Genomic DNA, 72089 nt, shown 5'->3' with positions numbered 1-72089 from the left:
AAAACAAAAGTGGTAAATAATTTAACATTTGGAGAAACTAAAGCGGATTTTCAGCAAAAGCTCTCCTTTGCCTAACCCTTTGATGTGGAGAAGAACAGGAATAAGATGAAAATTTAGTCAGTGTAACTTCCTCAGTAAATCTACCTATATTCAGCAGCATAAAACATTTTTTGAAATCCTCTAAACATAGCAGTCACAAAAGAAAATGAAAGGAGAAAAGCAAAAAGCAGCAAGAAATTAGATTAACTATCCCGATGAAGATACCCTAGAGGGAAAATAATTTGATTTTTCACAAACATACTCAACACAGAAGATGAATAAAAACTACCTGCTTTTATTGTATTCCTGCCTGCTAGGGTGGCTTAATGCTCTGCATACTTCATAGCTATTGGTCTTCAGAAAGAAATCTGTTCGAAATATAGTGCAGTTTGGGGTTTATATCCAGTGATACTCTGAATATATCGGAGGGTAGATACAGGAAAGTAATAAAGGAAATTTAAAGTCTAGCTGGTGCTTGATGGTTTTTAGGTAGTTAGCATCCTAATTTAGAAATTAATTGGAAGATTAAGCAGGAAATGTACATTGCCAGCTTTTTCATTTATTTGTTTGCATTTTTCCTCTGCCAGAGCACTTAATAAAGATGAATAACTCTTAAATATGAAATTATAACAAATGGATACCACATAGTATTACTAAAAAGAGTAAAATCTGAATTGTTTTCCCCTTCAGAACTTAATAGTATTGTCTTTTTAATAAGCAGAAACAAACAAACAAACAAAAATGAATAAAATCAAATCTCTGGGGTGCCTTTTATATGGGTAATGTAAAGGTTTTATATAGGCTTTGCAGCAGTTACTCCTGAACATTCCTCTTTTTTTTTTTTTTTTTTTTTTTAACCTCCTTTTTTTACCATTTGATTTATGGCGGAGATCTCAGCAGCAACAATGGAAGCCAAAGGAAAAATAAAATAAAATAATATCATCAAATGCTGGGAGAAAAATAGCTTTTAATCTAGAATTGAGTACTCTGAAAGTTATCTTTCAATAATGATAAATATACTTTCATATAGATAAGACCTAAAACAGCTTACCACCAGTAAACCTTTCACTAAAGCAGGTTTTAAAGAATGTAATTTGAGGAAGGGAAATGACAGTAAAAGTTCTTCATTAAAAAAGGATGAGTTTGTGTCCTTTGTAGGGACATGGATGCAGCTGGAAACCATCATTCTTAGCAAACTATCACAAGAACAGAAAACCAAACACCGCATGTTCTCACTCATAGGTGGGAACTGAACAATGAGATCACTTGGACTCGGGAAGGGGGACATCACACACCGGTGCCTATCATGGGGAGGGGAGAGGGGGGAGGGATTGCATTGGGAGTTATACCTGATGTAAATGACTAGTTGATGGGTGCTGACGAGTTGATGGGTGCAGCACACCAACATGGCACAAGTATACATATGTAACAAACCTGCACGTTATGCACGTGTACCCTAGAACTTTAAGTATAATAATAATAATAATAAATAAATAAATAAATAAATAAATAAAATAAAAGTGAAAAATAAAAAAAGAGGTTGCTAGTAGATTACATGTAGATTAATCAATTTTTTTAAATAAAAGAATGATAATTTTGTGATTTATTTTAAAGTTTGTTTTGAAGTGGATGATTTGTATTATAGGTGTTATAAGAATTTTGCATGATTGAGGCAGAAAGTCAAGTTTATAATTTGTTAAGAATGCATGGTAAAACTTCAAGAGTAACCATTAAAATAAGAGACATTTCAGCAATATAAAAAGGCAAGGTATCCAACAGAATATATTATTGGCATAAATATCAATTAACAAATGCTCAATGACAATAAATATGTTTTAAAATATGAATTTTGAAATTATACATACACTCCTGTTACTCATAAATCAAAGAATTTATAATGAAATATTAAAAATATTTATATCCTATCCATGAGCATGGAATGTTTTTCCATTTGTTTGTGTCTTCCTTTATTTCCTTGAGCAGTGGTTTGTAGTCCTCTTTGAATAGGTTCTTCACATCCCTTGTAAGTTGTATTCCTAGGTAACTTATTCTTTTTATAGCAATTGTGAATAGGGATTCACTCATGATTTGGCTCTCTGTCTATTATTGGTGTATAAGAATGCTTGTGATTTTTCCTCATTGATTTTGTATCCTGAGACTTTGCCAAAGTTGCTTGTCAACTTAAGGAAAGAATCAATATCGTGGAAACAACAGATGCTGGAGAGGATGTGGAGAAATAGGAACGCTTTTACACTGTTGGTGGGAGTGTAAATTAGTTCAACCACTGTGGAACACAGTGTGGTGATTCCTGAAGGATCTAGAACTAGAAATATCATTTGACCCAGCAATCCCATTACTGGGTATATACCTAAAGGATTATAAATCATTCTACTATAAAGACACATGAACACGTATGTTTATGGCAGCACTGTTCACAATAGCAAAGACTTGGAACCAACACAAATGCCCATCAATGATAAACTGGATAAAGAAAATGTGGTATATATACTCCATGGAATGTTATGCAGTCATAAAAAAGGATGAGTTCATGTCTTGCAGGGACATGGATGAAGCTTGAAACCATCGTTCTCAGCAAACTAACACAAGAATAGAAAACCAAACACCTAATGTTCTCACTCATAAGTGGGAGTTGAACAAAGAGAACACATGGACACAGGGAGGGGAACATCACACACTGGGGCCTGTCAGGGGGTGGGGGACTAGGAGAGGGATAGCATTAGGAGAAATACCTAATGTAGATGACAGGTTGATGGGTGCAGCAAACCACCATGGCACGTGTATATGTATGTAACAAACCTGAACATTCTGAACATGTATCCCAGAACTTAAAGTGTAATTTAAAAAAGGAAAATAATGTTTTTGATTTTCTTAAAATTTTTGAGACTTGTTTTGTGGCCTATCATATGATCTACCTTGGAGAATGTTCCATGTGCTGATGAGAGGAATGCATATTCTACAGATGGTGGGAGATTGTTCTGTAAAGACCTGTTAAGTTCATTTGTTTTAGGGTATAGTTTAAGTCCATTGTTTCTTGGTTGACTTTTTTTTTTTTTCCTGAAGATCTGTCTAGTATTGTAAGTGGAGTATTAAAGTCCCCCACTATTATTGTTCTGCTATCTATCTCATTTCTTAGCTCTAGTAGAAATTGTTTTATAAATTTGGGGCTCCAGTGCTATTTACATATAAATTTAGGATTATAATATCTGTCTGCTGTACAAATTATTTTATCTTTATATAATGTTCTTGATTTTTTTTTTTTACTGTTTTTGCTTGAAAGTGGTTTTTTTGTTTTTGTTTTTTGTTTGTTTGTTTGTTTGTTTGTTTTTTGAGACAGAGTCTCGCTCAGTCACCCAGACTGGAGTGCAGTGGCGCGATCTCTGCTCACTCTCAGCTCTGCCTCCTGGGTTCACGCCATTCTCCTGACACAGCCTCCTGAGCAGCTGGGACTACAGGTGCCCGCCACCACGCCCGGCTAATTTTTTGTATGTTTAGTAGAGACGGGGTTTCATTCACTGTGTTAGCCAGGATGGTCTTGATCTCCTGACCTCATGATCCGCCCACCTCGGCCTCCCAAAGTGCTGGGATTACAGGCGTGAGCCACCGCGCCCGACCGAAAGTCCGTTTTTTTTCTGATATAAGAATAGCTACTTTTGCTCACTTTGGGTTTCCTTTTGTGGGGCATATATTTTTTCACCCCTTTACTTGAAGTTTATATGAGTCCTTATGTGTTAGGTGAGTCTCTTGAAGACAGCAGATACTTGGTAGATTTTTATCCATTCTGCCATGCTGTACCTTATCTTATAAGTGGAGCATTTAGGCCATTTACATTCAGTATTAATATTGAGATATGAGGCAGCATTCTATTCATCACGTTAGTTGTTTCCTAGTTACATTTTTTTAACTGTGATATTGTTTTATAGGTCCTGTGAGATTTATGCTTTAAGGAGATTGTATTTTGTATCATATCATGCTTTTGTCTCAACATTTAGAACTCGTTTTAGAATTTCTTGTAGAGCTTATTTGGTAGCGACAAATTTCTTTACCATTTGTTTGTCTGAAAAAGACTTTACCTCTACCTCATTTATGAAGCTTAGTTTTACTGGATACCAAATTCTCAGCTGACAATTATGTTGTTTAAGGAAACTAAAGATATGACCTCAATCCCATCTGGCTTGTAAGGTTTCTACTGAGAAGTCTGCTGTTAGTCTGATATGTTTTCCTTTTTAGGTTATCTAATGCTTTTGTCTCACAGCTCTTAAAATTATTTCCTTCATGTTGACTTTAGATAGCATGATGACTATGTGCCTTGGTGATGATTCTTTTGCAATGATTTTCCCAGAAGTTCTTTGAGCTTCTTTATTTGGACATCTAGATCTCTAGCAAGGCCAGGAAATTTTCTTCAATTATTTTCTCATATAAATTTTGTAAACTTTTAGACTTTTCTACCTCAGAAACATCAATTATCCTTAGGTTGTAATTTATTTTAAATTTCTTTAAGGTGTTTTTACCTTTCTCTGGTAGCTCCTTGGTAGCTTAATTATCAACCTTCTGAATTCTTTATCTGGCATTTCAGATATTTCATCTTTGTTTGGATCTATTGATGGGGAACACTTATTATACAGCAGAGTTTGTATGAGTACATTTCTCAGACCACCTATACTGTAACCATCTTTGTCATTAGAACATATAATATAGATTCTTTGTCTAGACACCAGGCATGTCCAATCAGAATCTCAGAGAGGAGTGGACTGAAACTGCTCTTTATAACAAGCTGTCCGAATGATATGATGCATATATACCTAATTTTGAGAACCATAACAATAGAGGGTAGTTGAGTCTTGAAAATTAGCCTTTTGTTAAGCTTTACTTTTTACCTTCATGCTATTCCTTAAATTTTGTCTAACTTAGGGAATTCTTAACTTAGAAGTGCTACCAGTCTGGTTCATCATTAGTATAGTCGTCAAAGGAAGCTTTTTGACAACCCCTTACTATATCAGCCACAGGTTTGAAGAATACCACATACCCATACTGCTTCTACCAAAAAACACACCACTTCCCCACCAACCAAAGCCTCTGCTAGGGGCTGCAAGTCTATTAGATTAATTTCTTAAGGAAATCCTTCATGATATGTACCTTGATTAGGTTAAAATATGATATTGCACAGAATAATTAATGTATTTAGTTAACATTCTATTTCTAATTTTCAGAGAGAAAGGCCCTGATGGTGTGAGACACAGATAAATTCTAATACAGAAGAACACAGGAAGGATCTGTAACATTGTATTACTTCACATGGAAAGCCAGAAGAATCAAGAGATTATACAACATCCATATATGGTGATATTTTTAATAAGGGAAGAAGTGTCAAAAAGCCAAAAATATATGTGTGAGATTCACCAAAAGAGAGGAAGATAATAAAACAAATTTTGCCCGATTCAAAGTTGTAAGAGATTATTACTAAGGAATTCCCCACATTTATTCAAAATGCCAACTCAGCATCATGTATCCCTACGTTTTGTTTAAATTTTGAACCTAGACAAGTTTTCTAGCTGTGTCAAATGTTTTGCATAGTTCTGTGCACTTGTAATTTAAATTTTACAGTTTCAAACGTGAAGTTAAAAAAAAACTAAAGTAATGTATCAAAATGATCTATTATATTCAGGGCCATATGAAATTATTCAAATTAACCTTTTTGAATATTGATCATTTTTGTTTTAGATTAGATTAGGTCGTGCTTAAACGATAGCCCGGTTGTATAGCAGGTAAAATCAGGCATTAAGATACAAACCTTTGAAATTCATTATTTTCAAGAGGTTCAGAAAAGCTTCATAAATCTCTCTTTGTAGGGAAAAATATCAAATTTATTTAAGAAGACTAAGACCTCTCAGTTGTACATTTCAAACCAGAAATATGATATGTTTCTTGCTGATAAAATTGATAAGGTAACTCCTAAAATTATATTCTCTTGGAAATCTCAGCTTATGCACATATATACACTATTGTCTTTCTTCTCTAAAGTTATTATGTAGCAGCATTTAAAAGCACTGATAAAGAAAAGTGTCTGTTTAAGTACATTCTGTGTCTCTACTTGCTCTTCTCTTTTCTTCAAGATGTTAAAAGTATTCAATGATTAATAAGTTGTTGGTGCCTTAACCTGTGCTCTGTATAGTTGTAGTAACTGAAAGAAGGTTTGTAGTGGGAGTTGAAGCTCAGAACTAAAGATGCACGATTAGCTCACTGCCATAGAGGAGTTGATGCAATCAAGTTGGTGAGAAGAGACATGGGCATATAACTCAAGGTGAAGAAAACAGACAATAGGATATAATTATGAGCCATGTGCTCAGTAGTATGCTTAAGAACTATATAAGGTCAAAAAAGGCAGAAAGTTGGCTGAGATAGTCACAGCAAACTATATGGAAGAGATGAGGCTTTAGTTCAACGTTGAAGGATGTGTAAAATTTGAATAGGAGAAAATAAAGAAATGGCATACTGGACAAGATCAACATAAAAAGTAAGAGGAATGATAATTCTTCAATATTATTTTGTGAAGCAGTAGGGAGGTAACGTGGAATATTCAGTGGTAAAGGTATTGTTATTTTCTTTCGCTTCCAACATTTGTCAGAATCATTATCATAAGTAGCATAATGCCTTAGTAAAATTTATTTTTAGTGAACATGACTCACTACAGGGACACTGAAAAAATCAACAGAGAGAGAGAGAGAAAGAGAGAGAGAAAAAAAGTATTAAAATTATATAGCTGCTCACTTAAAAGGGGCATGTTCAGAACAAGAAAATTGGTTGATTAAGGAATATTGATAATGCCAAAATGTTGTGACAGTATTAGAATTAGAAGTTTGGCTTGAACCACACGAGCAAGCTATTCTTACCTAATTACGCTGCAGTGGATTAACTTGCCTTAGGAAATTTTATTTTTCAGGTTATTGTCAATTTTATGGTATCATCCTATATTTCTTATGTCTTTTACCATGAAATTTATGAAAACCTTTTATATTCTCTTGCTATTTTGTCTTCATTCAATTGATTCTCAAACCACCATAACTGGCATTTTATTCTCAATGTAATAGTAAACCTTTTATAAATTTGGATTATTAATACATCCCGTCAAACTCAATAGTAACTTCTAATCCTAATATAAATAGTTTTGACCCTGATAGAAGTATAACACTTTTTTTTCTTTCAACATTTTTTTCAGGTTCAAGGGGGTACATGTGTAGGTTTCTTACATGGGTAAATTGTGTGTCATGGGGTTTATTGCACAGATAATTTTGTCACACAGGTCATCAGCATAGTGCCTGACTAAAACACCAAAAGCAATGGCAACAAAAGCCAAAATTGACAAATGGGATCTAATTAAACTAAAGAGCTTCCAAATAGCAAAAGAAACTGTCATTACAGTGAATAGGCAACCTACAGAATGGGAGAAAATTTTTGCAACCTATCCATCTGACAAAGGGCTAATATCCAGAATCTACAAAGAACTTAAACAAATTTATAAGAAAAAGCAAACAACCTCATCAAAAAGTAGGTGAAGGATAACATTTATGTGGCCAACAAACATATGAAAAAAAGCTCATCATCACTGGTCATTGGAGAAATGCAAATCAAGACCACAATGAGATACCATCTGACACCAGTTAGAATGGCGATCATTAAAATGTCAGGAAATTACATGGAATACTATGCAGCCATAAGAATGAATGAAATCATCTCCTTTGCAGCAACATGGATGGAGGCTATTATACTAAGTGAATTAACACAGGAATAGAACCTAACACCACATGTTCTCACTTGTAGGTGAGAGCTAAGCATTAATGGGGTTGTTTGATTTTTGCTCAATTTGTTTAAGTTTCTTATAGATTCTGTATATTAGACCTTTCTCAGATGTATAGTTTGCAAATATTTTCTCCCGTACTATAGGTTGTCTGTTTGCTCTGTTGATAGTTTCTTCTGTTGTGCAGAAGCTCTTGTTTAATTAAGTCTCACTTCTCAATTTTTGTTTTTGTTGTAATTGCTTTTGGTGTCTTTGTCATGAAATCTATGCCCATTCCTATGTCCAAAATGGTATTACCTGGGTTGTCTTCCAGGGTTTTTATCATTTTGGGATAATATTTATGTCTTTAATACATCTTGATCTGATTTTTGTATATGGTAAATGGTAGGGATCCAGTTTTAATCTTCTGCATGTGGTTATTCAGTTATCCTAGCACCATTTATTGACTAGGAAGTCCCTTCTTTATTATTCATCACTGTTGGTTTTCTTTAAGATTAAATGGCTGTAGTTGTACAGCCATATTTCTGGGTTCTCTAACCTATTTCATTGGTTTATGTGCCTGTTTTTGTTTTGTACCAGTATCAAGTTATTTTAGTTATAGTAGCCTCATAGTATAGTTTGAAACCATGGAACATGATACCTCCATACCTCTAGCTTTTTTTTTTTTTTTTTTTTTTCCTTAGGATTGCTTTGGCTATTCAGGATCTTGTTGATTTCAAGTGAATTTTAGATTTTTTTTTTCTAGTTTTGTGTAAATTTTTGTTGGTAGTTTGATAGAAACAGCATTGAATCTGTAAATTGCTTTGGACAGTATGGCCCTTTTAACAGTATCACAATATTGATTCTTCCTATTTGTGAGAATGAAATATTTTCCCATTTATTTGTGCCATTTCTCTTATCTTCCAGAAGTGTTTTGTGATTGTCATTGTAGTGATCTTTTACGTCCCCAGTTAGCTATATTCCTAGTTATTTTGATAATTTTGCAGCTATTGTGAATAAGATTGCATTCCTGATTTGGTTCTTATCTTGGGATTTTATTAGTGTATAGAAATGCTTCTAAATTTTGTGCATTTATTTTATATCCTGAAACTTTGCTAAAGTTGTTTATTAGATCTACAATTCACATTTTCTGTGAAGAGAGATACTTCCTCTCTTTCTATTTGGATGCCTTTTATTTATTTTTTCTTGCCTGATTGCTCTAGCTAAGACCTCCAATACAATGTTGAATAGGAGTTGTGAGAGTGGCTTTCCTTGTTTACTTTTGGTTCTCAAGGGGAATGCTTCCAGCTTTAGACTATTCAGTATGATGCTTGCTATTTGTCATAGATGGCTCTTATTATTTTGAAGTATATACTTTGAATGTCTAGTTTGTTGTGGATTAATAACATGAAAGGATGCTGAATTTTATCAAAAGCTTTACGTGCATCTATTGAGATGATCATGTAGTTTTTGTCTTTAGTCCTGTTTACGTGATAGATCACATTTACTGATTTGTGTATAATGAACAAACCTTGCATCCCAGGGGTGAAGCCTACTTGATCATTGTGAATAAGCTTTTTGATGTGATGCTGGATTTTGATTGCCAGTATTTTCTTGAGGATTTTTGCATTGATGTTCATCAAGAATATTGGCCTGAAATTTTCATTTATTGTTGTATCTCTGCCAGATTTTGGTATCAAAATGATGCTGGTCTCATAGAATGAGATAGGGAGGTGTCCCTCCTTCTCAATTTTTTGAAATTGTTTCAGCAGGAATGGTACCAGCTCTTTTTTGTATGTCTGGTAGGTTTGGCTATGAATTCATATGGGATCAGGGCTTTTACTGGTTGGTAGGTTTTTATTACCAATTCAGTTTGGGAACTCATTATTGATCTATCAGGGATTCAATTTTTTCTTTTTCAATCTTGGGGGCTTGTATATTTCTAGAAAATTATCCATTTATTCCACATTATCTAAGTTGTGTGTGTAGTGGTATTTGTAATAGTCTTTGAGGATTTTGTATTTCTGTGGGCTTAGTGGTGATGCTCTCCTTGTCATTTCTGATTTTGTTTATTTGGATATTGTCTCTTTTTTTCTAAATTAGCTTAGCTAGCACCATATCTATCTTATTCATTTTCTTCAAAGAACCAACTTTTGGTTTTGCTGATCTTTTGTATGACTTTTCTCATCTCCATTTCATTTAGTTCAGGCCTTATTTGGTTATTTATTTTCTTCTGCTAGCTATAGGGTTGGCTTGTTTTTGTTTTTCTAGGTCCTCTAGGTGTAATGTTAGTTTAATAATTTGAGATCTTTCAAAGTTTTTTATGTGGGTGTTCAAAAGTATAAAATTTTAAAATTTTCTCTTAACACTGCATTAGCTGTGTCCCAGAGATTCTGCTATGCTTTGTTTTCATTAGTTTCAAAGAATTTCTTGTTTTCTGCCTTAATTTCATTGTTTATCCAAAAGTCATTCAGGAGCAGATTGTTTAACTTCTGTGTAATTGCATGGTTTTGAGAAATCTTCTTGGTTTTGATTTCTATTTTTACTGTGCTATGGTCTGAGAGTGTTGGTGGTATGATTTTTTTTTAATTTTCTTCAGATCCACTTTATGGTTGAGTGACCAATTTTAAAGTATGTGCCATGTGCAAATAAAAGTAATGTACATTCTGCTGTTGGCTGGAATGTTCTGTAGATGTATGTTAGGCCCATTTTGTCATGTGTCAAGTTTAGAACCCAAATATCATTGTTAGTGTTCTGTCTCAATGATCTGTCCATTTCTGTCTGTGGGGTGTTGAAGTCTCCCACTATTATTGTTTGGTTATTTATATTTCTTTATAAGTCTCTATGCACTTGTTTTATCAATCTGTGTACTCCAGTTTTGAGTGCATATTTAGTATAGGTTAAGTCTTCTTGTTGAATTGAATACTTTATCATTATGAAATGCCCTTCTTTTTTATTATTTTTGATATAATGTCTATTTTTTTCTAAAATAAAAATAGCAACATCTGCTCTTTTTTTGTTTTGTATTTGCTTGATAGCTATTTCTCCATCCTTTTACTTTGAGCCTATGGTTGCCCTTGCATGGGAGATGGGTCTCTTGAAGATAGCATACAGTTGGGTCCTGCTTTTTTATCCAACTTGCCAGTCTGTGGCTTTCAAGTGGGAATGATTAGCTCATTTCCTTTCAAGGTTAATATTGATATGTGAGGATTTGATCTTTTTGTCGTATTATTAGCTGGTTGTTATTTGGACTTGATTGTGTATTAGCTTTATAGTTTCAATTGTCTATGTACTGGAGTGTGGTTTTGTGGTGGCTACTAATGGTCTGTTGGTTTCACATTTAGCACTCCCTTTAGAACCTCTCCTGAGGCAGGTCTGATGGTAATAAATTGTCTTAGCATTTACTTATCTACAAATAATTTTATTGCTCCTTCACTTAAGAAGCTTAGTTTGGTTAGATATGAAATTATTGTTTGGAATGTTTTTTCTTCAAAACTGCTGAATATAGGACCCTTAATTTCTTCTGGCTTGTAGGGTTTCTACTGAAAGATTGTGTGTTACTTCATTTCTGGGTGTTTTCGGAGACTTCTGAAACATCAGATGTCTGATGGTTTCTCTGTATTTCCTCACATTTGCAGCCATGCTCCCTCTCAGTGCTCTGAGAGTGTGGATTCCTTTCCTACTTCAATGCTGACCACAGACCTTGGCTTGGCACTTCCAGTCTGTGCACTGCAGGCCTGGGGCAAGCTCAGACTTTTTGCTTACTCCCCAGCTTAGAGAAAGCAAAGTTGGAGACCTTGGCAGTGGCAATGGCAAAGCACCCTTCACTAGTGTCTTAGGGCTCCACTCCAGAGAAACACAGAGCCTTGGTAAAGTGGAATGATCAGCCTAGGGTGGGAAGAGTGTGTTGTGAGCCCAAGACAGGAACCCCTGTGTGGTGAAGAGTAGGAGATTTGAGGGGCTTATGAGGAAAACAGTCTAAACTTTTTTTTTGTAGGGTGACTGCAATGTGCTGGAGGTCCAAGCGCTCAGGCTCTCTGTTTCTTCCTCAGCCCAGGGCAGTAAGGATAGTACCACTGTATTGGTAGTGGCAGAGGGGCTGCCAGTTGCCTCTAAGAACACCACCCCAGAGAGACAGAGCCACTTCCAATGGGAATGTTTAACTGGGGTGATGTGACTGTGCTGTGGGACCACATCTGGGACCCTACTCTGTGAAGAGTAGAGGCAAAAGTCTTACAGGGAAGGAGAGTGGGCTCCTCCCTGTATGGTGTCTGCAATGTGTTGGAGGTTCCAGTAAAATGATCAGTCTCGGGTATGTTTTATCAACAGTGTGAAAATGGAATAATACAAGAGTTTCACAAAAAGTTAAAAAGATTACTTCAGACTTCTTTAGTTTGTGCAATTAACAGTCATAAACATTTCAGCCCTCCATGAATCCTGAAAGGTTTTCCTTTCATTCTAATATCACAATTTCTAAAGTTATTAGAAACCTGCATTTAATGACACCTGTTAGAGTTCTATAGCTGACTATAAACCACCTTTTAAAGAGGATTAAAACAAGACAACAAATATCTGTGGATGATAAAAAGCCTTAGGACAGCCACCGTCAAAAACAAAATTGACAAGGAAATTTGGTTACCTTTGTGGCATACAAACGTTTACATAACAATTATAACTATTAATAACATACACTAAGCCATATTAGAATTACAGGAGTTTCCCATGATTTTGGATCTTATACCAATAACATATGAATGCAAATACAGCCCAAATAACACTAAACACAATTTCATATTTGACAATGCTTTCAGTATGAATTTTATGCCAAATACGCCAAATGTCACTGTTGCATTAGTGCATTATTGATGTCAAACCAAATCTTAAGAAAACCTTTTAGACAAATGTGTTTAATCTCAATTAGTTTGACCATAAGATAAGATTCTTATAAACCTTTTATAACTCTTTAAAATTTTTTTGTTAAAAAGCAAATTATAAGCAGATTTTTGCTCTAAGAAAAACGTGTTGTGCTTTTACTTTAATGATCAATTTATAGAAAAAATGAATAGTACCCCTTTAACTTTAGCCAAAATGCTCATGCACAGAATTAATTTTGTTTGCAATTAATTTTTCACATACCTTCCACAACTTTTTTAAACCTTCAGCTTTATCCTAACTTAAAACAATTTTTAACACTTTAGGCAGAAAAAAATCCACATTTCCATGACTTCTTATACTCTTTTACTAAAATTATTAATATATTTTACTTTCCTTACATGCTTCATGTGTAGAACTGTTTTTTCAGTAGTCTCAAATACATGTTACGATTTTAACTCTTAGCAACTTTTACTTTTGGTGAAAACCTTGGGAAATTTGGGATTTTAATTATGTACTAGGTGTGGAGCCTAGCCTAGGACACATCAGCCAAAAGTGCAGGTAAGGGTAAGGGTCTTTCTAACTCCATGTGTCTTTCTAACTCCATGTGTCCCAGGTCTTACATAGGTCTTACATAGATGTTAACATCCCACAGTGCCAAATCCGTTCTTAGCCAAGAGAGATTTTATCAAGTGGGACTTTACTGAAAGGGTTCCCTAATCCCTTAAATCTTAGAAGGGACTCTAATCCTCCTAAATTGGGCCTCTAACGCAAGGTCCTTCATGCATCCTTGCCTTTTATTAAGAGGGGCCTCTAACCCAGTCTATCCTAGAAGACACTCAACTCCCTTAAGTTGGGCCTCTAATCCAATCCCATTCTTTACCTGGGTATATGCACCCCACTTACCCAAAGTTGGACAATCAGTGCTGCAGTCTATTTCCTTTGAGTGGGAGAGGTCTCCTCAGTATTTTTGCTTCTTGGTCACCAGAAAGATGTTACAGGAAAGGGATCTTGATCTAGACCCCAAGAAAGGGTTCTTGGATCTCATGTAAGAAAGAATTCAGGGCAAGTTTGTAAAGTGAAAGCAATTTATTAATAAATAAAGGAATAAAAGAATGGCTACTCCATAGACAGAGCAGTCCCAAGGGCTACTGGTTGCTCATTTTTATGGTTATGGTTATTTCTTGATGATATGCTAAACAAGGGGAGGATTATTCATGCCTCCCCTTTCTAAACCATATAGGTAACTTCCTGATGTTGCCATGGCATTTGTAACCTGCCATAGCACTGGTGGGAGTGTAGCAGTGAGGATGGCCAGAGGTCACTGTTTTGGTCATCTTGGTTTTGATGGGATTTAGCTGGCTTCCTTACTGCAAACTGTTTTATCAGCAAGGTCTTTATGACCTGTATCTTGTGCCAAATTCCTATCTCATCCTGTGACAGAATGCCTTAAACATCTGAGAATGCAGCCCAGTAGGTTTCAGCCTCATTGTACCTAGCTTCTGTTCAAGATGGAGTTGCTTTGGTTCATACACCTCTGATACAGGTCTGCATTAACCTAAAATCTAGTCTCTGCCTACTCTGCTACACTGTTATGACACAGGAAGTAAAGGACTAACCTCATTTTCTGTAGATTGTGAATGTAAACCTTGCATAGGACAAAATATTTTCACTGCATAGACTTTTTTAAAAAATTTATCCTATAGAAAAAGCTTCCCCTTTTACCTCTGAAGATTCACTGAAAGTCATTGGTAAAAAGGAGATTCATAGAAGAAAATATATACAAATGTATCTGTTTATAGCTTTTTAAGAAATGAGAGGCTTCAGATTGAAGACCCAAAGACACAGGGAAAGTTGTCCATTTTGATGCATAGGTATAGACATGTAGAAATATGATTAGATAATCTTAACAGACTGAAAGGGGAAACCTAGCCATTTCTGTCCATTTACATGCTTTTTGGCCTCTCTATGCAGTATTCTTTCTTTCTGTGTGTGGGGCAGAATTTTTTCTGGAGGGAGGGTGTTATTACCTTCAACCAAACACCATAGCTCAGATCATGTCCTATGACCAGTTTTTACAAAGAAAGGCAGAAAGAGAGTTAGAGTAATATTTTTAGCTTTATGACTAGCTTTGGGAAAAAAAGATTCTGGTTTCTAAGACTTGCATTGAAGGCGAGGAATTCTAGTTTCTATTTCTATCCTTGGGCAAGAATGAGGGGGTCAGAGACAGGAGGGTAGAAAAAAATCAGAGAGAAAAATTTGCTTCTTAAGCTGTTTCTGGGATCTTCATCTTGGAGTATGGTTTATCAAGCCCTAATAATCCATTCATCTACCAATTTATTACATAAGCACAGTATGTTCTAGTGTGGAAGATTTCAATAACTTGGTTTAGCTAGGAAAACCATACACTACTATTATTTTTTAAAAAATAAATTAAAAACAGAATGTTTCTGGTTGAAATTCAGGTTTGGGTGGTTTAAAATTATTTATTCAAAATAGTTATAAGTACATGTCAGAGTATTGTTTCAATTTTGTAAGAGGGGAGACCTAAAACAGGTCAATTCATAGAGAGTAGAAGGATGGTTACAAGAGGCTGGGAAGGGTTGTCAGAGATTGGGGAAGGGTTGGGATGTCTAATGGTACAGAACAATAGAAAGGATAAATAAGACCTAATATTTAATAGCATAACAGGGTGACTATAGTCAATAATAACTTAATTGTACGTTTTAAAATAAAGATTGTAGTTGGATTGTTTTTTAACTCAAAAGATAAATGCTTGAGGAGATAGATACCCCATTCTCCACGATAGGCTCATTTCACATTTGCAAGCCTGTATCAAAGCATCTTATATACCATATAAATATATACACCTAAAATATACTCATAAAAATTACAAATAAAAACAAAAAAAAAAGGTCAATTCAAATATAACCTCCCACTAGAACATTTTCATAGAAAAATAGAATTATTAGAAAATTATTGTTAGGGCTGATGTGGTGGTTAAAACCTGTAATCCCAACACTTTGGAAGGCTGAGGCAGGAAAATGGCTTGAGCATAGTACTTAGACCAGCCTGGGAAACATAGTGAGACCATGACTCTAAATTTTTTAAAAAATGTAACCAGGTCATTTGGTATATGCCTACGGTTTCAGCTACTTAAGAGAGTGAGGCAGGAGAATCTGTTGAGCCCAGGAGGTCAAGGTTACAGTCAGCTGTGATTGCACCATAGCACTCTAGCCTGGATAACAAAGTAAAAGCCTGTCTTAACAAAAAGAAAGAAAAAAAAATCATTATTATTTATTATTGCTATAATAAATTGTATTCCAGGGAAATAAATTCCATTTAGATATTATTTGACATCTTACTGAAATTAAGCTAATGGCCAGTTGAGGAAAGAACCAACAAAATCACGCAATATATTCCGGGGCCTGAGGCAAGAGTACACATGGAGTTTTACAAACAATATGAATAAATATTTACAAGTTATAAATTAAGCTAACTGTTTAGCAAAATATCTTCTTGACAAGATACAGTTTCATAAAGACCTGGAAGACCAGATTCTGGCTCAGAATTCTCAGATTCTTTAGAGTTATGTACCATATATGGCAATTCCAGGAGAACCATCCATAACCTGTCTCTCATCTCTTCCCATCCCTGGTTTTTGTGAACTATACATCAAGTAATCTTGAATGCAGGTGTGTTGACACCTCAGTTTGCATGTCAAAGCTATGTCCACACTTTCACCTTTGCATTCAGCTAAACCTCAAACCTAGGGCTATACACACTACCAGATTTTCTACCTTAGTTGGATGGATCCAGGGAAAAAGCTAATGTAAGTTTTAAACTCAGAGCCATTTGGGCAGATAATGTCTTGGATTTCATATTTAGGGGAGGAAATGTTTTTCTCTATTGCTCTACTCTCTGAGGGTTTGATAACTGCATCTATGAAATAACCTGAAAGAGACAAATTAACAGCAGAAAATGTACACAAATATATCATAAGCACAGGGGCATCAGAGCAAAAATAAAAGTGAAAATTCCAAAATCCAGTGAGATGTAGAAGGTAACATATACTCTTCATAGGGGAGAGGAGATATAGGGAGCTTACAGGAGAATATATGATTTGGGAAAAAATGAATGGGACTTTAGGAGAATATATTGAGAGAGGAGAAAAGAAGAAACTGGTCAGGCAGACAGTTAGGGTGGGTCCTTAGTTAAATTCTTTCAAACAAAAACACAGCCTGAAAAATCAAGTTGCAGGAACACATAAAGGAACTTGCCCAGGGGGCTTGGCTAAGACATCCCCACAGCCACATAGATGAGAAAGTATACAGAGGAGACTTGCAAAGACATGCCCACAATGGAAAATTCCATCCCCTGACACATTTGCAGTAAGTGAAGCAAAGGAACATGGAATAACTCAAGCTAAGAGCCTGCATGCACACTGGGAGAATGGGGTGGAACTATCAGAAATGCACACCTTATGAAAATGAGATGCCCAGCCACCCTACTGATTTCATATAAAAGCCTCTATATCCAAAATGTGAATCAGCAACCCATTTTTCTGGGACCCTTCTCTGTACCAGGAAGCTATTCTCTTTCATATATTAAATTTCTGCTCTAAACCTCACCCTTTGTGTGTCCACGTCCTTGATCTCCATGGCTGTGAGACAGTGAACCCTGGCTGTTACCTCAGACAACAAGATCACTTCAATATGATAGTTTGCATCAGTTTATCTGAGTGTGATGCCAACTTCTAGTTTTACTCACCTGTAATGAGTTAATCTTCCCTGTTTAACAAAACCCCTGGGGAAGGAATGGGTGACAATTGAGTATTTATTGGAGGATTTGTCTTTGGACAGACAAGGCTTCTTCCTGCTACTACTGCCCCCAAAGTATCCTGAGTTCAAAGTAAGTAGCATACAAAAATGACATACTTTTGTTACATTTCCTGAACTTCTTTATAGTAGAGAGTAGTCTAAGAAACAAGTAGAGGCTACAGACCCAGGTGCACCTTTTCACTTGACCTGTGGTCTCTTCATGCTGTGGAAAGTGATGTTGCCATAAAATATACAGAGTGGGCTCCTCTAAAGCAGGGCTGAGGACATAGCACCTCAAAATGTGACTGCAGGAGACCAAAACATACAACCCCAAATACACATTGATAAATAAAAATAAAATTCTATACCCCTAACTGACTAAACAGACCCCTTCTTGTCCACAGAAACCCCAGAGAAACCTTGGAAGCTGAGTTCATGGCCATGACAAGATGGGAGATTAGATTCACTTCATTACACCCCTTCCTTCGCTAACAGCCATTAAGCTTTCTTCCCTAAGAATTAAACAGAAACTAGCCCTTTCAAAAAACTACTAGCTTATATTTCCAGATTCAGAACAATGACAAGATTAGATTAATCATTTCTTCATCTTTCCCTGAGACTAGATGAGATTAATCATTCTTACATCTCTCTGTGAGAAGTCTACTTCCCCTACTCCCTTTTTGTAGAGGACTACATGCTCGCAAGCCAGATGTTCCTGATAAGTCCTGCTCTTGCAAACGAAGCAGGGCGTTCCCGATACGTCCTGCTCTTGCAAAGGAAGCAGGGTGTTGGGGGCTTGTTTATGTGTAAACATCTTGAAAATCCAGAAAGTCAGGGAAAGGTCAGAAAAACAACAATGTGTCTTGTGACTTGGCAACATTCCACAAATGACTGTATAAAATAAAGCAGAGCCCGCCATTCAAGGTGGCCGCCATGTTTGTCTTGTCTTGTGTTGTCTTGTGTGTTCATTCCTTTGTTTAGGAAACACGCAGACCCAACACTTTTTCTTCAAATGTTCACTTTATCTTATGTAAAATGTGGGTTTACTGGACACTAACTAAAGTCTTACAAGTATGTAATCATTTTTTCTCACTGCCGCCCCCGGCTTTGAAAAATAACATATAAATGCAAAACCTCCTGATAATGTCTTTTGGAAAAACAGCCACCAATGCTTCTGTAACTTGCATTTTTCCTAGGTGCAGCTTCAAGCTGGCTCAATAAACATTCATTTGAGACTTATGCCTCAATCACTTATTTTGGTTGTCAACCTCTTTGCCATATTGATTATTATTTTCATCTGCTTATTTTGAGAGACTGCAGACACAGTAGTAGATCTGAAAAGCTGCTCTTTTATGAAAAAAATTTGCATCTATAAACAGAATTGTTACTAGTAAGAATATCTGTATCAAGAAGAGAGCTCCTCTAAGACGATCTTTATTACCTGAAGGACTTTTATCTGCATAAAAAGGCAACCTTTGTTTGCCATACATTCCTCTTCTAAAACTCCTAAAATTTGTCACCACTCTCAGAAGCCGCATGCCCCTATTTTTTTCTATAGCTCAGGATGCTATACAAGTCCTGATCATCTGTCCTTTCTTTGAATTTCATATTTCTGTGGGATTCTTGTGAATGTGCATGTAATTAAAAAGCTATTTTTTTCTGTTCATCAGTCTTATGCTAACTTAATTTATACCCAAGCCAAATAACTGAAATGGGTGGAGGGATGCTATTTTTTTCCTTCACTACAGGGTCCAGGGCATGGAACTTTCTTTCTGGGGCCTAACAGAGGTACCAAGCAACAATAATTTTATTACCAGAAAGGGGTGCTGATTCAGACCCCAAGAGAGGGTTCTTGGATCTTGTGCAAGAAAAAATTCAGGGCAAGTCTGTAGAGTAAAGTGAAAGCAAGTTTATTAGGAAAATAAAGGAATAAAGGAATGGCTACTCCAGGGCTGCTGGTTGCCCATTTTTGTGGTTATTGCTTGATTACATACTAAACAAGCAGTACATTTTTCATGAGTTTCTGGGAAAGGGTGGGCATTTCCCTGGAGTTGAGGGTTCCTCCTCTTTTTAGTCCATGTCGGGTAACTTTCTGATGTTGCCATGGCATTTGTAAACTGTCATGGCACTGGTGGGGTAGCAGTGAGTTTGACCAGAAGTCACTCTCTTTGCCATCTTGGTTTTTATGGGTTTTAGCCAGCTTCTTTACTGCAACCTGTTTTATCAGCAAGGTCTTTATTACCTGTATTTTGTGTTGACCTCCTATCTCATCCTGGGACTTCGAATGCCTAACCATCTAGGAATGTAGTCCAGTAGGTCTCAACCTTACTTTACCCAGCCCCTATTCAAGACAGAGTTGCTCTGGTTCAATCTCCTTTGAAAATTTCCTAGAAAAGCCCTTAATCACATCAAATTATATCCAAAAATTGTTTAGGCATTTTATACAAAATAGTTGTTCATTTTTCAGAGTTTGTAAATTATGCTATACAAAAATATTCTGTAACATGCTAGATTTATAATAATGTTATTTGTTGGAGGAGTGGTAGCCTTCATTCTCTCCCCTTCAACATACACATGCAAAATTATAAATGCACCTAGGAGGCTTTGTGAGAACTCCCATAATGAACAACTTTAAAACTACTGATCCATTATGAAGGGTATAAACTTTGAAAATCAGCCCTGAATTCAAATGTAGTTCAGTGATTGTCTTTTTTTGCAAACTCAGACAAGTTATTTAACCCCTTGGAATTCAATTTCATTGTTTATCACACAGGAATAGTTTTAAATGCTTTTCAACATTTCAGGAGAACAAAAAGATTGTGCAGATTTGCTTTCAGTTACTGGGTATCCACTTCCTGAGAATGTAAGTAATACAAAGATTAAAGTTATAGAGCATAGTGATTAGAGAACATTTGAGAAATGGTTCTATAAAGGAAAACAAGTTCCACAAATTGAAATGGCAAAGAATAGACTCCAGTGTATGTATAGAGGTCTGTGAAAGACCAGGGTGGAAATCTGTTTAACATTACCTGGTAGTCTAATTATATTTATGTAACTGGCATACTTTAATTGGATTTGAGAATGTATGTATTCTGTAATAGATGTAAGTATCCTTTTAAGGACAAAAATGGTAAGCATACATGAATCGAAAGTACTAAATTTAGGCTTTAATTTTGTCATGAGAGATAATGAGAAAGATCACGAACAAGACAATTAGGTTATATTTTTAAGAATTAGCAGACAATGGCTTCCAATGTCACCATCTGTTTTTACTAATCCTTTTACAATTCATAGACAAGAGTTGAGAGTAAGGGTGAGAAAAAATGTATGTGACTCAAAACAAAAGAATAAAGACAGCAGTGAAACCAGCAAAATATGGACAAATGCTGACTTTAAAATAAAAACATAATATTTATTAGGAGCTGGGGTTGATGGATTTATGACATAATTTGAAGAAGCTGTTCATGTCATCCTCTGCTCCAAAAAATTTGAAATTTTCCAAGAGAAGCACAATTATTTAGATTGACATAGTCCTCTTTAAGGAGGTTGAGGGGGGAGGATCACTTGAAGCTAAGAGTTCAAGACTTACCAGGGCAAGAAAGTGAGACCTCATCTTCATAAAAAATAAAAAGAAAATAAATTAGCCCAGTGCAATGGCATGTGCCTGTAGTCCCAGATCCTGGAGAGACCGAGGTAAGAGAATTGCTTGAGCTCAAGAGTTCAAGGGTGCAGTGAGCTATGATCACACTACTGAACTCCAGCCTGGGTGCCAAAGTGAGTCTCTGTCTCTAAAGTCATCATCATTATCATCATCATCATCATCATCATCATCATCATCATCATGATAAAGATCCTAGCTCTGCATATGGTAAAAAAGTAGCTTCCTTGACCCTATGTATATAAAATTATATTACATAATATAATTTTCAGCTACAATTAAATATAGTTGTATATTATAAATATTTTATATATAAGTTGCACATTTTGAATATTTTATAAATATTTTATGCATATATTAAATCAGATTAATTATCAAGCTACAAGTAAAGTCAGTGGATTAAAATAGAAAGTTGTTTTGGGGGAGGCTTTACTTCATTTGCATTGCCCTACAAGAATATACGAGGCTAGGAAATTTATAGAGAGGTTTATTTTGCTTATCGTTCTGCGGGCAGTACAAGAAACATGGCACCAGTATCTGCTTCTGGTGAGGAACCCAGGGAGCTTTCAATTCTGGCAGAGGGAAAGAGGAGCAGGCATGTCACATGGCAAGAAGGAGCAAGGGAGAGGAGGTGCAGGATTTTTTAAACAATCAATTCTTGCACAAACTATGAACTCACTTGTTACCGTGAGGATGGCACCAAGTAATTCATGAGGGATCTGCCCCAACAACCCAAACACTTCCCCCTAAGCCCTACCTTTAACATTTTGGATTAAATTTTTACATGAGACTTGGAGGGAACAAATATCCGAACTATATCAGGGTGAAAGGTCTGAGAAGGAAGAGTCTGCAGTTGGTAAGGCTGGTTTGGCTGAGTAAGCCCTGGCCAATTAAGAGTTCTAGGTAGCTGAAAAGTACTTGTGGCCTGAAGAGCAGACAAAAGAAGAAACATAAATATATGCTTAAATATATGCTTAGGTGGATAGTGAAAGAAAGTTTATTACTATGAGTCAAAACTGTTAGAAAAGAGAAAGAAAAGGCATCACAAACAAACCCACCTTTAATCAAGTATATTCTTGATATGGTTTGGCTGTGTCCCCACCCAAATCTCATCTTGAATTGTAGCTCCCATAATTCACATGTGTCACGGGAGGGACCTGGTGGGAGTTACTTGATTCATGGGGATAGTTCTTTCCTGTGTTATTCTCCTGATAGTAAGTAAGTCTCGTGAGATCAAATTGTTTTACAAAGAAGAGTTCTCCTGCACATGCTTTCTCTTGCCTGCCAACATGTAAGATGTCCCTTTGCTCTTCCTTCATCTTCTGCCATGATTGTGATGCCACCCCTGCCATGTGGAACTGTGAATTCTTCAAACCTTTTTTTCTTTATCAATTACCCAGTCTCGGGTATGTCTTTACTAGTAGTATGAGAACAGACTAATACAATTCTTAGCCTTTCAACTAGCCCTTTTTGCTACTTTACAATGCAAGGGAGTTTTAGTGTATAATGATTCATCTACCTTGAATTTTCCCTTTTAATGTTACAAAATATTTTACTAAAAAATACTTTAGAAGTCAGCATTGAAAAATTGTATTGTCCATAACATAGTATGCTAATTGATTTTTTGTCTTTGCTTAGTTATCTACCATGTGCAAAGTACTTTTATACATACATCATTTATTTTGACCCTTATATATGTAAGTTTCATACAATTAGGAATTCTAGGAGTTTTTGCATATCCAAGTTACATAAATGCTCAGTACCTAAAATACTTCTTTTCTCTTTATATCAAAACAGAAGATCTTATGCTGTTTGACTTCAAGAGATATTTTTTGTTTGTTTGTTTTGTTTGCTTGCTATTAACTTGAGTTTATTCCAGAAATATTAATGAGATTCTCCATAGAATATTTAACTACTCTATAAATCCATCTTGGGTGTCCCTTGACACTCTAGCCAAACTTTACACTTGTGCAGGTCACACTTATGCATTGAAAGCTGTTTTCCACAAGCTACTGTGAGTCTTCCTTATATATCTTCACTGCAAATGTGGGCTGGCACTCTCCCCTCAATTTTCTATAGCAAAGGCCAAGATCTAGTTGTAATTTTAAATGAGATTTTTACTGAAGTCTTTGTTGTAATGGAATGGAATCATGGCACACAGAAACTTAAAACTGAATGGACCTTTATTAGAGTCTACAGATCTAACAATCTTAACTATCTCTCCTTTATCTCTTGTGAATACCCTTGAGCATGTCTCCCCGCCTCAAGTCCTGCTCTCTACAACTATAAATTCCAAAGAAAGTTAATCCAATTTTCAAAATTGCAATATTATTATGCAAAGCAATTTAGCCTTATTTCCCCAAGTCATATTAGAATCTAGATTTAGTTTGGTACAAATAAAAGATGCAGTAAGTGACTCTCCATTACAAGGGACAGCGATCTACCACTGAGAGTAATTTGCCTTTATGTCCACAGAACAAACATTTGCAGGCATTTTTAAAATAGCAATTTTTCCTCTCTACCAGCAGGTAACTTTAAAAAAATATATATTGTTCAGTTTCAATTATAGTACTTTGCAACACTCTGTTACATTTACTTTACAAATAAAGAAACAACTTATAAGAATGTAATTTACCCTAATTAATGCCGCGAAAATTTATTGAACATCCAAATTATGCAACTAACACATGATAAAACTGAAACAAAAACTAGGTCTTCTGATTCTTCATCCAGATATCTTTGTTTTTGTTTGTCCACCCTACCTTGACAGTTAAAATAAACATACTGTTTTTAACATAATAATTCAATCATCCATTTGACTATTCCAATTGACCTATGTTGCCAACGAAGTTATATTCTGTTGAATATATTTTCACATGTGTATTTGTCTTCTATATATCCTCTTTGGTAGAATGTCTGTGTGTGTCTTTGGCCCATTTTCTAATTGGATTGTTTTGGCCTACTTCTGTGGGTTGTGCTTCTATTAGAAGTCAAATTTTTAGAGACTTTATGATGTTCCTTTATTCTGTTTGAATTATCTGGTGTTACTGAGGCTTTCAGTGGTTCTTTGCTGATGCTGCCTGACAGACTAAAGCATAATAATAAGACAGGGCAGTCTGGTACCTCTAGGAGGGGGAAGGAAGCCTCCAGCCCACACTGCAAAAGAGTGTTTCCCTGTCTGAGTGCTTATTATTTCAGGATTCTTTTTGTGTGGAAAAGAAACCACTTCTGAGCAGGGGTGGCTTGATGAGACAGGATCCACCTTATCGCCTTTGTCAGTTCTATAAGCCTGTCTCTGTCTCTGTATCTCTAAGCAGGGGCAAAATGTCTCAGGCACAATGATAATGATAATGACTACAATGAGAAAGGAGGGCATTTCCCCGGCAGCTTATTGTCCCTATTGATCCTCCTTGTAGGTGGTGCAGTCTGGCTTTCTTGTTTGGACTCCCATTTGGTCCAGGGGAGTGGTTAGCCTACCTGGTCTGTCCTCTCTTCCTTGGTTTGGTGTCAGGAAATGCTGGCCTGTGTGCTTCTCTTCAGTTGGTTTTGTAGAGAGGGAATATAAGAAGCCCTGCTCCTATGTTCTTCCAGTTCTCAGGTCCCAAACAAGTTCACACTTCCCTTACCATCTTTCAGAGTTCTCCTTTGTCTTTTCTGTTAATTCCAGGGTTTATAGTTGCATTCAGCAGGGAGGAGGAGGACAAGAGGAGCTATGCTATCTTATCTAGACAGGAAATCCTACACAGTACTTTACTTCTCAGTGTTTGCTTCATTCCAAATTTATAATAGGTATTTATTGACATCCTAAAATTATATAGTTCTGGTAACTTTTTATTGGGAATCGGACAATATGTTACTTTTGTCAGCATCTTTTTTTTTCTTTGCCTTCCAAGGCCCATTAATTTACTAAACTTTAAATAGATATGAATGCTTACATATATATATACACACATATACACATATAATATGTATATATGTTCTGTTTTATTGTGATCAAGTTAAAAACCTGCTTGTTTTTGAAACTTGTCCATAAGTCACACAGATTCCCAGATTCCTATAAAGTCCCACAGATTCCTATCTCCTTTGTATATCCCAAAATTATTTATAGCCTGTCTTATAATAAGTGTTAATCTTATCTTTCTTATTCTTAAGAATGATCATCTTTCTAGAGCAGTGTTTCTCAACTGGGAATTATTTTACTTCTTCCCCACCCCACCCCCACAATATCCAGGAGATATTTGGAAATTTTGAGAGTTTTCTTCTTTGAACTTTGAGTCCAGTGCTAGCGCCTCTAGTTTGTTAAAGTCAGTGAGGTTGATAAATGTCTTATTATACAAAGGACTGGCCCCCCACAATAAAGAATTACCTGATCTAAAATTTTAAAAATGCTGAGGTTGAGAAACCCTGCTCCATTTGCTAGTATAATACTTCTCAATTGTTTGTCAGAAACAAACAGGAGAACGTGTGACTTTTTTTTCAGTATTTTCTCTTTTCTCTATTCTCCCTGTTCTAAAGAGCTAAATCTTTCTACTTAGCCCTTTAGACATGCAAATATAATATTTTACTTTCCCTTCACCAGACACTCCCCACTGGGCAAGTTCATCTATGTGCTGCAACATGAAACTCCTACCCACCAGGAGGTTGCTTTGAGAGATAACAATCAATTTTTAGAACAAAGGATACGTTCTACAGAACTCACACCCACCAGGAGGTTGCCTCAAATGATGACAGTCAAAAGCATGTGTGCTGCTCTCTCTCCCCTGGAGAGATTTTGGTGACCTTTACAACCTATTTCTGCCCATGAAGATGCCAATTTGACTGCCCAACACATAATGCACCAAGGTAGCATGCAGATTCCCCAACCTTGCTCACTTCCTCTCCTGACTTTTAACAATTTCCATGTTCTGCTTTAAAAGTGAAGTGGTATCCTTAAAGGCAGGAAATCTTTACTTCTTCCCCTAAACTAGCTTTGGAATAAGTCACTTTCTTTGTACAAGACCTATCTCTTGTTAATTAGATGGCACTGAGTGACTAGACCTGCTTTCAGTTCCTAATCAACTTGTTTTTCCTAATACACAAAAACTATTTACAGTCCCACATTTTCTTTTTTTTTTTTTTTTTTTTTTTGAGACGGAGTCTCGCTCTGCCACCCAAGTTGGAGTGCAGTGGCCGGATCTCAACTCACTGCAAGCTCCGCTTCCTGGGTTCACGCCATTCTCCTGCCTCAGCCTCCCGAGTAGCTGGGACTACAGGCGCCCGCCACCTCGCCCGGCTAGTTTTTTGTATTTTTTAGTAGAGACGGGGTTTCACAGTGTCAGCCAGGATGGTCTCGATCTCCTGACCTCGTGATCCGCCCGTCTCGGCCTCCCAAAGTGCTGGGATTACAGGCTTGAGCCACCGCGCCCGGCCAAGTCCCACATTTTCAAAGACTGTCTGGACATCGCCACTTGACTGTTTTCAAATTTGCCAAACTAATTATGTGCAAAACAAAACTTACTACTTTCCCCAATTCTTTACGCATTTTAAAAGAGTTAACTTTATCATAATCTCCTTACTCTTTCAAATTAGAGAGCCAAATTCAAATTCTGTTGTCTCTAAAGCCTCACATTTAATTAGCTAATAAAATTGGTCATTTTATGATACAACCATAAAGCAATTTTAATTGCCCTTTGAAGTTTTTCATCTAAATATCTAGGGCCCTTGCACATGCCCTTTCTTGTTCATAAAATTTTACTTCCACCAACTTTCTTAACATAAAATTTTCCAGCTTATGATTTAAGAACCAGATCGAGTACAATGTGTATAGGACCATTCTTGGACTAGTCTTCTTCTGAGCTTTCACAGCATTCCTATAACGCACTTCATGTTTTATTTATTCCAACGTCTCCCATGCTAAGAAGTAAGATTCTGGGGAAAAAATATATAATTATTATTCATCTTTATACCTCTAGTACCTAGTGTGGTGCCCAGAAAAAGGATGGTGACTTACTGAGTAAATGAATTAACAGGTAGGTAATTGGACATATGTATGAATGTAGACAAATTAACACAATTCAAACTGGAGTTTATAACAGACTCTTTTGTCAATGCCAGTGTTAAAAAGCCTTCAGAATTGCATTTGCTATGACAAAAAAATACATAAAATATACATTAAAAATAGATTTAATAAAGTTAAAATATAGTTTCAAATATATTGAAATTTCCATCAAAGTATAAACTTTGTGAATTTTGATCTGTCAAATGTGCCCTAAGATGTTTCTCTAATCACATATGAACAAACGCTACACTATATAGGCCGCTCACTATAAGATTCATAAATAAATAAGTAATGGATATTTTAAAATTGTAAATTTTTGCACATCAAATTCAACTCAAGCAGAGGTAGTCATGACTACAGAATTTGACATAAACTAATATTAATAATTTCTGTTTGCTACTACAAATGTGTTGAATGTATTCTTATAGAGTGATTAAAGATAAGTTTTGGTTTTATTGAATGTTCTTAAAAGGTTAATTACGATACATTTTATATAATACATATTTTCTAATTTTTTTCCTAAAATTATGTTAAGGCAGCCTAGTCATTTGCTAATTTGTTAATGTTTATACTTTAAATAATATGAGTGCTTCTTTTCCCAGATGTAAATGTTAGAAATGTGCATTCAGGAAAAGGAAAAAATGTCCATAATTTACTCCTCAAATTTATGTTCCTTTTTATTGTCTCCTTAGTCATAAAGTGATCTGCAACATATTTTTCAGAAAACATTATATTCTCCTTAGTGAAAGGGAGATAATTTGAACTATAATAAGAAAATAGAAACAATCGTAAATCATTTTCAGATTATAAAATTTACTAATGCTAGCCTATGGTTGCCAGCCTTCAAACCATTTATTTACTCATACTCTTTACATTGGGTGGTAGGTAGGACAAAAAAGACTTGAAATTAAATCTTGTCATTTATCTTTGCTACTAACCTTCTAAAAGTGTTTCTGAAAGAAAATATCAATATATTTAATTAAGGTAAGTTTTAAACGACCTATTAAATTTAGTCATTCCTATGTCCTAAACTATGCCTAATGAATTGGGAATAACAAAAATGAAGAAATTCAGAAAATGCCACCATAAAATATGATGATTTGGTATGTTTATTACTTTGAACTAAGTTCATTTGGGGAACAGGTAATGCAAGCAGAGGCTTTCTCAGAGCTCTGCTTATCTACTTAAAGATAGATCTTCCAAAAAGGACTCGATTATCATGAATTCCCTCCACAGAAATCTTGTCAACCAGGGACGATAAATTTGGATCAAAGGAGAGAAGACTATAGTGACTTCAGGCCTAGACAGACACTCACTTGTTCTTCTGAGAGCTGCTTCAAAAGAGGTTTTATTACCTGAGAGGCTTTTTATTCGCATAACAAGACAACTTTTATTCACCATGCATTTCCTACCCTTATCCTCCCATAACTCGTCACCACCACCACCCGGAATCACCAAGCCCCTATACTTCTCTGTAGCTCAGGGTGCTATATAAATATCAGTAATCTGACCCTTCTTTGAGTCTCATATTTTATGAGACTTCCATGCAGATATATGTAATTAAATATGTTTTTTCCCCTTGTTAATCTGTCTTATGTCAATTTAATTCATTGTCTAGCCAAAGGAACTAGAAGGCTGAAGAAAAGTCATTATTTCCAATAAAGATGAAGTTGTACTATGTTTCCCAGGCTGATCTGAAATGCCTGGGCTCAAGCCATTCTCCCATCTCAACCTTGCAAAGTGCTGTGATTACAGGTTCGAGTCTGTGAGCTTGGCCAAAAGTCATTTTATGCTAACCTACAAAGACTTACCAAAAAATGACTTTTCAAAGTATAACTTTTGATTCAAACCTTAAAGAAAAATATTGACTAATTAGATACATCAGTCATTCAATTAAAGTATTTCTATTTTAAATTAATAGGGAAAGCAGTCTTAAATGACTAACTATTCATGATGTTTAGTGGTACATTTCTGCCTTATTTATAGAATTTTCTATATAACTTTCTATGAATATGAATGCATTAATTTATTCATTTATTATTCCTACATTTATAAAGTACTTGTTATATTGTTGCAGGAAGTCAGGGACCCCGAATGGAGAGACTGGCTGGAACCATGGCAGAGGAACATAAGTTGTGAAGATTTCATGGACATTTATCAGTTGCCAAAATTAATACTTTTATAATTTCTTATGCCTGTCTTTACTGCAATCTCTGAACATAAATTCTGAAGATGTCACGGACATTTATCACTTCCCTAATAATACTCTTATAATTTCTTATGCCTGTCTTTACTTTAATCTCTTAATCCTGTTATCTTCATAAGCTGAGAATGTACATCACCTCAGGACCACTATTGTGCAAATTGATTGTAAAACATGTGTGTTTGAACAATAAGAATTCAGTGCACCTTGAAAAAGAACAGAACAGCAGCAATTTTAGGGAACAAGGGAAGATAACCATAGGTCTGACTGCCTGCAGGGTCAGACAGAATAGAGCTACATTTTTCTTCTTGCAGAGAGCCTATAAATGGATGTGCAAGTAGAAGAGATTTTTCTGAATTCTTTTCCCAGCAAGGAATACCCTGGGGAAGGAATGGTTTTTTGGGGGGAGGTCTATAAACAGCTGCTCTGGGAGTGTCTGTCTTATGTGGTTGAGATAAAAACTGAAATACACCCTGGACTGCAGAACCCTCAGGCTCACTAGGGTGGGGAAAAACCCCACCCTGGTGAAATTAAGGTCAGATTGGTTCTCTGCTCTCAAACTCTGTTTTCTGTTATCTAAGCTGTTTATCAAGACAATATGTGCACAGCGGGACATAGACCCTCAGCAGTAATTCTCATTTTGCCCTTGCCTTGTGATCTTTATTGCCCTTTGAAGCATGTGATCTTTGCGACCTATTCCCTTCTCATACACCTCCTCCCCTTTTGAAATCCCTAATGAAAACTTGCTGGTTTTGCAGCTCAGGGGACATCACGGACCTACCAATATGTGATGTGACCCCTGGAGGCACAGCTGTAAAATTCCTCTCTTTATACTCTTTATGTTTATTTCTCAGACCAGCTAACACTTAGGGAAAATAGAAAGAACCTACGTTGAAATATTGGGGGCTGGTTCCCCCGATATTATATGCTAAAAGTCATGTTTGATAATGGTATTACAAAAATGATTGATACTTCACCTTACTCTGAAGAAAATTATGGAGTCATCAACGAGACATACATGTATAAACAACCATTTACTTGCATGAGGGATAAGTGATAGTGAGATCTCCATATTTCAATAACCTGATTAATATTAAGCCAAGCATATTGCAAATCATTTTTAGAAACTGATTTTCAGATGACCTTTTGTGAAATGAGAAAAAAAATGCAGGATGTATGAACAAAATGAGTTTTAACTACAAGAACAAAGGGAAAGAAACCATGAAAAGTGTAAAAATCTTCTAATTCTGAAGATGATTAGCCAAAGTAATTTCCCTTATATCATTTTAGCATTAGAGGTATCCAATAATTTTGAATCTAGTAAGTGATTGATATTTGATTTGAAATCAACTAAAAATTAATTGTAGGCATTTTTAAATTTTCCTACATAAGAATTAAGATGGATGTTAATGGATAAGTAGTCAATGGTATTTTCTCTCCAAGTATAGATCACAAAAATAAAGAGTTTTTACACATACACACAAACATACAGGTGCCCCCACACACACACAACATTGATGTTTTAAAAAATTGCTTTTCATTTGCTCTCATATTCTGTAATAGAGAAAAACAAACAAAAACAAACAAACAAAAACAACAAAAAACTTCTCTTCCTTCTTTCACTGTATGTGACAGCTGGAGCTGTTTTGCACCAACTCAAAGCTAGTGGAACTAAATTCTCTTGGCCACTGAACTAAAAATTGCTTTGCGTTGTAGACTGGCTGGCAACTTTGTGACCAGACACACTTTCTTAGGGGCCAATGTGTTTAGGATTATGTATGGGCAGTGACTTCATGTAGTTTCTCTGCCTGAGATTTGTAAGGGCCAAGAGCATTCCCACTAGACTCCTTAGCAGATTATTTTCAGATTTCTACTTTTTAGAGAGAGCGGTGAAAAAAAAATTGGCTGGAAAAAATATTTTGCAAATAATTCAAAGTAATCTTGATGAGATTAGGAAAATCTATCAGTAATGTATCCTCTAGGCAAATATCAGAAGTGACAGAGTGAAAGAATACTACAAAATAGAAAAACTAAATACTGGAAAGAAATGGATTTAATTAAATTTTAATGAGATTTTCTGAGAGTCATTGTTTTTATTGCACATTTTTGGTTTTGTGCTGTTTATTAGGATTCTGAATTTACCAGCTTTGCATAAAATAAATTAAGCTTGTGATGAAAAATAATTTTAATTTTGTAGTCATTAATTTTAAAAAATTGAAGAACATGGCAGATTACCAATAAACATTGAACATTGTAGTTATTTATTTTGTCCTACTAAAACTCTAGAAACATTTTAGCAATCCTTTATATGATGTGAATTGTTATATTTAGCAATAAACAGAATGTCATGTCTGTCATATATTCAAAAGAATAATCACAAATAGTTTGCCAATATCCAATTATTAAAGATCCAATGTTTTGTATAAGAGTTTTGTTATTTTCTAACTCTTAAAAAAAATCTAATTTTCATGGTGGCATTATATTTATTGGGTTCCAAAGAGTGTATATATTTAGAATTTTTTTTTTAATTTATGTATGCTTTATAGTAGAATGCATTTAGTTTTTTTTTTCTTTTTGTAAAATCATTTGTGAAAAACTCCTGTTGAGTTTTTATTTAAAACTGTTAATTTTTTGTGAGTAAAAAATAACTGTATACTAGATATTTTGATATAGGTATGCAAGGTGTAATAATCACATCAGGGTAAAGGGAGTATCCATCACCTCAAGCATTTATTCTTTGTGTTATAAACAATCAAATTATACTCTTTTAGTTACGTTAAACTGTATAATTAAATTATTTTTTATTATAGCCACTCTGTTGTGCTATTAAATACCAGATCATAATTATTTTTTGTAACTATTTCTGTAACTATTAACCATTCCAACTTTTCGAAAGTCCATCCTCTCACTAACCTTCTAAGTCTCTGGTAACCATCCTATTCTCTATCTTCTTGAGTTCAATTGCTTTGGGTTTTAGGTCCCACAAGTAAGTGAGAACAGGTGACTGTCTTTCTGGGTCTGGCTTATTTCAATTAACATAATGATTTCCAGTTTCATCCATGTCTTTGCAAATAACAGGATAGAATCTTAAACATTGTTTTGGTTAAATAGTACTCCATTGTGTATATGTACTACATTTTCCTTACACATTTGTTTGCTGATAGATATTTAGGTTGTTTCCAAATCATGGCTATTGTGAATACTGCTGTAATAAACATGGGAGTGCAGATAATTCTTTGATATACTGATTTTTTTCTTTAAATATATACCTAGAATTGAGTGGGATTGATGAATGATATAGTAGCTCTATTTTTAATTTTTTTAATAATATTGAAACTGTTCTTCATAGTGATTGTACTGATTTACATTTACACCAACAGTGTTCAAGTGATTCCTTTTCTTCACTTCCTCACCAGCATGTGATATTGCCCATCTTTTGGATATAAGCCATATTAACTGGAGTGAGATTATATCACATTATAGTTGTGATTGGCATTTCTCTGATTATCAATGATGTTGAGCACCTTTTTGTATGCCTCTGTGCCATTTGTATGTCTTTTTCTGAGAAATGTCTATTCAAATATTTGGCCTAATTTTAAATTTTATTAACAGATTTTATCTTATTTAGTAATTTGAGTTACTTATGTATTCTGGTTATTAATCTATTGTCAGGTAGTTTGCAAATGTTTTCTCTCGTTCTGTGGATTGTCTCTTCACTTTGTTAATTGTTTCCTTTTCTGTGCAGGAGCTTTTAATTCGATGTGATTTTATTTGTTCATTTTTGCTTTTGTTGCTTGTGTATGTGGGGTATTACTCAAAAAAATCTTTGCTGAGTCCAATGTCCTGGAGAGATTCCCCATTTTTTTTTTTTTTTTTTTTTTTTTTGCAGTAGATTAATACTTTGAGGTCTTAAATTTAACTATTTCACTTATTTAGATTTGATTTCTATATTTGATGAGAGTCAGGGATTTAGATTTATTCTTTTGAATAGGCTATTTAATTTTCCCAGCACCATTTATTGAATAGATTGTCATTTCTCCAATGTGTGTTCTTGGCATCTTTGTGGAAAATTAGTTTACTGTAGGTCTATAGATTTGTTTTTGAGTTCTCTATTCTTTTGTATTGGTCTATGTGTCTGCTTTTATGCCAGAACCATGCTTTTTTTGGTTATGATAGCTGTGTTATATAATTTAATTCCAGGTAATGTTATTACTCCAGTGTTGTTATTTTTGCTCAGGATAACCTTGACTATTCTTGCCTTATGTGATCCCATATAGATTTCGAGGATGTTTTGCCTATTTCTGTGAAGAATGTTATTGGTATTTTGATAGAGATTGCACGGAATCTGTAGATTACTTTGGGAAGTGTGGGCATTTTAACAAGATTGATTCTTTCAATCCATGAACATAGAATATCTTTATTTTTTTGTGAGTCTTTTTCAATGTCTTTCATCATTGTTTTATTATTTTAATTATAGAGATCTTTTACTTCATTTGTTAATTCCTAGGTATTTAATTGTATTTGTAGCTATTTTAAATGGGATTACATTTTTTATTTCTTTTTCAGATTGTTCACTGTTGGCATATAAAAATGCTCCTCATTTTCATATGTTGATATTTTATCTTGAAAATTTACTGAATGTATTCATCAGTTTGAATTTTTTTGTTGTTGTTGGAGTCTTTAGGTTTTTCTAAATATAAGACCATATTATCTGGGAACAAGGAGCATTTGATTTCTTCATTTCCAATTTGGATCCCTTTTGTTTATTTCTCTTGTCTGATTGCTCCAGCTAAGACTTCCAGTACAAGGCTGAGTAACAGTTGGTGAAAATAGGCATATTTGTTGTATTCCAAATCACTTTTTTTAAAGGGTTTCAGTTTTTCCCCATTCCATATGATACTAGTTGTGGGATTTTCATATATGGCTTTTATTATGTGGAGGTATGTTCCTTCTATAGCCAGTTATTTTGTTCGTTTGTTTGTTTTGTGCCCAGGCTGGAGTGCAGTGGCATGATCTTGGCTCATTGCCAGCTGTGCCTCTCGGGTTCATGCCATTCTCCTGCCTCAGCCTCCCAAGTAGCTGGGACCATAGGTGCCCGCCACTATGCCCAGCTAATTTTTTTTTGGTATGTTTTAGTAGAAATGGGGTTTCACCGTGTTAGCCAGAATGGTCTCGATCTCCTGACCTCGTGATCCACCCGCCTTGGCCTCCCAAAGTACTGGGATTACAGGCGTGAGCCACCATGCCCAGCCCTTCTATACCGAGTTTTATGAGGGATTTTATCATAAGATATGTTGAACTTTATCAAATGCATTGTCAGCATCAGTTTAGTCATATAGTTTTTGTCTTTCATTCTGTTAACATGTTTTGTCACATTGATTGATTTGTTTATGTTGAACTATGTTGGCATGCCTGAGATAAAACCCATTTGGCTGTGAGGAATTGTGTTTTTAATATTTTGGTTTGATAGTATTTAGTTGAGAATTTTTGTGTCAATGTTCATTATTAATACTGGAACAAAGCTTTATTTTTTGTTATTTTGGTGTTTTCTTGAAAGGTTTTGTTATCAGGGTAATATTGGCCTCATAGAATGAGTTTGGAAATATTCCTTGCTCCTGAAAAGATACACGAAAATGTGGAAGCAACTTTGAAACTGGATAGTAGGCAGCGGTTGTAACAGTTTGGAGGGCTGAGAACAAGGCAGGACAGTGTGGAAAATTTCGGAATTTCCTAGAGACCTGTTGAATGACTTTGCTCAAAATGCTGATAATGATATGGACAATGAAATCCAGGATGTGGTGGTCTCAGATGGAGATGAGGAACTTGTTGGGAACTAGATCAAAGATGCCTCTTGTTATGTTTTAGCAAAAAGACTGGCAGCATTTTGCGCCTACCCTAGAGATTTGTGGAACTTTAAACTTGAGAGACATTATTTAGGATATCTGGCAGAAGAAATTTCTAAGCAGCAAAGCATTCAAGAGGTGACGTAGATGCTGTTAAAGGTATTCCGATTTAAAAGGAAAGTGAAGCATAAAAGTTCAGAAAATTTGCAGCCTGACAGTGTAAAAGAAAAGGAAATCCCATTTTCTGAGGAGAAATTCTGGCCAGCTGCAGAAATTTACATCAGTAACGAGGAGCTGGATGTTAATCCCCAAGACAATGGGAAATATGTTTCCAGGGCATGTCAGAGGTCTTCATGGCTGCCCCTCCCATCACAGGCACCAGAGGCCTAAGAGAAAAAAGTGGTTTCATGGGCCAGACCCAGGTTCCCTATGTACAGCCTAGGGACTTGGTGTCCTGCTTCCCAGCTGCTCCAGCTGTGACTGAAAGGGGCCAATGTAGAGCTCAGGCCATGGCTTCAGAGGGTACCAGCCTCAAGCCTTGGCAGCTTCCATGTGGTGTTGAGCCTGTGAGTGCACAGAAGTCAAGAATTGAGGTTTGGAAACCTCCGCCTAGATTTAAGAGTATGTGTGGAAATGCCTAGATGTCCAGGGAGAAGTTTGTTGCAGGAGGGGCTCTCATGGAGAACCTCTGCTAAGGCAATGTGGAAGGGGAATGTAGGATTGGAGGTCTCACACAGAGTCCCTACTGGGGCACCAGCTAGTGAAGCTGTTAGAAGAGGGTCACCATCTTCCAGACCCCAGAATGGTAGATCCACCAACAGCTTGCACGGTGTGCCTGAAAAAGCCACAAACACTCAACACCAGCCCACGAAAGCATCCGGGAAGGAGGCTGTATCCTGTAAAGCCACAGGGGCAGAGCTGCCCAAGGCCATGGGAACCCACCTCTTGCATGAGCATGAACAGGATGTGGACATGGAGTCAAAGATCATTTTGGAGCTTTAAGATTTGACTGCACCATTGGATTTAGAACTTGCATGGAACCTGTAGCCCCTTTATTTTGGTCAATTTCTCCCATTTGGAGCAGCTGTTATTTACCCAATGCCTGTACCTCCATTGTATCTAGGAAGTAAGTAACTTACTTTTGATTTCACAGGCTCATGGGGGAAGGGACTTGCCTCGTCTCAGATGAGACTTTGGACTGTGGACTTTTGAGTTAATGCTGACATGAGTTAAGACATTGGGGGACTGTTGGGAAGGCATGATTTATTTTGAAATGTGAGGATAGGAGATCTGAGAGGGACTAGAGCAGAATAATATGGTTTGACTGTGTTCCCACCCAAACCTCATTTTGAGTTCCCATGTGTTGTGGGAGACACCTGGTGGGAAGTAATTGAATCATGGGACGGGCCTTTCCCATGCTCTTCCCATGATAATGAATAAGTCTCACAAGATCTGATGGTTTTAAAAGGGGAGTTTCCCTGCATACTCTCTTCTCTTGTCTGTCGCTAAGAGAAACTCTTCTCTTTCACCTTCTGCCATGATTGTGAGGCCTCCCCAGCCACGTGGAACTGTAAGTTCATTAAAGCTTTTTCTTTTGTAAATTGCCCAGTTTCAGGTATTTCTTTATCAGCAGCATGAAAACAGACTAATACAATACCAAAGTAAGGACTAGGAACCAAGTTTACTTACTCTTAATTTATTATTTATATTCTTTTTCTTAATTGACTTCTTGCAAAATAAAGTAAAAGAAAATTTTTTAAAAAACTACGTAAGATTAGTTAATATAATTGATGTGTATATAAGCTATACATTTTTTTCAGGGCTTTCAAATTACATATATGCACTCTCATCATTCATGTGTATTTATTTTTTTCTCTGTTAAACCTTATAGATATTTAAAGTGGAAAAGCTACTCTATAGTAGGTCACCAAAACTATATCTCTTTAATTTCTTCAATTTCCGATTTTTCAGATGTGTGTGTGTATGTGTATGTGTGTATACATATCCTGTGCATAACAAAATCCAAGAGTTGGATAGAGATAATCTTTACCATCCAGAATCATACCAAAAAGTGTAACTGAAAGATACATGAAAAAAGCTAGAAGTAATTAAGTAAATTAAAATAAAGAGCACAATAGGAGAGAAAAAAAGGAAAATTTATTGCACATAGAGACCATTTTATTGATTCAAAGAATTGGTCACATTTTAGTTTTACACTTTTCCTGCCCGTTCCATTGATACTATGAAATAAACTTGAAACATTCATTAGAATGTATTTCAACTTTTTAGCCACTTGTGTTGATTCCAGGTATCCTATGCAATTTTTATTTAATCCTGAATAAAAAGCCAAGTTGCTGTTTAGATAACTGGAGACCAAAAAATAGTGGAAGAGTGTTTAGTTACGCATCATATAAAAGTAACAAAGGCAGATTTGGTACAACTTTCACTTATTTGAGCTCCGGAGTATGTTTAGTTTTTGTTTTTTAACGAAGTATGATTACAGAAAATGTCCTTAAAACATCTTTTGTTCACAATCTCAAAATTGATTAAACAATTTATGCACATATTAATATAGAATTCAAATACAAATAAAAGGGCATCTTAATTTTTCTTAAGCCAATGTAGTAACTTACCAATAAAAAAGGTGAAACAAATAAAATCTAGTGAACCTTGTGTTTCTGTTCAGGTTGCCAGCTTCCTAAAAGTGCTGTCTGCTTGGCAGAATATAGGAAGTGTTTGGGCACTGCAGAGCTATAGAATAATATTATTTCCGTACAAATAGATTAGCTAAATAACAGTGATCTTATACAGATGATTCAAATTGAGAAAAATACCTAAAATTTGAGAACAAAGACATGCAGTGTCTTGTCTAATACATGTTGATAATAATGTGAAAAAATTACCCATATAGCTCCCCTGCTGTAATCTCTATATTCATGTTGTCAGGATTTGCAATTAACGTTAATTAGATTACTTTGTTTTTTGATGCGGTTTTGAATTAATGTAGTAATTAGCAATACTTAATTTTGAGCTGTGTTGTCACCATTTGCTGATACACTTTTATCAAAACATGCAAAGCAGATACTTTTCCAGTTCGTAATAGGTCATGCTGCTCTTGGAAAATCTTACTTTTATTAGTCTTTCTGCTTCCTAATTGTTGGAGTGGTTCTAAAAAACCTTTTGTACTTGTAAATATCACTTGTACATATAAGGGGGCATTAATTAAAGGTTTCCGATTATGTTTTATTTTACTGGATACAATATTAATCACCTAATTTCTTCATTATTAGCTGAATTTTAAGTGAGAAATTTTTTGATATGCAATATATATATATAAGTTTTAGAAAAGACACTAGGTCTGCATAAAATACCAAAGTTGAGTTCCAACACATGATTGACTAAAGTGATGCAGATTCCTCTTCTGCTAGAAATACATACATTGACTATGATAGATATATTTTACAAGATTTATAGCTGAGAGTAAAAGACAAAGAAACTCCCAAGTGCTAGAAACAAAGCAGGAATTTAAAGCCAGAAAAGTAAATTAAGGCAAATACGATAGTGGTCCTTATGGATATTAGATAAATGGCAAAGGGCTTGGTTTTCAACATCTAGAAATAAAGCAAATGCACGGCTTCAGGCCTGCCCGATGTGGAATGTGGGTCCTGAGACTCTGAATTAAACCAGGACCTTTTATTTTAATTCAATCATTGAAAAAGGATGGGAAAATTCCTACTCGTAAGCAGCTCTTGGGTTCTCAGGTAGAAAAAAAAAAACACACACACATCTTATAAGAAATTGAAAGTGTAAGGCTGCCCTATGTGCAAGTTCCAAATTAACACGACTCATTTAGTGCAACAGTGAATTTTAGACAGTAACAATGAAGAGAAAAACCGTCTCATGCAGATAAAACCACTGAAAATATAACAGGGGAAAAAATCTTCTGTAGGAAAACTATTATATACGGGTTCTTTATGGGGGAATAAAGAGAGGTTACTTTCATTGAAGGAGGCCTCTGTAAAAATGTTGTGTCATCTGAGGATATAAATAATAAGGAAAGAAATTCAGCAAAAGAAACAAATATGAGAATTGTTTTCCAGTTACAAGAAGTAATAAAATAGTATAAAAGCATAAAGTTAACATTTTTATAATGAATCATAAATAGAATACGTCAGACAAGAAAAAAACGCAAAGAAAAAAAGGATGCTATGACAATGACAATTATTTCAACAGAAATTGTTTATTGACAATTAATTAAACAGAAATCAAATACCTGTTCAAAAACAAACAGAGATTCTCAGGTTTAATGTAATTTAAAACAACAAAAATTATGGGCTTTTGGTTGTGTTTATGAAAGAGCAAAGTTTAAAGTAAAGGGATGAAAATGATATAAAAGCAAACAAAAGTTGTTGTAGCTAAATTAATATAGACAAATTAAACTTTAGGTCAAAAAGTACTACAGAAATTAAGACACAGATGTCTTAGTGATGAAAGGATCTGTTGAAAAGGATGCTAAAACCATTCTAAATGTTTATGTACCTCATAATTTATACTCAAAATATGTAAAGCAAAACTTGACACAACTGAAAAGAGAAAGAGGTAAATTTACAATCCCAGTAGGAGGCTTTCACACACAGTAACCGATCAAAAGAAGCAGAACAAAAAATTATAAATAATATAGAAAACTTGAACTTAATTCCCTATAAAGAACTCTACATCAAACATATTCCAGGTAGAGATTTTCTTGAAGTAAACAATGGAACAGTTACCAAAATATATCATACTTGATGTTTAAAGTAACACTTAATATTTGTCAAAGAATTAAATCACAGAGATTATTGTCTCTGACCACAGTGAAATAAACCTAGAAATCAATAATATAAAGAGATTTTTTAAGAATTATCACTTTTTGGTCGGGCGCGGTGGCTCAAGCCTGTAATCCCAGCACTTTGGGAGGCCGAGACGGGCGGATCACGAGGTCAGGAGATCGAGACCATCCTGGCTAACCCGGTGAAACTCCGTCTCTACTAAAAAATACAAAAAACAAGCCGGGTGAGGTGGCGGGCGCCTGTACTCCCAGCTACTCGGGAGGCTGAGGCAGGAGAATGGCATGAACCCGGGTGGCGGAGCTTGCAGTGAGCTGAGATCCGGCCACTGCACTCCAGCCTGGGCAACAGAGCAAGACTCCGTCTCAAAAAAAAAAAAAAAAAAAAGAATTATCACTTTTTGAAAATTAAACAACACATATTTAAATAATCCATGGATCAAAAAACCAATCACAACATGAATTGAAACATATTTTCAGTGAATGAAAATTAAAATAAGACATATAAAAACGGCCGGGCGTAGCGGCTCACGCCTGTAATCCCAGCACTTTGGGAGGCCGAGGTGGGCGGATCACAAGGTCAGGAGATCGAGACCATGGTGAAACCCCGTCTCTACTAAAAATAGAAAAAATTAGCCGGGCGCAGGGGCGGGCGCCTGTAGTCCCAGCTACTCGGGAGGCTGAGGCAGGAGAATGGCGCGAACCCGGGAGGCGGAGCTTGCAGTGAGCCGAGATTGCGCCACTGCACTCCAGCCTGGGCGAACACAGCTATAGAAGAATTATAGACAAATTTATGGCCTTAAGTTACAATATAAAAATTAAAACCAGACATGGTGATGTGTGTCTATAATTTCAGCTACCTGGAAGACTGAGGGAAGAGGAATGCTTAAGCTTAGGAGTTCAAGCCAAAGGGTGTAACATAGTGAGACACCATCTCTAAATATAAAATAAAATAAAATAAAATAATTTTAAATAAATATTCTAAGCTTCCTTTCCAAGATCATAAAAAATTAACAGGAAATTAAAATGCAATGAAGTAGAAAGAAGAAAATAATAAATTTAAAAGAAAAATACATAAAATAGAAAGTTAATATATACTAGATAAAATTAGCAAAACCATTTGTTTTTTGAAAGATTAAAAAGAACTATACCTCTTGCAAGATTCACCAAAAAAAGAGAAAGAAAATAAATTAGCAGTATCCAATTTTTAAAGAACATCATTAAAAATTTTATAGATTTTTAAAAAATAAATATTATGAACAGATTCTTGCTAATAAAACTTACAATTCTGAATAAATTCATAAATTCATAAACTTTTTGAAAATTCACCTTACAAGAACATGGAGAAATAGGAAAACCTGAATAGTCTTTTGCACATTAGATAATTAAATTTCTACAAATAAATTTCTTCTATAAAGAAAGATCCGCACACAAATGACTTACTGGTGTAATCTTCCAAATATTTAACTTAAAAAAATAGCAAAATTTACCCAACTCTTCCAGAATGTAGAAAAACACGGAACATTTCCCACTTAATTTTATAAAGTTAGAATAACTTTCAGATAAAAGTCTGATGAGGCCATAAAAAAATTACAGACCAATATCTCTCATCAATATAGTTACAAAATGCCAAAGGCAAATATTGGTAAATCAAATCTATGCTATATAAAATAGATTTAATTACAACTACCATAATGTGGATTGATTTAATATTAGAAAATAAATTAATATGATTTACTACATTAGCAGAATAAATTATAAAAGTAATATGGTTACCTCAACTGATGTGGGAAGAACATTTGAAAAATCCAAAATTTCTTTGTTATTTTTAAAAATCTCATAAAAGTGATTACAAAAGATCAATTTTTTTAAAGTATCTAAAAAAGCTATCAGTAATATTTTATATGATTATGAAATATTGTATGGTCATTTCCTGAATTCACAGACAAGACAAAGCTCTGCACTACTACATGTTATTTTCAGCAATGAACTAACTGAAAGTCCTTTCGAGTTCAACGAGATGAAAAGTGTCACTTTTCTAGATGACATGATTCTATATATAGAAAACCCCAAATAATCCACAAGGTAACTAGTAGAATTAATAAGGAAATTTAGCCATGGTACATGATATGAGGTGCATATATAAAAGTTCATTGTAAGTATATTTTCAATAAACAATTTAAAATATTAAAAATATAATATATAATAGGATTAAAAGTATTAAATATATAGGAATAAATATAAACAAATATACCTAATATATTTACATTGAAAACAATAAAACTCTGCTGAGAGTCATTAAAGAGAACCTAAACCAATGGAGGTATATAGCAAATTCATGAGACAGTATTTCTACCATAACAATTCTTATTTTGAGTTATAGATTCAATGTAATATTAATGAAATCCCACAAAGTTTGTATGTTTCTGTGAGCATAAATTGAAAATCTGATTTTCAAATCTATGTGAAAAAGAATAAAATGCAAGGAATTATACTAACGGGTAGAGTAGTGCTTCCTTATCTTCAGGGGATATGTTTTATGACACAGAATGGATGCCTGAAATTACGACTAATACCAAGCCCTAAGCATACTATTTTCTCCTATACATATATATCTATGATAACATTTGTTTTATAAATTAAGCATAATAAGACATTAATAACAATATGATAACCAATAATTAAATAGAACAATTATAAAAATGTACTGTAACAAAAGTTATGTGAATTTGTTCTCTTTCTCGTTCTCTCTTTCTCTCTCTCTCAGTATTTTATTTTACTGAACCACAGGTAACTGAAACCATGAAAAGCAAAATTGTGGATAAGGAGAAACTACAGTATTGTAGTAGTTCGCTCAGGATGCCATAACTAAACACCACAGATTGGGTGGTTTATACAATAGAAACTTATTATCTCAAAGTCTAAGATCAAGATGCTGGCAGGGTTAGTTTCTGATAAGGCCTTTCTTCCTGGCTTACAGACAGCTGCCTTCTTACTGTGTTCTTACACTTTCTTTCCTCTGTGCATAAGTATATACAGAGAGACAGAAACACAGAAAGCACTCTCTGATTTCCCTTCCTTTCTGGTAAGGACACCAGTCCTATCAGATTAGGATTCTATGCTTAAGACCTCACTTAGCCTTAAATACCTCCTTAAAAACTGTACCTCCAAATGGAGTGACATTTGGGCTTAGGACGTCAAGGTATGAATTGTGGGAGAAAACAATTCAGTCTGTATCAGATATCAAGACATATAACGTTCATAAATATAAGTGTATTACTGGCAAAAGAAATTAAAAAAAAAAAAAGATCAAGGAAGGAGAATAGAGTCCAGAATCAGATCCACAAATATATAGACATCTTAGTTACAAGAAATAATCCATGAAATTAAGTAAAGGATAGGTTAATTTTATTAATATATGGTGTCAAGTCAATTGGCTGTTGATATTGTAAAAGAAAAAAAAAAACTTCTCCTTAACATCTGTATTAGTTCATTTTTACACTGCTTTAAAGAACGACCCGAGACAGAATAATTTATGAAGAAAAAAGTTTTAATTTACTCACAATTCCACATGGCAAATGAGGCCTCAAGAAACTAACAGTCATGGCAGAAAGTAAAAGGGAAGCCAGGCATGTCTTACACGGTGGCATGAGAGAGAGAGATTGAGGGGGGAAGTGCCACACACTTTGAAACCATCAGATCTCATCAGAACTCACTCACTATTATGAAAAGAGCATGAGGGAACCACCCCCATGATCCAGTCACCCCCCACCATGTCCCTTATCCTACATGTGAGGATTACCATACAAAATGAGATTTGGGTGAGGACGCAGAGCAAAACCATGTAATTCCACACCTGGCCCCTTCCCCAGATCTTATGTCCTCACATTGCAAAACACAATCATGCCTTTTGAACAGGCTCCTGAAGTCTTAACTCATTCCAGCATTAACTCAAAGGTCCAAGTTCAAAGTCTCATCTGAGATAAGGCAAGTCCCTTCTACCTATAAGCCTGTAAAATCAAAAGCAAGTGAGTTATTTCCAAAATACAGTGAGGGGTACAAGCATTGAGTAAATGCCCCCTTTCTAAATGGGAGAAATTGGCCAAAACAAAGAGGCTATAGGCCTCATGCATGTCCAAAATCCAACAGGGCAGTCATTAAATCTTTAAGCTCTAAAGTAATCTCCTTTAATTGCATGTCTCATACCCAGGGCATACCAATGCAAAAGGCAGGCTCTCAAGGCCTTGGGCAGCTCTGTCTCTGTACCTCTGAAGGGTACAGCTTCCATGTGTCCTTTCACGGGCTGCTGTTGAGTGCCTATGGCCTTTCGAGGTGCACAGTGCAAGCTGTAAGTGATTCCACCATTCTGGGGTCTGGAAGATGGTGCCCCTCTTCCCACAGCAGTGCCCCAGCGGGGACTCTGTGTGAGGGTTCCAAGCCCACATGTCCCCTCTGCATTGCCCTGGTAGAGGTTCTCCATAAGGACTCCAGCCCTGCAGCAGATTTCTGCCTGGACACTCAGGCATTTCCATACCTCGTCTGAAATCTAGGCAAAGACTCCCAAAGCTCAACTCTTGTCTTTCTGTGCACCTGCAAGCACAACAACACATGGAAACCACCTAAGCTTTGGGCTTGCACCCTCTGAAGCAATTGCGTGAGCCGTACCTTGGTCCCTTTAAGCTATGGCTGGAGCTGGAGCAGCTGGGATGCAGGGCACCGTGTCCTGAGGCTGCATAGAGCAGCAGGGCACTGGGCCCAGCCCCCAAACCCATTTTTCCCTTCTAGGCAGGCCTTCAGGCCTGTGACGGGAGGGGCTACCTTGAAGAGCTCTGAAATGCCCTGGAGATGCTTTCCCCATTGTCTTGATTATTCACATTCAGTTCCCAGTTACTTACACAGATTTCTGCAGCTGGCTTAAACTTCTTCCCTGAAAATTGGACTTTCTTTTCTACCACATGGTCAGGCTATAAATTTTCCAATCTTTTATGCTCTGCTTCCCTTTTAAACATAAGTTCCAATTTCAGATCATCTCTTTGTGAACACATATGACTGTACACTTTTAGAAACAGCCAGGTTACATCTTGAATGCTTTCCTGCTTAGAAATTTCTTACACCAGATACCCTTAATCATCTCTGACAAGTTCAAAGTTTCACAGATCTCTAGGGCAGGGGCAAAAAACTGCTAGTCTCTTTGTTAAAGCAAAGGAAGAGTGACCTTTGCTCCAGTTCCCAATTTTGGTCAAAAAGATTCTACAAGTATCTAGGAAGTTCCAAACTTTCCCACATCTCCCTGTCGTTTTCTGAACTCTCCCAACTATTCCAACCTTGTCCTGCTACTCATTTCCAAGGTTACTTCCACATTTTCAAGTATCTGTATAGCAATACCCTACTCCCAGTATCAGTTATCTGTACCAGTCCATTTTCAAACTGCTATAAAGAACTACCTGAGACTGGGCCAGATGCAGCGATTCATGCCAGAAGTTTGGAAGGCCAAGGCAGACAGATTGCTTGAGCTCAGGAGTTCAAGACCAGCCTTGCCAATGTGGTGAAAACCTATCTCTACAAAAAAAAAAAAAAACACTTAAATAAATACATAAAATACAAAAAATAGTAGGGTGTAGTTGTGTGCACCTGTAATCCCAGCTAGCTACTTGGGAGGCTGAAGTGCGAGGATGGCTTAAGCCTTGGGGGCAGAGGTTGCAGTGAGCCAAGATTATGTCATTGCAATCCAGCCTGAGTGACAGAGCCAGACCCTGTTACAAAAACAAAACAAAACAAAACAAAAAAAGCCTACAGAAGACTGGGTAATTTATAAAGAAATGATGTTTAATTGACTCCCAGCTTTGAATGGCTTAGGAAGCCTCAGGAAACTTACAATCATGGTGGAAGCTGAAGGGGAAGCAAGGCATTTCTTACATGGAGGCAGGGGAGAGAAAGAGCAAAGGTGGATTGCCACACACGTTTAAACCATCAGATCTCATGAGAACTCACTCACTGTCATCAGAACAGAATGGGGGAACTGCCCCCATGATCCAGTCACCTCCCATCAGGTCCCTCCTGACACGTGGGGATTCTAATTTGAGATGAGATTTAGGTGGAGACACAGAGCCAAACCATATCCACATCTATCATACGCAAAAAATATTTTGAGATAGATAACTGGTTGACTTGTGAAAGATAAAACAATATAGCTTCTAGAAAATCAGGAGAATATCTTTGCAAATGTAAAATGCAGACTTCTTAAATAGAGCCCAAAAGGCACTAACCATTAAAAACATATTAAATAGTTAGATGTCATTAAACTTAACTTCTTTATATCAAAGATACCATCAAACAGCAGAGTGGGAGAAGATATTTATATTATATTTATGAGACAAAAAATAGTAATAAGAACATATTTTTAAAATACGACAAATAAGTAAGACAAAGACAATCCAATTTTTAAAAAATGAACCAAACACTTAAGTAGGCACTTCAAAAAATATTTCCTAATGGCTATTAAACATGTGAATGTTGCTGAATTTTTTATTCATTAGAAAAATACAAATTAAAACTACAATAAAATGCCACTATTCTTTCACTACAAACACACACACATATATATATATATATATGTATTTTTTTTTTTTTTTGAAATAAAGTCTCACTCTGTGCCCAGGCTGGAGTGCAGTGGTGCCATCTTGGCTCACTGCAACCTCCACCTTCTGGATTTAAGAAATTCTCTGCCTCAGCCTCCTGAATAGCTGGGATTACAGGCACATGCCACCACACCCAGCTTTTTATTTTTGCAGTTTTAGTAGAGATGAGATTTCAGCAGCTTGGCCAGGCTGGTCTTGAATTCCTGACCTCGTGATCCACCCACCTTGGCCTCCCAAAGTGCTGGGATTACAGGCGTGACCCACCACGCCCAGCCTACAGACACTAATATTTTTAAAAGAATATGTTATATAAAGTCTTAGAAAGACTGTGGAGACACTCAAACTTTCATACATTGTCCATGGGAGTGTAAAGTGTTATAATCACTTTTGAAAGCTATTAGCAGCATGTATTAAATATCAATATAAGTATATGTTATCATACAAAAATTCCACATTACCTAACAGAAATTTTTATTTTTAACTACTAAAATAATGTACAAAAATATTAATGTAGGCTTTGTAAACAGCCAAAAAGTTTGAAAACAACCCAAACTTTCATCAATAGTAGAATGAATAAATACATTTTTATATATTTATACCATGGGATGCAAGACTGCAATAGAAAACTTGGCAAGACAAAGTGGCTCACATCTGTAATCTTGACATTTTGGTAGGTTGAGGCAGGAGAATCCCTTGAGCCCAGAAGTTAGAGGCCAGCCTGGGCAAAATAGTGAAACCCTGTCTCTACAAAAATAAAAATAAAAATAAAAAATTAACCAGGTGTGATGGTGCACATCTGTGGTCCCAGCTATTCAGAAGGCTGAGGCAAAAGGATTGCTTGAGCCCAGGAGGTTGAGGCTGTAGTGAGCTGTGATCACACCACTGCGATCCACCCTAGGTAGCAGAGCAAACCAAGTCTAAAAAAGGAAAATAATAAACTACTATAAGCTACAGCATAAATGAATCTCAACGATATAAACTTGAGTAAAAGAAACAAGTCACTCTAAGGTTAATACTGTAAGATTCCATTTATTCGAAGTTCAAGAATAAGCAAAATTGCTCTATTGTACTAGAGGTCAGAACAGTGATTCCCTTTGAGGGGGTATCGACTGAGAGGTGACACGAGGAGACTTCTGTCATGGTGGAGTAAAATTCAGGTCATAGTCCTCCAAAATATGGCACCTTGGCATTTAAGGAAACGGCAAAAGTAGGAAAGTCGTTGTCTCATTTCCTTTGCCTTTCTTTTTTTTTCTCCCCTAAAGCAGGCCATTAAAAAAACAAACAAACAAACAAAAACAAAACAAAACAAAACTATCTGACCTTTTTCTAAAGTAGATCTTTATTCCCAACAGATCCTACCTATACCCAGAGGAAAGGAACGGCACCCAAAGAAGCCAAGAAAAATATTAACAGATAGACCTTGTTAGGTTTTCATAATTTATTACCATTAGATCACACCCTTTGTCCTCCAATCATACTTCTGCATGACCGGTTATAAAAATGTACAGTTTTCTGGGGTCAAGTGCTGGGACCCTCACCTGTAATCCCACACTTGAGAGGCTGAGGTGGGAGAATCACTTGAGCCCGGAAGTTTGAGGCTACAGTGAGATATGATCATGTCACTGCACTCCAGCTTTGGTGAAAGAGATTCTGTTTCTAAGAAAACAACAACAAATATGTGTGAGTGTGTGTATATATATGTGCGTGTGCATAAATATATATAAACACACATATTTGTATATGTATATATTTGTGTACAAATATGTGTATATATATACAAGCACAGACACACACACACGCACACATACAAACACACAGTTTTACCTCTTTGGGTCTTCACTTCTGTGTAACATCCAACTTATAACAAATACATTTGCATGTTCTTTTACTGTTAATCTGTCCTTTTTTATAGGGCCCTCAGCCAAGAATCTTGCTATGGGTAAGGAAAAGGAAAATATTACCATTTCTTCTTTAGAGTGGAAAGAATCTTTTTTTTTTTTTGAGACGGAGTCTCGCTCTGCCGCCCAGGCTGGAGTGCAGTGGCCAGATCTCAGCTCACTGCAAGCTCCGCCTCCCGGGTTCACGCCATTCTCCTGCCTCAGCCTCCCGAGTAGTTGGGACTACAGGCGCCCACCACCGCGTCCGGCTAGTTTTTTGTATTTTTTTAGTAGAGACGGGGTTTCACCGTGTTAGCCAGGATGGTCTGGATCTCCTGACCTCGTGATCCGCCCGTCTCGGCCTCCCAAAGTGCTGGGATTACAGGCTTGAGCCACCGCGCCCGGCCGGAAAGAGTCTTTAATACACGTAGTGGTAACAGGATTGTACAGACATATAAAAATTAATTAATCATGCTGTACTCTTAAGAATACCAAACTTTACATTGAAGTCAGAACAGCAAGAGTAAACTTTAAAAATAAACAGCAATTTAAAGTCATTTGAGTGCTACCAAGGTAGTAGAAAGTTATCCAGAATAATCTCAGTGTTGAAGAAAAACCAGAAGAAAAAGCTTGGGATTTATGGCTAGTTTTCTTAAAGAGGCTGCTAAGTAGTCAAGAAAATGAACAGAATTTGACACTTATTCAGATTTAAAGAAACAAAAATCTCAACTGAAGTTCGGCACCTACCACGAAATAAAGGCCCTAAAAACCCACCACGATTTGAATTGCACTACTGAAATGTTATGTCCTAGATGCAAATATAAACCCGAAATATTTAGTGTAACAATGTCTGATGTCCTAGATGCAAATATAAACCCGAAATATTTAGTGTAACAATGTCTGATGTCTGGTTTCAAATTACTTAGTTTCTGAAACTAGATGAAGATGATCTGGGATTACCAGTGTATTTAAACGCTTGCCAGAAGAAAACGTGAATCCTATCTGAATAATGATAAAATTATAAAGCCTAAAATTATTTTGCCAATTTTTAATGTAGAATCTTCAGCATTTAATATAATTAGACACATAAAAAATTAACAAGCAAAAGAAAATAATAATGGATTATGATAATAGACAATAGATACTAAAACTGATTTAAATGCAAAAAAGATACTTATGTGTATACTATATATACATATATAAAAGTATATATAATATATATTCCTTGATTGGCTATATATACACTATAATGTATAGTCAATATATGTATTATATATAATATATGCTATTATATATAATATATATACTACTATATACAGTCAATCAAAGAAAATGATTGACAAGTCTCAATCATTTTAGGTCTATTTGTTAAAGTTAAGCACACATTCCTGAGAGAAAGTTATGTGGCTTTCTCTGAAGATGATTTTGAGGGCTTCAATATTTTTAAAGGGAAAAGGGTGGGATATTGAGAAATAACAGAATTTTTATGTGGGGCGAGGTAGGGAAAAATAGTTCTTCATGCCTTTGTCTGGCTCAATGAATCTGCATTTTTACAAAAGATAAAGTAGACAATAGGGCAGAGGAAACAATTAGATATCTATTTCTCTCATGTGGGCAGAGGGATTACTTTGAGTTCTTACCTATGTCCCTGCACACGTGAAGATAAACTATCACACTGCCATGGTGAACTTTAACAGAAATGTTTCAGGGTAAAGATCTTGAGGCCCCAAAGAAATTTCCTTGTAGGCAAAATGTCAGGGAGGTATGTAGCTTTTCATCTTTGTATCCATCTTATTTAGGAACCAAAATGGGAGGCAGGGTTGCATATATTATCTATCTATCTGTCTATCTATCTATCTATCTACCTACCTACCTACCTACCTATCTGTAATAGTGATAAGGCGTAACGTAAATTTAATTTTACTTTTATGTTTTACCAAAACATAAAAGAGGAGAGAGAGGAATGTGCAGAAACAACAAACAATATTTGGAAAAATAACCATTGGCAGTTTGCCAAAAACTGGCAAGCGCTATCGAACCATAGATTAAAGAAGTCTTACAAATACCAAGAAGGATAAGAAAATAGTAAACATGATATAAATCAAAGAAAAAGAGAAAATATAAAAAGTACCTAGGAATAATAGGCAAATTACCTTTAAGAAAACAAAATAAGACTGATACATATTAATGTGTTATAAAATAATTTAACATTGGCAAATAATTTATTAAATACTAAGATAATAGTCAAAAGATAGGAATTTTACTCTTGCCTGTTCCTCTGAAAAGTTATATGAGCAGCACTCAGTTTTCTCATCTATGAATGGAAATTCCATATTTTATCCTTTAAAAATATGTAAGTGTAAGATGAGAAAGACACTGTTGGAAAGTAATTTGTTTTTGAATGATGGGGAAGGGAAACTAGGATTTTTAGTTGACCAAAATGTTAGTAACTGTAGACAGTGTGATGTGACTGCTGAATAAACAAGTAAACAAATAAATTATTAGACTTTATTAAAAGAAATAGGGATTAAATAAAAGGAGGTTATAGTTTTAATATATTCTCTCTTGGTTTGAGCACATCAGGCATGTCCAGTTCTGAGCAGTACTTGTTAGTAAGAACATGGCAGATGCAGACAAGGCATTATCAAGAGCAGCATAAGGTAAATTTTCAAAAATATGTCAAAGTAGGAATTAAAATGACTTCGGATTTTTACCTTGGAGAAGAGTGTATTTGGGGTGGCAACGGGTTTATGATAGAATTATTTATAAAGATTTGACAGCCTGTCAACTGAAGATCAACTCAGTAATTATCTTACATTGTTTTAGAAAACACAATAAAACGGAAGGTTTAAGAAGGCAAATAGCCAGGCGCGGTGGCTCACACCTGTAATCCCAGCACTTTGGGAGACCGAGGCGGGAGGATCACCTGAGGCCGGGAGTTCAAGACCAGCCTGACCAACATGGAGAAACCCCGACTCTACTACAAATACAAATACAGCATTAGCCAGGCATGGTGTCGGGTGCCTGTAATCTCAGTTACTCAGCTACTCGGGAGGCTGAAGTAGGAGAATCGCTTGAACTCGGGAGGCGGAGGTTGCCATGAGCCGATATCACGTCACTGCGTCACAGCACTCCAGCCTGGGCAATAAGAATGAAACTCTGTCAAAAAAAAAAAAAAAAAAAAAAAAAAAAAAAAAAAAGAAGGCAAATAAATACAGATACCTTGAGTTCAAAGCTTAGTGCCCTTCTTTAATTACTGTGTGACCTAAGATGTACTAGTCAGGATTCTCCAGAGAAACAGAATAAACAGGCTATTTATGATGTTTATTTATTAATTATCAGGAATTTGCACATGTAATTACGTAGGCTGACAAGTCCAAATCCACAGAGTCAACGTTTCAGTTCCCGTCTGATGGTCCGAAACTGTTGTAGAATCAAGAATAGCTGATATCCCAGTTTGAAAATCTTCAGGCAGGAGAATTTCTCTCATTTAGGTGAGAGAGAGTAACGCTTCTGTTCTATTCGGGCCTTCAACAAACTGAATGACGCCCACCTACATTTTAAAGGGCAATCTGCTTTACCCAGTCCACTGATTTAAATGTTAATTTTATTCAAAAACATCCTTACAGAAACATACAGAATAATGTTTAATCAAATATTTGGGCACCTAATGGCCCAGTCATGTTGACACATAAAATTAACTGTCACATGAAGCAAGTTACTAAACTTCTCTCTGCTTTTGTTTAGTCATCTGTAAAATGGAGCTAATAATAGCGCCTAGCTCACTGGCCCATTGCAAGAATTGAATGATAAAAATACTTAAATAGGTACTTCAGAAAGTCACTGGAACATAGACATTTTCAATAAATATTAGGTAGCATTGTTTCTAGTACTTAATATACAAAGTTGTCAAATGATTATAATAATTTGTTATAATATGATAAAAGACTATGAGCCAAAAGGAAGCTATATTTTAACCCAATTCCAAAGTCTAAGAGCAGAAAATCAAAGCTTATCCTTACACTTTACAATATCTTTGCACATAGCATCTTAATAATTTTTTTTTTTTTTTTTTTTTTTAGATGGAGTACAGCCCTGTTTCCCAGGATGGAGTGCTGTGGTGCGATCTCGGCTCACTGCAAGCTCCGCCTCTTGGGTTCACGCCATCCTCCTGCCTCAGCCTCCCGAGTAGCTGGGACTACAGGCGCCCGCCACCACGCCCGGCTAATTTTTTTGGATTTTTAGTAGAGATGGGGTTTCACCATGTTAGCCAGGATGGTCTCCATCTCCTGATTTCGTGATGTGCCTGCCTTGGCCTCCTAAAGTGCTGGGATTACAGGCATGAGCCACCGTGCCCGGCCAAGAATTTTTTTAATAATTGACAATTGGTAATATATTTTAACAGTATTTTCAGTACTTTATTAAATTACATTTGATAAAGTTCTAGAGAAACTTTAGTTTCTATTTTACTATGAAGCAAACGAAATTAGATGATTTTAGTATAATTATAGAAAATTATGTCTAAAGTAAGACAAAGCTATTTCGAATCATTCAGAGGGTTGGATTTTAGAATAACATAATATAAATATATTTTTATCACATCAAAGTGCATACAAAAATACTAAATAATAAAAATATCAAAAAGGTGTCTCATCAGGTTTCCTTGAATGGAGAAGTAAAAGTCATTTGTAATCACCAGTAGACCTTTTTGCTATAAATTATTAAAGTTCTAAATTCTTTAAAAAAAGAAAAAAAAAAAAAAACAGGAAATTTTCTTCAGTAAGTTAAAAGCTTTTTTATTTGGTATTTTCTCATAATTGCTTAAGAAAACTTTTCATCATAACAAGTACAAAGATATGCCGGGCGCGGTGGCTCAAGCCTGTAATCCCAGCACTTTGGGAGGCCGAGACGGGCGGATCACAAGGTCAGGAGATCGAGACCATCCTGGCTAACATGGTGAAACCCCGTCTCTACTAAAAATACAAAAAACTAGCCGGGCGAGGTGGCGGGCGCCTGTAGTCCCAGCTACTCGGGAGGCTGAGGCAGGAGAATGGCGTGAACCCGGGAGGCGGAGCTTGCAGTGAGCTGAGACCCGGCCACTGCACTCCAGCCTGGGCGACAGAGCGAGACTCCGTCTCAAAAAAAAAAAAAAAACAAGTACAAAGATAAAATTCATCCCGGCTAAACATGGTTTGTAGTACTTTTTTTTTTTTTTTTTTTTTTTTGACGTGGGGTCTTGCTTTGTCACCCAGGTTGGAGTGCAGTGACACAATCTTGGTTTATTGCAACCTCTGTCTTCCAGGTTCAAGTGATTCTTCTGCCTCAGCTTCCCATGTAGCTGGGATTACAGGCGTGTGCCACCACATACAGCTAATTTTGTATTTTTCAGTAGAGACAGGATTTCACTATGTTAGCCAGGCTGGTCTGGAACTCCTGGTCTCAAGTTATCAGCCTGCCTTGGCTTCCCAAATCCAAAGCTGGGATTACAGGCGTAAGCCACAACGCCTGGCTAGGTAGTATTTTTAATTGCTAAAGTATATTAATGCTAATTTAATGTATGAAAGAACAAGTCATAGGTAAATATGGTAAATATGATATTTCAAAGAAATGATTTTTTTTTTGTACTCAAAGTGTGACTTTTCCAAGTATATCACCCAGAGTGAGAATTTGCAGCAGTTATTCAGTTATCTTCTTTCATTTAAAATACCTATTTCCATATTAATATTTTATTGCATTGATTGTGACAGTTTAATGCTATACTGTACAGATGTCATCTCAGAAAGTGTAAACACTGAATGAATTAAATGCAGAAGAAGGCCTCATTCTGTCCAAATTGAAGCATATCACAAGTTATTACTATATTTATGACAGATTTTCACCTCATACCCAACACTTTATCTTTAGAAGTTCAAGAAAACACAGCCATTCTCCACTTTGAGAACATTTTCTGACTTATCACTGACATAAGTGTAAATCTGTTATTTTTCCCTTTCTGTAAAGCAAAAATAGAAATCTATGCATACCTGCTTACTTATAATTGACATCCCCCATCTCCACCCAATAAAAGCAGGCTGGAAAAGAATATGAGACTTCTAATAACTGCAGAATTTTGTTCTGTTTCTTTTCTACTACCATATTATGTATCAAGATAGTTTTAACACACATGTTAGAAGGCAGTGTCCCAGTAGTCCCATAAAGTCTGAGACTTAAAAATTTAAGAGGCTGATTGTAGCTCCCTTGCTACTATAAAGTCATGTTCGTATGAAAAGTATTGTCACAGACCTGTATGACTATTAACTTTTAATCACCTTCAAAGAAACGTTAGTTAGTGTTTTCAAACTACCAAAACTACCGTAGAAGTGTACCGAGGTTTTTGGAGCTACCTTAATGGCTTCTATGCAGGGAAGAAAGATTCTATGCAGGAAGAAAGAGGTTTCCCTCTTTCTTCTCTTATCTTAATTTTAATCATACTTATTCTGGTTTTTTTTTTTTTTTTCTTGTTTGTATATAATGCTAGGTGATGTTAAAAGATTATTTATGACACTTGTTATAGAATGGTAAGGCAGATTATATCTAGAAAGACTATCATAGTAGGTATGGTTACCACCACAATAGGATTTTGCAGTAGGGGAGAGAGATTGAACTCCATTCTGATTTAAAAAAAAAAAAAAAAAAAAAGTGGGAATTTATATCCAAAGAAGAGGCTAGGTGTCTGCAGATAAAACAATTACTAAAATTTGAATCAATTTGAAACATCAGATATAAGGGGAGATTCTGGCTAAACCAACAAAACAAGACCATTGCTGAGGGCAAGCCAGGTAGTCAGACATCACCTGGGGGATGGTGGAGGATGAAGAACCCTATTAGATAACAGGGATGATCATACATGAAGGGTAGATGCCAGTGGGTATATTAGCTGGAAGATTCTTTACCACTTGCTTAGGAAAATTACCTGCGGAGATGCCCAGCTGCTTGGTGCCGCATCTGAAGCCTCGCACCACTTGGCCCCGGCAGAAGTAAGGCAGATGTTCCATAATGCTGTCTGCTTGGGGTATGGGCTGAGGCCCGGTCCACGTGTTCTGCGGAGCCGCCATTGACCTAGTGCCAGTACCCTGGACCACATGTTCTGCAGAGCCACCATTGACGTGGTGCCTGGACCCCGGACCCACCGCCAGGCAGGAGCTTGGGCTCTGCCTACCGTAGGGGCACAGCAGGGGTCGTACAAACGCAAGAGTAGTTTCTGTTGGAATAACTGAGAGGAGCCGGGCACATTCCTCAGCCCTGGGCTCAAAACAAACAAGCCCAATACAAACACATCCCATCCTCCCATCCCACCACATATCGCCATATATCTCTCAAACTTCCTGAGCCCAGTACAAACACCACCTGGAAAAGTCTCCGATAAGGAGGCAGCCGTTCAAAGTTTTACTGAAAGCGCGGGAACCAAAAGAATTCCTTTGTTCCCCTGTAACTTTCGGGCTATAAAAAGCAAACACTCGCATTGTTCGGGGCCCTCTTGTATGCTGTGTAATGGAGGGACCAAGTTCGAACTTGTCGTAAAGATCCTTGCCGCTTGGCTTTGACTCTGGACTCTGGTGGTCTTCTTTGGGGAACAGAGGGTCTGGGCATAACGTAACTATTTCAGTCAAGAAATCGAGTAACACAATATAAAAGCAAGCAGTTTGATCTGAGATGATCTTATCTGTTTACATACTTGGGGTTCCATAAGTAAAAACAGAGGTTTCTCCCTAGAAGGGAGCCTGATGCCTTCTCTGTTTACTTTAAGTAATCCCAGGCACTTACAAACTATTTTAGGTCACTCATGAAGCAAAGGAAAAAAAAAAATAGCAAAAGAAAGGTGAGACAGCAGAGGTAAATGAAGAAAATATAATTTAGTCAACTGAGAAGAAAAAGAAAACTTTTTTTCAAAAACGACAAGATCATAAGAGAGAAAAAAACATAAAAGCCTCATAAATACGAACACACATGCACACACGCACATATCTTTGATGCTAGCTTTTAATTAAGCTGACTTTTAACCATTGAGTTTATTTAAAAAAAATCTTTTAAAATCTCATTATCATATTTTAGCTAGGACAAACTGCTGATATTTCAAAAGAAACAAGTATCAACTCAGAAAGGACTTGATTTAGGAATCAAACCCAGACTGTCATGGGAAAAAAGAAGGGAGAACCTTAGCTACAACAGAATTGCAGCATGGGGCAACAACCATTGCTCTTTCAGTTTGGTTTGGCTAGCAAAAAGGTGGCCTTGTTATGTAAATAAAGCCACTTAAGTAGTCTAATTAAAAATCTTTCTTTTTTGTTTTTTTCTTTTGGCTAGCTTTTTTTTCTACTCCCCGCCCCGACCTTTTTATGCAGGAATTTAGCCACTTCAGAGGCCTTGTTTCCCATAAATTTGAACTTTATATCGGATTTGATTATGTCAGATAGAGTTGGTCAAACCAATGCAAAAAAGACTGAAACAACAGGAAAAACAGAAACAAACTACAACAATAACAACAACAACAAAAATTAAGCAAAACAAATGATGCATAAATTATACAATTACTGAGTGCTGTAATGGTAAAGAGGAATTAAGACCAGCTGGTTGTTCATCTTAACTTTAGCTAAGATAAAAACCTCAATTCAGCTATTTACCTAGGGAGGAGTTGCAGGCTGAAGACTGCTATCTACTGTCCTGGAACCTGGAAAAAACTCAAACTTGCCTTCTCTGTTGGAAGTGAGCTCAAACTCCAGAAAGGAGTTACCTGCCTTGCATTGTCATGAAAGTGGAAAAACTTGCCTTCCTCGTTGGAAGCACGTAAATCTCCAGAAAAAGCATTGTACAGAAAAAATAAACTTTAGATCTCAGCCAAATTTTGGGAGATCAGGGATTTTTCTGGAGGGAGAGGAGCTCCCAGGCCTCAGCAAATGGTTTTATTAGTTTGAGCCATAAGGGAATTTCAAGCTAGTTCCAAGCACCCATAGGAGATTTGTCAAAAGTCAAGGCCACCTCCATTCAGAGTCCCTCTGTGGTCACCAAATTGTTAACATAAAATATCTGAGACAGGGGCCAGTCAATATAGAAAGTTTATTTTGCTATGGTTAAGGACACACCTGTGACGCAGCCTCAGGAGGTCCTGATGACATGTGCCCAAGGTGGTCAGGGCACAGCTTCATTTTATACATTTTGGGGAGACATGAGGCATTAATAAATATATGTAAATTGTACATTGGTTCAATCTAGAGGCAGGACAACTTGAAGGGGGGAGGGAGCTTCCAGGTCGTAGATAAAGAAGAGATGATGAATAAAGGAGGGAAGGAGTTTTTTATGTCTAATGCAGGGTCTCTACCTCTATGTCACTCCCCCATGGGCTGGGGTTGGACCGCACAATCTAAACTGACCTGATTGGCTGTTTGTGAATATTTTCCCAAATAAGGAAGAGAAGGGGGATGTGTGAGTTACAATGGTAGGACACGTGATTTCAAAGAGTAGAATAGGTGCAGAGTGGGTAACTAAGGGAACAGATGTGAGTTATTGATTAGAGCTGATGGGAAGCTTGTTTTTTTTTTGTTTTTGCTTTTTTTTTTTTTTTTTTTTGAGACGGAGTCTTGCTCTGGTGCCCAGGCTGGAGTGCAGTGGCACGATCTCGGCTCACTGCAAGCTCCGCCTCCCGGGATCACGCCATTCTCCTGCCTCAGCCTCCAAAGTAACTGGGACTACAGGCGCCCGCCACCACGCCCGGCTAATTTTTTAAATATTTTTAGTAGAGACAGGGTTTCACCGTGTTAGCCAGGATGGTCTCAATCCCCTGACCTGGTGATCCACCCGCCTCGGCCTCTCAAAGTGCTGGGATTACAGGCGTGAGCCACCGCGCCCGGCTTGGGAAGGTTGTTTAGAATAACTAGAGGTAAGGAGGCAGGGAGAACAAGAAAGTTGAGTTTGAGAACAAAGAACAAGGAAGTTAACAGGCTGAACCTTTGAAGAGAAATTCAGAGAAATTCATTGTATCTTACAAGTTTTTAAAGAAGAGTGTAGTTTAGACACTTAAACATGTATTTGTTAAAAAACCAACAAACAATCAAAAAAACTAAAGTGCACTGTAAAAACATCGCATAGTCTACCCTCATAATAATTCTTCCTTTTTGGAGACCCAGGATTCAGTGTGGGCTCTGCTCGGAACTCAGAAATCCAGTTAAAAGGCAGGTAGACTCTATCTAAATAAAATTGATCTCCTTTTACAGTCCTATGATAGATTTCTATAAATTTATGTTTGATTTGGCATCTATCTTTAATCTCCCTCTAGCATGACCAGACTTTCTCTCTGTATTTTGAGATGTAAATTTCACTATCCTATTTTTTACCTAAGAGTCCTTTAATATGTAAATTTAGGGCCTTCTAGCTGACAATTGCCTGGGGTAATAAAAGAGGAAATTGCAAGTCTAAAATAGGTGGAAAAAATAGAGGCCTTATGAATGAATCTATAAGATTTACTTCTATCTGTGTATCTAATACATCTATACATTTATATATCATGTATATGATGTTTCACTACTAAAAATGTATAAAATAGCTCTAATTAATTGGCTTAAAATGCTTAAATCAAATACATTACCAGAAAAATAGAGACTTTAAGCCAATTGCTTTTTAAAGTTCCTGTGATTTAAGTAAATATTTAATAAATAAGCTATTTTTTAAAATATTGGTGGAACAGAATTAGAAATGCCTTGACAATTGTTAATACACGTTGTCTCTGCTAGATGTCAAAATTTGGCATGAGTGTTATAAAGCTGTGAATGCAGCTCGAAAGAGAATTATCTTCGTTTACATAAAATTTAATTAATAAGGCATTTAATATTGTTCAGTTAATGAAAACGACAAAATTCTGACTTATTGGCAAAAAAAATTATCTAACCTTAAAATTTTTGCTTAGGAAAACCTAAAATTCACAGGTTATAAAGGTGGTTAACAAGGAAACAGCTTTAAGTAATAACTATCACAGTTTTCATAAGTAATCTGGTTAAACTATTAAAAAATAATAATTTGGTAAATGTAATGGAATAATTATAAGTAAACTTGTCATATAATATAAAATCTAATGTTATATTAAGCAAAATAATAGGTATTCATTAAATGTCTGAGTCATTTCCAATTTTCTTTAAACAATAGGAAAATATTTTTTTAAAAAACCTGGGATTTTATTTAAAGAAAGCTAATTTTTGTGTAATCCAAAGGTTATTTTAAAGTTTTTTATAAAATTAGGTAAAGGCAATCAGTGAATAAGATCAATGTAAAAAATGTCATAAAGATATATTTTTGGCAGGAAAGGTTAAAAGGAAAATAATTTTGTATGAGAAAGCATCTTGTATGATAAATTTTTGTCTTAAAATAAAATAAATGGTTATTTAAGACAGAGGAATGCCTAGGATAAAAGAGAAGCCCAAGCCTGTCATAAAATGTTTCATATCAAGTTGTCTATAAGTAAAGGTAAATAATTTATAATAGTCTCTCTAGAGATTGGGTTATTGATGTAAAAACACTCATACACTAAAGAATCGGTTAGAACAATGACATTTTCTTAAGGGATTAATTTATTCTTAATAAGCTATAAAATATTTTAACTTTTTAACCCAAAAGCTTTCATTGTCTCACCATTTTCAGTTTTCTTTCCCCCTTCAAAAGGCCTGAAATAATGACTCTCTCCCTCAACTAATTCTCAAGCTCATACAAGTTCCCCCCACCACCCCACACCCTCAGGTTCTGTTTGTTGTGGCCTAATGCTAATAATGTTTTTCTTGAAGGTCTAAACGAAATATTTTCTTCCAATATAGTATTCTGTGCACTGCAGAAGTTATTTTCTTTTGTCTTTTGGTAACTGTCTAAAAAAACAGATTTTACATTTTGTTGAAATAATTCTTATGGCATTATTATTAAGTTTTAGTTTGCTTAGAAAGAAACTGAGATTAATTTTTTTTTTTTTTTTTTTTTAACTAAGGTTATTACATCTATGGAACTTTCTGTATGTGCCTTTAAAGTCCTTGTGCCATTGAGTTACAGGACTTTGACTCTTGGACCTAAAAAGGACACAGTGTCCTGCTAAAATCTTAAACACTGACAGCAATTAAAGTCTCATCTTCAGAACTGGTAGAAGATGCCATTCAAAATAAACTGAGTTTGTGAGACACAGAGCCAAATATGAAAACTGTTCAACTTGGCCGGGAATGGTGGCTCACGCCTGTAATCCCAGCACTTTGGGTGGCCCAGGTGGGTGGATCACCTGAGGTCAGGAGTTTGAGACCAGCCTGGCCAACATGGTGAAACCCCATCTTTACTAAAAATACAAAAATTAGCTGGGCGTCATGAAGGGCGCCTGTAATCCCAGCTACTTGGGAGGCTGAGGCAGGAGAATTGCCTGAACCTGGGAGGCGGAGGTTGCAGTGAGCTGAGATCACGCCATTGCACTCCAGCCTGGGCGAAAAGAACAAAACTCTGTCCCCCACCAAAAAATAAATAAAAGAAAAAACTGTTCAACTCCTCAGGGCCCAAGGGCTATCATGGAAGAGGTGGGCACATAAGCTTGTAAGGGCTGGCTTTAAGAGATAAAATTAGTTCAGTTTCTCTAGAAATTAACTATTAATATCAAAGCCACACTGATGCAAAACCAACATCTGGGCCTCTGCGACTGATTAACAAGGTTTTATTGGAGAATTAACCCACTCCTTAATACAAAATTATAAAGATTACAAGAAGGTTAATAGAAATTATATTGTATGGTCAAGATGATCAATTTTATAGATTGTTTACAAAATGTTGAGAGACATGTTTAATTGACTTTACACTGTCTTTATTAAGGATTATTGTTTGGAAAACTAATTCTCCTCTCTCAAATAATAAAGGTTTCCAACTCTTTTTTGAAATCTGTGGGTTATTACTTTGAATGAGTTATTACTAAATGAATGACTTATTTTACAATGACCTGTGATTCTATTCTGGCAATATAACGTGTTTTAAACTTTTTATATTCAACAAACTTTCCAAAATCAAATTCTAACTTCAGTCTTCATTAATTTTTGGATTTTGGTTTCCTGAAGTCCAGAAGAGACATATTTGGCTTATTTGATATAATAAAATCATACAGGAAGTGTTGTCAAATATGAAACAATGTTTAACCTTCTTGGGATTATATTTATATAAATGTGTTATTATTGTGTGTTCCAGAATTGTATGAAATTCCTGTGATTCTAATATGTCTTAGCATATGTTATCAGTAGTAATTATGATTATTACGTAAAATCGGTGTGTGCCATAGAAGTAAACAAATTTCCTTGTCAATTGTGTCTTTAGCTATGCCTGTTCTAAAGCTTGTCATCCACAGTTCTTTTTACTTTTATCCTTTTCCAAAGATGTTTTTATAATCAGCTATAGGATTCTGACAGGTGCTCTCAAATGCAAGTTTCTGATAACTTTGGAGATTGTTACACTAGAATACAGAGAAAACTTCCAAGGCTCCCAAGGAGAGTTAAAATGTTCATGAGTTTCAAGCAGAACAGGAGCTAACTGCATAAACTAAACTAATAGAAGACTGACATAAGCCTTTTATGACTTTTTGCTTTAAATGTTGCTGATCCTCTGTTTTTCAGAGCCGAGAAAACTGTTCTTTTGAGCTATTTGCAGCTTTTAACAATTGGGTAAAGTATACTCAGATAACCAAAATATGGAACATATTTCTCTCTACCTGATTTATACAAAATTTGGAAAGTACTTGTGAGTATTCTTTACTTACGGCAATGTAGTTATTTACATAAGTGCAGTAAGAATCTGTTTTCTTTTGAAACGGGACACAATTGGAAACACTAGTTATTTTACCAGTGTCTTGACTTGAATGGGATACTTTCAGATACAGGCTCTTTAAGGAATTAAAGTTAACTTATAGAGCCAATAAAAGCCCCTTGGGAAGAAAACTGGCATCATACCTTGTCTATGCAGCCCTGTACAGATTCCTGTCCTATGGTAGGTAAAGAATGTCAGTTTCTGACAGGCCCAAGAGCCCCAAGTTTTCCTGTAGTCTCAAAGTGAGGAATTCACCCAACTAATATGGGTATTTGTTGGCACAGAATGGGCTTAAGGCATTAAAGCCAAATCTGAGATTCTTTATGGAATTAAGTTGCAGCAAAGCCAAAAAAAAAAAAAAAAAAAAAAAAAAAAAAGGAAACTATATGGCAAATAATTATTTTTTCTCACTTTATGAAAATACTCAGGCCAAATATCATAAGACTAAAACTTATTTTCTAAATGAGTTTGTACTATAATTAGTCTTTACTGAAGATGGGGACTGGAGAGAAGAAAATTATGTTTCAAAATCAACTTAGTACACCTGTTACTAGATTCTAGTCTTGCATAAGGCTTTTCAATTTTTATTATTTTCTACAGTTTGGACTACATTCTAAAACTTTTTCTGGTTACAAGTCCCCAATATAATGTTTTCCATTTCTTTTCCTTCTTTCTTTTATTTTTTAACATTTTTTTTTCTAATTTTAAGTCACTGAAAAGTAAGCTGGGCTTTCTTAAAGCCCTGAAAACTGAAGCTAGGCAACTTAAACTTCATAAGAAAATAAAAGCAACTTGTTTACATACATAAGCCACTCTCATACCTGCCCACTGATATATGAACTTCAGAGTTACATGGCCTACATTGACTTTCCAGAATTTTTATCTTTCATTTGTTGTTGTTTTCCCCCTTTCTCTTGCTATTTGCTCTTCACAGGATGTGAGACTTCACAATCTTCTAAAAATGAGTTTTCCTAACAATGTGGGACTTACCCTTCTAGGAATAAACCATCCTAGCCATGAGAAATCAGATGAAAACTGAGACCAGAGACTTTTTTTTTTTTTAAATGCTTTTTCTGATAGATTTTAAAAAGAAAAGAGGGGAAATGTGAAAGGAAAGTAAAATTTTAGACCCCCAGACTACTAAGCTAAAGGGAAAAGTCAAGCTGGGAACTGTTTAGGGCAAACCTGCCTCCCCTTCTATTCAAAGCCATTGTCATGCGTGTCCGTGTGAAAAGACCACCAAACAGGCTTTGTGTGAGCAATAAAGCTTTTCAATCACCTGGGTGCAGGTGGGCTGAGTCCGAAAAGAGAGTCAGTGAAGGGAGATAGGGGTGGGGCCATTTTATAGGATTTGGGTAGATAAAGGAAAATTACAGTCAAAAGGCAGTTGTTCTCTGGCGGGCAGGAGTGGGGGGGGGGTCACAAGGTACTCAGTGGGGGAGATTTTTTGAGCCAGGATGAGCCAGGAAATGGAATTTCACAAGGTAATGTCATCACTTAAGGCAAGGACCGGTCATTTTCACTTCTTTTGTGGTGGAATGTCATCAGTTAAGGCAGGGACAGGGCATTTTCACTTCTTCTGTGATTCTTCAGTTACTTCAGGCCATCTGGGCGTATATACGTGCAGGTCACAGGGGATGCGATGGCTTGGCTTGGGCTCAGAGGCCTGAGAGTCATTCCTCTGCTCACTGAGATAAATGCACATCTGATTGCTTTCTTTGGAAAGGCCAGTCAGAAACTCAAAAGGATGCAACCATTTGTCTCTTATCTACCTATGACCTGGAAGACCCCCCTCCCCACTTTGAGTTGTCCCGCCTTTACAGCACAATCCAATGTACATCTTAAATATATTAATTGCTGTCTCATGTCTCCCTAAAATGTATAAAATGAAGCTGTGCCCAGATCACCTTGGGCACATATTATCAGGGACCCCTGAGGCTCTGTCACGGGTGCATTCTTATCCTTGGCAAAATAAGCTTTTTAAATTGACTGAGAACTGTCTCAGATATTTTGGGTTAACAGACAAAATAACCAATTTTGCTTCCATTCTTAAACAATACTAAGTTTTGCTGATACAAAATGTTTGTAATAGTCAAGTGTTTTTGTAAATACTAATATATTATTTAAAGACCTATAGGCATCTTACATGTTTTAAAAAAGATAGTAATTACTGAGAAAAATAAAATAAAATTACAAAATTGCAGATAATAGATCAATAAAGAAACTTTTCAAACCACAATAATGTAGTTCAACCTTCTTATTTTTAATATGAGAAACCAAAACACAGGGAGATTGACTAATACAGGTTTACAAGGTTTTCTAGCTCCCAGTTTAGTGCTTGTTCTGTTTTGTTAGCCTGCCTTCAAATTCTCAACGTTTAGATGTTTTTAAACTAGACATATTCTGAGTTATTCAATTCAGAAATAGCAGACATAATTTCTTTAAAATAACTCCAACATTTGAAATCGACATGTTATAAGAGACCAGAATATGCCATTCCAAAATGTGACTGTAGGAGACTGGAATATACCACATCAAAATATGCCTCTTTAGCATAGGATTATGTTGTGCTGATTATTTTGAGAAACAGAAAAGATAGGAATAGTTCTGAAAACAAAGTAGAAGCCACCTTTTGTAAGGTAAATTTACATTTATAAAGGAAATCTCCATTTGTAGGTGTGTATTTCTCTCTGTATTAGAAACAGAAGGATAACTTTAAATGACAATGGAATCTTATCATTTGAAAAGGCACAAATTTAAATCTGCAATACCACCCTTGTTTACTGTGATTTTTCTGGTCACATTTCCCTAAATAATCTCCCTCACAGTCTTCTTTCTTGGCTTTTACCTGAAGATGACATTTAAACCTGAATTCTATGCCACCTCTTTGGAAGTTTCTCTTTTGCTGAGTTTTTTCACATTTATATATGAAATATATGTGGAGTCCTAATTAGGGAAAAGGAGTCAGGCTGACAAGACTGGGGGGAAACAAACAGAGCAAATACGTTTTAAAAATGCTTTCTTTCATGGTCCACGGCATGCAAACAAATAGAGGAATCAGACAAGCTATAGATCTGCTTTTATTTATTTATTTATTTATTTATTTTTGAGGCAGAGTCTCGCTCTGTGGCCCAGGCTGGAGTGCAGTGACGCAATCTCGGCTCACTGCATACTCTGCCTCCCGGGTTTACGCCATTCTCCTGCCTCAACCTCCCGAGTAGCTGGGACTACAGGCACCCGCCACCACGCCCTGCTTATTTTTTTGTATTTTTAGTAGAGACGGGGTTTCACCGTGTTAGCCACGATGGTCTTGATCTCCTGACCTCGTGATCCGCCCGCCTTGGCCTCCCAAAGTGCTGGGATTACAGGCTTGAGCCACCGCGCCCAGCCTAGATCTGCTTTTATTTTATTTTTTTAGTAGTCCAGGATACATTTGGCCTTCCTGCCCAGATAACATACACAACTCACAAACTTCCTGCATACCATCAAACACCTCAATTCAAACACCTCCACTAACAGAAGAATGCAAGTTAACTCCCCTGCTAACTTTGCATTATCAATCAACCCAAATCCCATTGTATAAAATCTTCAACGAGCCTTTGTTTATTTGCTGTCGGCTTCTCTCATGCAGACTGCCCATTGTCTCTTGGGCAATGTATTTTACTATTTTCTTTAAAGAAATCTGCCTTCCTTTACCTACAACTGTCTTGGTAAATTTTTTTACCCCTGTGCCAGTGGCCATCGTTCACCCACAACATTTGGTGACCTGTACAGGGACCTATCTCCATGAAGGGCTCCCTTTGCTCCATATGGGGGGATACTCTCTCTTCTCATGGGGAAGTCTTTTCCCTATATCTTTCCCTTTCCCAACTTGGGACCCTTGGCTGACAGTGTCTAAGTGTAACCTCCCAGTGGGTTCACCTTCTCCACTGCCTAGAGTGAGCAGATTTATCAAGACAAGGGAATTGCAAGAGTAATTCACACCGAGTTCCCTGTGCAGGAGATTGGAATTTTATTCTTACTGAAATCAGTCTCCCTGAGCATTTGGGGATTGGAGTTTTTGTTTTGTTTTGTTTTGTTTTTTTTTGAGGCGGAATTTCACTCTTGTTGCCCAGGCTGGAGTGCAATGACAGGATCTCGGCTCACTGCAACCTCTGCCTCCCAGGTTCAAGCAATTCTCCTGCCTCAGCCTCCCTAGTAGCTGGGATTATAGGCATGTGCCACCAGGCCCAGCTAATTTTGTATTTTTAGTAGAGACGGGGTTTCTCCATGTTGGTCAGGCTGGTCTCGAACTCCCGACCTCAGGTGATCCACCCGCCTCGGTTTCCCAAAGTGCTGGGATTACAGGCGTGAGCCACTGCACGGGGCCTAGGGATTGGAGTTTTTAAGGATAATTTGGCAAGTAGGGGCTCAGGAAGTGGGGAGTGCTGATTTGTGGGTCGGGTTGGAGATGGAATTATAGGGGGTTGAAGTGAGTTTTTCTTCATGTCTTCTGTTCTTGGGTGGGATCACAGAACTGGTTGAACGGGCTGTGTCAGCTAGTACATCAGAATGCAGGGTCTGCAAAATATCTCAAGCATGGATCCTGCATATTACAACAGTGATGTTATTTCCAGGAACGATTTGGGGAAGTTTAGAATCTTGCAGGCTCCAGCTGCATGACTCTTAAACCATAATTTCTAATCTCGTGGCTAATCTGTTAGTCCTGCAAAGGCAGTCTAGTCCCCAGGCAGGATTTTGTTTTGGAAAAGGTCTGTTATCATATTTGTTTCAAAGATAAACCATAAACTAAGTTCCTACCAGAGTTAGTTCAGCCTACGCCTAGGACTAAACACGGACAGCTTGGAGGTTAGAAGCAAGATGGAGTCAGTTAGCTCAGATCTCTTTCACTGTAATAATTGTCTCACTTAAAATGTTTGCAAAGCTGGTTTCATCAGCACAGAGGCAATTGTGGGTCTCTGGCATAAAGTTAGGGGTTAGGATGTTAGAGACTGTTAGAGACGGGATACACTCCAGTGGGACTGAAATGTGTCCATGTGGAAATGCCTGACCGCCACCACCATCCAATTCGGGTGAGGAACCTGAGTTCTTCTACTTTCTTCAGTCTTTCAGTGGTCGTTTCCTAGTAGCTCTTTGGTAACTGAGGGTAACTGGCGGGGGCCACTCTCGGGTGGTGCCTGAAGGCCAAAGAGTGGACAGAGATAGCTTCCCTGTCGGAAGGGGGAGAAATTCTCTCCTATCTTTTCTTGTTATAGTCCATGATTCCTATGTGTAACGCAATTAGTGGCGGAAGCTTGTTCAGGGCAAATTCACACACATTTCAGGTGACTTAAACCTTCACTTTGTCATTCTAAATTCTCCTATGGAGTCAGCTAGCCATCTGTTTTGGATGTTGCCGAATTAGATGATCTCGAACAGCCTCAGAATGTTGAGTTTCCTACTCACCCCTCTCCTGGGCCGGCACAGGACAGAAATATTTCTTTGCCCTTTCTTCCACATACCTGAGCTGATCACTCAGTGTAAGTGCGTTCTTGGGCTGGGCATCCAGCTTAAAGCCCACAAACGGCCAGGTAGTCTTTTCTAATAGGTAGGATGGCCCTTTAGAAAGTGCACCCTAGGCCGGGCGCGGTGGCTCACGCCTGTAATCCTAGCACTTTGGGAGGCCGAGGCGGGCAGATCACGAGGTCAGGATATCGAGACCATCCTGGCTAACACTGTGAAACCACGTCTCTACTAAAAATACAAAAAAATTAGCCGGGCGTGGTGGCCGGCGCCTGTAGTCCCAGCTACTCGGGAGGCTGAGGCAGGAGAATAGAGTGAACCTGGGAGGCGGAGCTTGCAGTGAGCTGAGATGGCGCGGCTGCGCTCCAGCCTAGGCAACAGAGCGAGACTCCATCTCAAAAAAAAAAAAAAAAAAAAAAAAAAAAAAAAAAGAAAGTGGAAAGTGCACCCTAAGTCTCCTAGCAGACAGATGTGAAACCCTTTTTATCTTAGCAGACGCCCTGAAAGTGCAGTTCCTTAGCTGCGAGCAGTGCATTTTCCAGTCCCAACATGGGGCAAGTCCCATTCAATCGTTCAGGCTCACCTCTAGGCTGTGTTTTAAAGAATTGAAGCAAATTTGACTCCCAAACCCTCAAAAGGAAACATCTGATTTTTCTTTGCAAGATGGCTTGCTTTCTCTGCCACAAGCTCAACCAGAGGAAATGGAACTGCCCTTAAAGTTAAAGCGCGCATGGGACAAAACCCCAATCCCTAACGGCCTTAAGCTAAAGGAGCACTCTACTCTGGTTAAAATAGCTCACCTTAACTGGTAAATCACCTTAACCGGTAAATTTACTGGTATAAAATTTACACCATGTAAATCTAGAATACTAAGACTCTCCCTAACAGGGGATAAACAAAAGTAGCAAAGATGGTAACCCTGCACTCTGCAATGACTGAAAGGCTCACTAGTCTTCCAGTAAAACTTAACCCTTTCTTCTCCTCTCCTTTCTTTTATTTTTTCTCATTTCTGTTCAATCTAAAAATCCAGACGTAAAAGGAAAAAAAAAGAAAAAAAAGTCTCTAACATCCTAACCCCTAATTTTATCATTCTCTTTAAAACTCAAGCTAGTTACATATTATGGCCTGTTTTGTGCACATTTTAAACTAATTGTCAAATAACAAGAAAAATTTGAAGTTCAAATGTTTAACTTACACTCTAAGTACAGTTTTCTAAAGCTTCCTATCTTCCTATTTAAAAATAAATAAATACATAAATAAATAAATAAATAAATAAATAAATAAATAAAAATTCTTCCTGCTGGCCTGGCACTGTGGCTCACGCCTGTAATCCCAGCACTTTGGGAGGCCGAGGTGGGCGGATCACCAGAGGTCAGGAGTTTGAGACCAGCCTGGCCAACATTGTGAAACCCCGTCTCTACCAAAAATACAAAAATTAGCCGGTGTGGTGGTGGGGCCTGTAATCCCAGATACTCGGGAGGATGAGGCAGGAGAATCTCTTGAACCCTGCAGGCGGAGGTTGCAGTGAGCCGAGATTGCGCCATTGCACTCCAGCCTGGGAAACGAGAGGGAGACTTCGTCTCAAAAAACAGACAAACAAACAAACAAACAAAAAACTCTCCCTGCTTTAAATCTGCGTTTACTAAGTGACTGCTGCTGAAATAAGACTCATCATTTATGGCGAAACTAGAGTGTAAACATTAAAAACCCATTTAAAGTTAAAGAGTAAAATAGGTTTTGTTCAACCAAATTGCCATAAAGACTGCTTTACCCAAATTTTGCTTCACAGCTTTCCTTGGATTGCAAAGTTTAGCCATGTGAACAGGTTCCCATTTTATCTGAAAAAAAAAAAAAAAAAGAAAGCTTAAATTTTATAGGTTGGTAAGTTTATAATGCTGTCTCATGGCTAAAGTTCTGAGGTAAAAACTATTGAATCCTTGTGTATGTATGCATATATGTTTAAATATGTCTATGTAAAGTACATGCAATAGTTATGTTCTGTTTTTTCTTTTTATTTTGCATGCTACCAAATTGGAATATAAATAAATGAGTACTCAAATGCTTTTCAAGTTCACATGAACCTTTACCAAATAAACCAACTTTAAAATTATTGGTAAAATTATTTCAAAACTGTTTTAAAACTTGTAATATATATTTTTGTTCATGTTTGCTGACCTCAAAAAATATCACAGCCATTGGAATTCTGTCTTAATTCTCTGTATCTGTGTGTCTGTGTATTATTTGTATTGTATGTGTGATGTTTTTATAAATGAGCTCTAATTAATTGGCTTAAATGAAAAGTAAGCACTTGAATCAAACATATTTTCAAGAAAAAGAAATAAAAACGTTAATGCATTTAGGCCACAGGACTGAAATCTTTAAAAAATAAAAACAGTTAAAAAGATCATTGATAAAAATAAATAAATTTCTTACAATTTTATACATTTGGTCTAAATTAGGCACCCATTTACCATACTGTTTGGTAAATGTTTTAAGGCGATAAACTGCTTCTATAACTTTTAGTAATTGTTTAACTTGTCTGTTTTACAGCCACTAAATTCAAGGTAAGTCCTGAGAACATACAGAGTTAGCCAGGTCCCCTGGCTAGGCTGGGGAAAGTTATGGGCTCTGCAATCTTATACATCTTTAAAATTGCTTACTTACTAGGTTTTTAATCAAAAATAAATGTTGCTAAGAGTTAACACTGTAATGTGCTTAAGACTATTGGAGAAACAGTTTTACATGCAAGGTATAGTACTGGTCCATTTTCACATGGCTGTAAAGACATACCCAAGACTAGGTAATTTATAAACAAAAGCAGTTTAATTGACTCACGGTTCCACATGTCTGGGGAGGCCTCAGGAAACTTACAATCATGGTGGAAGGGGAAGAGGCACATCTTACATGGTGGCAGGCAAAAGAGAGCACATGAGTGAGAAGGAAAAACTACCGTTTATGAAACTTTCAGGTCTCATGAAAATTCACTCACTATCAGGAGAACAGCATGGGAAGAACTGCCCCTATGATTCAATCACTTCCCTCCCTCAACACATGAGGATTACAATTCAAGATGAGACTTAGGTGGGGACACAAAGCCTAACCATATCAAGTATAAAAGAGAAGTTAAATGTGTTTCCTGGTAAAAGGGTTAATCTTGTAAAAAGTTCTCTGGTTGGCTAAAATTTAAAGGGAATTATTTGGGTTTTCAAGTATTAAATACTCTAAAGTCCAGAAAATAACATATTTGGCTTATTTGGCATATTAAAATCACACAGGATGTATTGTCAAATATAAAGTGGTGTTTAGCATTCTTTAAACTGCATTTATATTATGGGTTATTGGTGTGTATTCCAAAATTGTATAAAATTCCTGTAATATTTCTCAGTATATGTTATCAGTAATAATTATAATTATTTTGTTAAATTATTGTGTGTCACCAAAATAACCAAATATTAACCATGCCTGTTCTGAAACTTTTGTCATTCACAGTTGTTCTAAGACTTCTAAATTGTTTTAAAACTTTTGTCACTCACAATTGTTTTACCTTAATCATATTCAAGTTGGTTTTATAATCAGCTATAGACCTCCAACAGGTACTCTTAAATGCAGGTTTCTAACAACTTTAAAGATTGTTACATCAAAATTGAAACAAAAACAAAAACAAAAAACTACTGATGTGTTCATAAATATTAGAGTTAATGTGTTCATAAATATTAGGCAAAGTAGGAGTTAATTATATTTTATAATCTAAAGTAATGAAAAACCAAAATAATTTTTATGGCTTTTGGTTTAAAATATTACTAATTTGTTTGTTTTTCAGAGTCCAGAAAGACTTTATTCTTCTAACCTATTTAGGGAACCCACTTTGCAATAATTATAACTGAGGAAATTATGACAGTGAAAGGAATTAGACCTAATCAACTCTATCTTGCTTTTAACCTTTAAGCTGTCCTTATTCATTCCTGAGCATAGGCCAAACTAACCATGGGAAAGAATTTAGTTTATAGTTTAACTCTGAAATCGAATTGATAATAGCCCTTTCCTGAAAACAAAAACAAAACAAAACCTTCTTGCCTGGGGACCAGTATGCATTTGTAGGACTAACAAATTAGCTACAAGATTAGAAATTACAGTTTAGGGGACACACACC

Source organism: Macaca nemestrina, chromosome X (genome assembly GCF_043159975.1).
Source record: "Macaca nemestrina isolate mMacNem1 chromosome X, mMacNem.hap1, whole genome shotgun sequence".
In the NCBI taxonomy this organism is placed as follows: Eukaryota; Metazoa; Chordata; class Mammalia; order Primates; family Cercopithecidae; genus Macaca; species Macaca nemestrina.
This window is presented reverse-complemented; position numbering follows the sequence as displayed.